This window comes from Procambarus clarkii, chromosome 27 (genome assembly GCF_040958095.1).
Source record: "Procambarus clarkii isolate CNS0578487 chromosome 27, FALCON_Pclarkii_2.0, whole genome shotgun sequence".
NCBI classification, from domain to species: domain Eukaryota; kingdom Metazoa; phylum Arthropoda; class Malacostraca; order Decapoda; family Cambaridae; genus Procambarus; species Procambarus clarkii.
In genome coordinates, this window is record NC_091176.1 from 21,057,093 (window position 1) to 21,129,181 (window position 72,089).

Genomic DNA, 72,089 nt, shown 5'->3' on the forward strand with positions numbered 1-72,089 from the left:
CTGGCTGGGGAAGCCCCTCGCTGTCGAAGAGAGGCAGATTAATGTGATAAACAGTCATTTATTTATGTATTCCGCATCCAAGTTTCTCTGACGATAACTTTAGGGCCGTCAACGTAAAATAGCATCAAAATCTCATGCGACATCAAATCCAAAAAATAAAATGAGACTCGACAAAATCCAACTTTTCCGTAGTATGAACCAATGAAGGAATACTAGTGTCAACAATTACTTCCAAAGCAATATAGATTAATAGCTACCCGACTTTGCAGATCGACATCGCCACAATTCGAAGACGAAGATCAACTAGAAACTGGCCTTATTCATTTGGTGGTATATTGCTGTTCCCGGACCAAGGATGGCTTCATGAAGCGCACAGGAATGAACACCACTGAGAACCTGTGATGACGCACATCCCTTTTCGACAGCCCATAACTTTCTTGATATGAAGAGCTCGTGAAATCAATAACTAGGAAGACACTCAATCTTGACTTAGAAGACAGACAGTGAAGTCAAGAAACTCCACTGATCAGACTTATCAGATCAGATGTATTCACAAGATAACGCCGGTAGTTCTTATCGTCGTTCACTACAACATAGATGGAAAGATCCTACCAGATCGCTAAATAGACTTGATTTCGACACTGGGTCATAAATGTAATGTAGCATCCAGCCAATGAGACATTGTTATATACATTTCACTCTAAACACTATCCTAAAAAAAAATCAAAGCTCACTGGGACAGTCCCATAATGGAAAAAATAGCATCAACATTGCTAGGAAATACATGATGTAAGCAAAACCCGCTAGCGTTGAAAATTCCTTGTGCTGGGGAATGTTTATCCGGCGTCACAACCTCACCCTGAAAACTTGCCTTGCCCAATATGCTCATAGTATCAGTGAAGGTTTTCGTCTTCCGGAACTCTGTTCTCACCGACCACAGGTGCATCTGTGAAAGTGTATCGGCAGACGACCCCACGGTCTGATATATCGTAAATCAATGGGAAAAGTTGCAAAGACATGAAGAAGTAACCGAGATCATCAAGATGATCCCCACCACAGACCTCTGACAAGCACAAAGCTAGTCACAACTATACAGGCATAATGACACTCAGAAACGTTCACATGGGGTCACCATACTTCACTGGAAGGATGGCAACCTGTAGAGTGGCACTGTACACGAGCCTCAATATTGCCAAATACCTACTATAAGTTCAGTGTAAAGTTCCGTAGAGAGCTAGAGCTTAGATTTATCGTTTCATAGTTACATTTGGCAATATTCAAAGTTTCTCTTTAAAACTTAACTGCATATCTTAGTGATTATCAGAATGACAAATAAAATATTTGAATTCTTCATTGAAATCGCTCTTGAAAGAAAATGTTAACGTTATCTTTGGCCAATATTTAAGCTACGGTTGTGACAGCACAATGACCAGGAGGCAGGAACCCTCAATGGCAAGACTCACCTTCCGGTGTGGGACCAGTTGAGACCGTAGAAGGGAGCGCCGGAGCCCCAGATAAAGCCCTTGGCAGTACGGAAACCGCTCGTCCAGATGTACTCCAAGTTCTCTGCGGGAAAAACGTATTTGATCATGCATGTAACTAATTATTAGATAGGTGAGATACAGTAATGTAATTTTTAGGATAAAGTGACAAGCCAGAATGAATATATAGCACTTGGAAAGGATATGAGAACATGGAGGTGACATATGAGGAAGGGGTAAAGGAACGGTGGCCAACTTCTTGGGCCACTGGGGATCAAATGTTTGCTCAGACAGCAGAGTGACTGCATGAGCTTACGGGATAATTGAAATTCTTTATAAAAGATATTGACTTGATAAATAATGTTCATGTTATTTTGAAAATCTATAAGGCTATTTACTCCATCCACGTCTAAGACTTTAGGGCAGCTCAAATAACGTCATCTCACCTCGGGAGATGATTTTAGAAATTATTTCGTCCTCTTCTGGAGTCTCAATGCTAACGCCCTGCCATCCCTTGCCCATATTGGAGCAGTAATAGTTAGCACGATATCCGTCATATTTCTTGCCATTGTCGTGACGCCATGAGAAGTGGTACTCACTGCCACCGAATTTTAGGTCCACCTGGGAAAATACCACATTTGGTTAGCATTGTAACGTAATCACGCATCAACTTTATGTCCTTCACACAAACTACAAACAAATGAAGCATGTCTCTCATTATCTTGGTGAATGACATTTAAATGTTCTAATCTTCTGGGACAAAAATATACGAGCCAATCAAGAGTTTGGCTCGTATATTTGTTCATTGTTTCCTTATAATTATCGGTATATAATTTATGTTCTGTCAATCAAGAATGTTCATATATATGTAGTTCCTTAAATTTAAAAAATATATGAAGAGATTTACCTTTTCAGTTGCAACATCAATATGACCAACAATTACGCCACTGGCGGCGCCCCCGGCAATATCGCCAACTCCATGACCACCTCCAACGCTACCAGTTCCGACAAGACCACCTCCTTTGATGGGACCACCACCTTTGATGGGACCACCTCCTTTGATGAGACCACCACCTCCTCCTCCAAGGTGACCGACACCTCCTCCAAGGTGACCAACGCTTCCTCCAAGGTGACCACCTCCTCCTCCAAAGTGACCACCTCCTCCTCCAAGGTGACCACCTCCTCCTCCAAGGTGACCAACGCCTCCTCCAAGGTGACCAACGCCTCCTCCGAAGTGACCAACGCCTCCTCCGAAGTGACCAACTCCTCCAATGATACCACCTCCTAAAATGGGACCACCTCCATTACGCGGGTAAAACTTGTAGTTTTGGGCCGTCGCCGCGGCCGCCACGGTGAGTATCCACACAGCTTTCATCTGCAACACCAACGCTTAAAATTATCGCATGTTTTACAAATTTACTGGGGAAAAAGCTTCCTAATACAGTACTTGTTTAGGGTAGTCAAGTTTAATACACAAATTTGATATGTGACAGACCATTCTTAGTCTTCTGACGTGTTTTATCATTCCGTACACCGATCTTTGCCCAGTTATGCTGATCGTGCGCAAACCGCTCTGGTAATTAGCTATTTCACTGAGCAGATAAGCGCCTCACTGGACATCAATATCACTCACATCAAAAACACACTAATCACACACGCTAGAGTTATGACACATCTGAAGAAAAAAAACATGTAACGCGGCCAGAACACTCTGGTACGCAGAGGAAAACTTGACACCTACCGTGCCCCGGGAGTGAGAGCTTGCGCGGTCAGGTTTCCCCACCTTATATAGTTCCTCTCCAGTTCATCCTCAGGGTCAACAACTACGTCTCCGGGTTTTTAGAACCCTCCTGTTAATACCACCTCAATATGGTTTTTTTTTTGTATGGACGGTGCCCAAAGTCAAGTTACTCAGTCAAAGGTCATAGGGCCAGAACACTATGCGTGAATAAGCACTATTCTCGGTTTGGATTCACTATGTAATTATCATATATGCTTTTACAACAAATTGACGGGGCTGTGGCTCCTTGTATATTAATTAATTTAATTAATTACGACTACCTATCCGATCAAAATTCGGAATAATAAAGGTTATTAGATAAATAATATATCCACTCTATTAATATATTAAGCACAACAATTATATTAATATAAATATTATATAAATATGTCGGATAGTTAAATGATTGAATATGAAAGTTAGTGCTATCAGACTGAAATATTTAACGGCTTTAAAACTTACTGATCTTGACTGAGCGCAGTAACATGTGAAGGTGAAGGTTAGCAACAATGTCTAACGAGACGTGAAAAATATAAAACGTAATTCTCAACCAGAACCTCCAACACCGAATCCGCAAGTTTTTAGCTTGAGGTAAATGACACGGCAGTAACTTTCGCCGCGAGTAGCTCTTGCTCGGCCCTTGTGCAGCCTTTGCTCGGCCCTTGTGCAGCCCTTGCTCGGCCCTTGTGCAGCCCTTGCTCGGCCCTTGTGCAGCCCTTGCTCGGCCCTTGTGCAGCCCTTGCTCGGCCCTTGTGCAGCCCTTGCTCGGCCCTTGCTCGGCCCTTGTGCAGCCCTTGCTCGGCCCTTGTGCAGCCCTTGCTCGGCCCTTGTGCAGCCCTTGCTCGGCCCTTGTGCAGCCCTTGCTCGGCCCTTGTGCAGCCCTTGCTCGGCCCTTGTGCAGCCCTTGCTCGGCCCTTGTGCAGCCCTTGCTCGGCCCTTGTGCAGGCCTTGCTCGGCCCTTGCTCGGCCCTTGTGCAGGCCTTGCTCGGGCCTTGTGCAGGCCTTGCTCGGCCCTTGTGCAGGCCTTGCTCGGCCCTTGTGCAGGCCTTGCTCGGCCCTTGTGCAGGCCTTGCTCGGCCCTTGTGCAGGCCTTGCTCGGCCCTTGTGCAGGCCTTGCTCGGCCCTTGTGCAGGCCTTGCTCGGCCCTTGTGCAGGACTTGCTCGGCCCTTGTGCAGGACTTGCTCGGTTTTTCGCTGTTTGGAAGATATTTGTAGAATAGTAAGATTTTTCTGCACGCTGATCTTATGTTTATCTTTAAATTTATTTCCACTGTTGCAGCCTTGAGCCTATTGTACAAAACGATTGTTCTGACGCTTAAATAGAATGGTTTTTTAACCCATACCTCGGTATACAGGGTGTAAGAGGAGGCCGTTCTCGTGGAGAGATATCGGTGTTGAAATGTTGAGAGATAGAAAGGTTGCAGAGAACTGTAATCAAACTATATTTAATGCTGATCGATATACGTAAAAATGTAGAAGGCGCTCAATTTCAACATATAGTGAAGTAATATAAAAATATATAAACATAATCCTTATTAGAATGAAGTAGTCTGTAATTTGTCAGACAATACCAAAGAATACAGCACCAAACAATACAATACCAAACAATACAACACCAAACAATACAATACCAAACAATACAACACCAAACAATACAATAACAAACAATACAACACTAAACAATACAACACCAAACAATACAACACCAAATAATACAATACCAAACAATACAATACCAAACAATACAACTCCAAACAATACAATACCAAACAATACAACACCAAATAATACAATACCAAACAATACAACACCAAAAATACACTACCAAACAATACAACACCAAACAATTTTCCTCACCGTACATAAAGTCTACACTTTCCATGACGTTTTTCGAATTGGAGAGACAGTGGCAACATGCAGAGAAAAATTATTACAAAGTTTTTCAATTCGCGATAAAAAAAAATAAGTGAAGGGTGCCAGTTACTGGATAAAAGCAAAGGCAAGGTCGACAGGAACTTAACGGTGACTTTGCCAGTGTTAACCACATCTCATTGCCAGCGAGGAAATTGTCTGTTATACACGTGACTATTCTCCAAGCTTAGTACAGGAAGTTGTAAATTACAAACACACACACAAACACACTGCTCGGGAATCTGTACACTAGTTGAGAGGCGGGACCAAAGAGCCAAAGCTCAATCCCTGCAAGCACAAATAGGTGAGTACACACACACACACACACACACACACACACACACACACACACACACACACACACACACACACACACACACACACACACACACACACACACATACACACACACACACACACACACACACAAAAGGAATGCTTCAAACATTGCGTGCTACATTTAAATTTGCAAATCACAAGGGTGACTCCTTCGAGCCAAAAATTTAGGATCAAATTGGCCTATCAATCGCTGGCTCTTGTCGGTCCGGAGCGGGGTCACCGTAATATTAGCCGTCACACCTTCTGTTTACATAATAAACCCACTGTGTAATGCTGGATAGTTTCACCAACCGACTATGAATGTGCGATTTTCATCTTGAAATCTTTTTGCTAATTACTCCTTATCCTACATATGAAGTAATTATTGTACTGTGCAATAGGTGAATGGGTTCCTATCCAGTATTTTTGCGACAAGCCAGTTTAAGAGGTAACCAATATATTGGTTATATATATATGGGTAAGAGGGTAGGGTTAAACGGGAACCGCCTTGCATGAGCCAACACGCCTGATGCGCTGCTCCATAATTACCCAGCTTTTACTTCTGGAATAATGTAAATTTACACAAAAGAGGGAAAATGCAGAAAAATATTCCTGACAGGATGTTTTTATGATATATTTCATGGTACATACTGAACTAACATGAAAAGGCTAAAAAGAGCTAGATATTTACAATGAAAATATACATAATTTAATTTGCTGCAAAAAGTTGTGGTAAACCTAAACACTGATATCTCAGGAAGTACAGCAACTTCAAACGACCATCAATGTATAGGTTGCATGGTGTTATTATTTAATAGAAGTGTTACTCCTTGCGATTAGTGCAGCCAATTTAGTAATGCATAGCACATTCTATTCTGAGTTTTCAGATAGTCGAATACAATAAAAGAGTAAATAAATTTCAATTACCTGCAAAGGCTGCATAATTGTGTCTTAATATAATCAGGCGAAGTGAGATATTCCTATACTAGTTTGAGAGCAGTCGATTACACGGCCTGCAATCTTAGAGGGTCGGGGCTCAAGAACAAGTCCATATGAGCATCTTGTATGGTCTACCCTCTGCTACAGGAGCCATTGGAATTGAAGAAGCTAAAATTGGAAAGACTAAGATTCCCTTTTATAATAATAATAATAATAATAATAATAATAATAATAATAATAATAATAATAATAATAATAATAATAATAATCAATAATAATAATAATAATAATAATAATAATAATAATAATAATAATAATAATAAGATGAAGAAGAAGAAGGAAGAGTTATAATTAGTAATTAATAATGACCCAGCAGAAAGAGGAGTAATACTTATTAAGTAATTGCATTATCATTATAAAAAATTTAATAATAATTTTGTTAATAATTATTACTCTTCCTTCTGCTTGGTCATGAAGGAAGCCGGCCTCGGGCGAAGGGCTGTGACGATATCTATCTGGAACCAGTAGGTGCGGGACTTGGTCGTCCACCTCTTGGGGGTCGTGCGGTCCAGGGGCCAGATTCACGAAAGCACATACGAACCTTTATCTCTTTTCTCAATCTTTGTCGGCTTTGTTTCCAATTGTTAAACTGTTAATGAGCTTCGAAGCACCAGGAGGATGTTTATAGCAATAACAATAGTTGAATGGGAAGCTTTCATACTAGTAAACTGTTTAATAAATGTAACCAAAGCCGTCAAAGATTGAGGAAATACGCTCTCACGCTCTCAGCCTACCTGAGAGACGCTCTCAGCCTACCTGAGAGCGTCCCTGTAAATACGCATAACTTTAAATGCGTCTCTCCGCTCTATTGAGGTCACAGTAAGTTCCGGTTTTTGCTTAAACTTAGTGGCTATAAATACCATTGGTCTAATGCAGTTTTTATATCCTTTTATATATTATGGTTTATATAATCCATGCATGTGTTATGACAAAGAACCTTTGTAAATCATGTGATTGACAAATTTTGCTCGTAACTAGATATTTTGGATAAATCTTACGTTGGACACATAACACTTTTAAATCTGTGCTTATGACAGTACTCTTGTACATCTTGCGTGTGGCACAGGACATTTAAGTCTTGCCTTTACGTATCAAGGCACAGGAAATGTACATCTTGCGTGTGGCATAGGACATGTAAATCTTGCGTGTAACACAGTACTTGTAAATCTTGCTTGTGTTACAGGACTCCACAAGCCTACGATGTCATTCACCTGACTGGCATGTAATCAACACATGCCTTTCATAAATCATGTGAAAATATTTAATTTTGTATATGGAATTGCCAGTATGGAAGTTACATTAATTAAAATGTCAGAGAACCATGCATCATAGAGTTGAGTAATACTATTTCATTGACGTTGGATTTACAGTAGCTGAGGTCAATAACCTAGATGTATAGCCCAGATGTATTTGCCTCATATGGGCTAATTGGCCTTCTGAAGTTAGTCTTCTTCTTGAAGAGTACGTACTCTTCATACACGTACACGTACTCTTCTTCTTGAAGAGTAACTTCTGTAACTTTGGAAGTTTCTTTATTCTTATGTGTGTGTAAATCACGAAAAATAATTATTAAGTTCATATAAATAAGAGCTGCCTCGTATGGGCCAATAGGCCTACTGCAGTTCCATTTATTCTTATATTCTTATGTTTCTGAACAGAATATACAAATAACATGGGCAGGACTCAGGTGGGAGTTTGCAAATGGGAATATGATCATTATATACAAGATACTCGGGATAATATGGTGAACAAAGACAGACTCTTGTAAAATGAGGGAATAAAGGATAAGAAGGAAATGAAGGAAATTTCCTCTACCTCATAGGAAACGGAAATGAGGTAAAGGAAATGAAATACTCGTACCCTGTAGGGTTTGTCAGCAAGTGGAATGAACTGAATAAAGAAGTCATTGAGATTACCATCATCTATAATTTCCAGGCCAAATGTAAACAAAAAATATATCGAACGTCAGGAAAATAAAAAACCTTTAGGTACTCCAAGCCCTGGAAACACGAACCGTAACTGTCTCTATTTTTCGCTTGTTACAACTTGTAATAAAGTTGTTACATCTTGGCTTAAAGCGTTTTTGACGTATTAGAACGTTGTTACAACTTGCTATATAGGTTATTATAACAGGTTAGGAGGTGTTAAAACCTGTTCGAACGTTGTACCAATGTCGTAGTTTCGGTGTGTGTTTGGCGGGAGGCTAGTCGGCGAGCTCAAATAGAAAACGAGAGAGCCGCAATAGTTCGCCACTGAAGGGATGACTTAAGACGCAGTGACCTCTGGTGATTAAATGTTGTATCAAGCGTCTCCCTTATAAATTAGTACTCGTATATGTCGATGAAGAACAGAAAAGTTTCCATATGATAAATCGCTTTGTGTCAACGGATGTTGCAATTGATCTGTTTAATCAATGTCTTGGCGGTACAATAGACGGCAAAACAACAACAATTCACAGAGAAATTAGATGACATGGAATCACCAACAGGAGTAACAATCAGAGGACTGCATATGGGTTGTCCGAGGCAGAAGGTTTAAATGACTGAGTGGACGCGCGTTATTTTTCTGTTCAGTGATATGGTCAGACATATGCGACTGACCTCGAGATACCTGGCCAGCTGTCAAGGTAAGTGTTAATACGTCTTAATTGTCATTGTCCAAATGGGCAATGTCCTAACATATTTGGGGACTCATTAATTGTTCGTGATCTGATATTTTTTATTCGGCGGGAGCCGAGAAAACAATCTGGGCCTGAAATCACGAAGCAGTTTCAGAAGCACTTACGAACCTGTCCATCATTTCTGAATCTTTGACGGCTTTGTTTACAATTATTAAACAGTTAATGAGCTCGAAAGGACCAGGAGGCTGTTTATAGCAGTAACAACAGTTGAATGGGAAGTTTTCATGCTTGTAAACTGTTTAATGAATGTAACCAAAGCCGTCAAAGAGTGAGGAAAGATGTACACGTTCGTAAGTACCTGCGTAACTGCTTCGTGAATGTGGCCCCTGGACTTTTCGGTGAGCGATACATATAAGTCATATAATTCAGCCTTCTTATAAATCTTGTAAATTTTCGTCGGACGGATCGTAGTTTTATAGTTTAATACTTCCCAAGAGATTACATGTGTGGAAGTAATTTGGTATTACTTGTTTAGAAAATGAGACTGTGGTACTTCTGTCCTCAAAAGAGTTTGTTTAGTATAAGTCGATATATATTTATTTTTAGATATATAACAATGTTTGTGTTTGGGGTTATCATCAATGTGTGTGTGTGTGTGTGTGTGTGTGTGTGTGTGTGTGTGTGTGTGTGTGTGGGAGGGGATCGTCAATTATGTGTGTGAGAGGGGGAGGGTCATCATCAATGTGTGATGTCGTCATCAATGGGAGTGTGTCTGTGGAAGGGGGTCGTCATCAATGTGTGTGTGAGGAGGGGGGGGGGGTGGTCGTCATCAATGTGTGTGAGGAGGGGGTCGTCAGCAATGTGTGTGTGCGGGGGAGGTGGGGAGGGGTTACTAGTCCAGTTCATAAGTTCTATTCAGTTGTGTATTTGTAAACTAAAGTCTTTGAAAATGTAATAAGTTTTACGAAACGCGCTCGTGTCGCGTCAGACTAGAAATAGAAATGAATTTTGGAGAATTGATTTTTGAATTACCTCCAACAGTGAAAAGAAATGTACGAAAGATTGAGAAAATTCGTGTTAGAATTATTAATCTTACTTTTTCGGTCATATTTAATAATATATATATATATATATATATATATATATATATATATATATATATATATATATATATATATATATATATATATATATATATATATATATATTCTAGGGTGTGAGTTTTCAGTTGCATATAGTCCTGGGGACCATTCAGGCTTGTTCGCATATATGTTCGCATATGCGGGTACATATACATATATATATATATATATATATATATATATATATATATATATATATATATATATATATATATATATATATATATATATATATATATATATATATATATATATATATATAATATCTTACGTAATGTGATGAAGAAACCCTCGCTGCTAATACAATGGTCAGAGATTGTAGAAAAACTGTGCCGCTCAAGACTTTAAACAATAGAACGAGAGTGACCAATTCACGTTATGATCCGTGCCGTGCTGTTCCGGGCTCTTCTGGAGGCCCGTGACATGACTGTGCTGCAGTCATGACAGGGTGGACCGACCTCTTGCACAGAGAAAACCCCACAAAATAGTTTTTATGTGGATCTCGACAAATGTTCTTTGAAAACTCTTATTAGCGATAAACTCTGACTATATCATTATTATATGATTGCTACCAGTCACTGGAAGAGTGGCTGAATGACTGGTCAATCGCTGGCCGAATGACTGGTCAATCGCTAGCTGAATGACTGGTCAATCGCTGGCCGAATGACTGGTCAATCGCTAGCTGAATGACTGGTCAATCGCTAGCTGAAAAACTGGTCAGTCACTGGATAAATGTCTGGTCAATCGCTGACTGAATGAGTGATCAGTCGCTAGCTGAATGACTGTTCAGTCGCTGGTTGAATCGTTATGATTGTTTAGTCATTCTTAGTTCTTTTAGGTTATATGTTAAAGGAGATACACTTAGCGGAAAAATTTTTAATAATATTTTCATTATAGATTATTTATCCGTTGATTTTAGTAGAATAATTACGTACTACATACAGTGTTGCAGCTGTGAGGAAAAAATCACTGTGACAGGAATATTACTTGTGTATTGTCAATATTCGTCGTTATTTTAACGCGTTGCCAGTGAAACAATAGGAGACTTTTATGTAAGTTTATTTTTGCAGGAAAGTTACCTTTCTGAACAGGAATCAGAATAAATCCTCCCGCTGAAAATGTATTGCTATCCAACAAAAATAATCCTGCAAGTTAGTCAACACCGGAACTGTGATGAAGTTCGTTTCATTTCTGTCAATTATTTTCATCTTAGTACTAGTGCCATAAAATGTTTCCTAATTTATTCTATATAAACAAAACGACACTGTACGCTGATTGATCAGAAGTTTAATCTCTCGAGGAAATTTAACACGGTCTTATTATCGCCAATTAAAATCTTACAAATAATTAAGTAAACTAAAACTGCCTATAAACATCATTGCAGTAGTAATCGTTGCATTTAGTGAGAATTAAAAATAAATTAGAGGTAATTATTTAAATTAACTTTTCAGCTCATAGATTAAGATTTGTTACCAATGCATGGATTATAATATTGGTGATTCGCTGTATAATTAATTTCAAATCGACATTTTCACGACAGCGCTGCAAGCATATTTCTGAACATTTCCATCGAAAATCTTGTTAGAAACTAATAATAAATGTAAGGTAAAATAACAGAGTTTGCACTTTTCATTCATTAGAATCTTGTAGGAAGTTTATTGTGTATAATTAACCATGTAGGAATTATTTTTTTTAGCTCTGAAGAACTGAACATAATAGGTCAATGATAGGTAGTGATTATTGTAGCTGATAAATAGCTCTCCAGCGCGGAGCTCACAGATGGCAGGAAGTGCGGTGCTGTTCAGCCATAGTGGCCCCCGCGGCGGCGCTCACAGACGATGGCCTTCTCGTGGTGGCAGGCGACGTCGTGCCATCTGATGCCGTCTTTATAGAAGTTGTTGAGCACTGCCAGACAGAACTCCTTCCCGTTCTCACGGTTGTCAGGCTGGGGACGTCCCTCACTGTCAACAGAAGAGAAGTGTACGTGGTCAAATATACTTACAATATATATATATTAGATTTTCTTTGATTTTTCCAGTCAGTTCAATGCATGAATTAAATACCTTCAAAGTCTTATAGAACTTTTGGTGTTATTGAACTCTTGTAGTTTTCAACCGTAAATGAATAAAACTTTATCAATACGTGTGCAATGTAGATGCAGTAATATAAAGTTTCTCAAGCCAGTGTGGAACAAACCAGTATGAACTAAACGACAAGTGCATCACTCACCCTCCGGTGTGAGACCAGTTGAGGCCGTAGAATGGGTAGCCAGAGGGCCAGGCGAAGTCGTAGCCGCTACGGTAACCTCCCGTCCAGATGTACTCCAGCTTGTCTGGAGGAGGGACGCAAATAATTATGCTCATAACTGTTAACAATCCAACATGAGAGACGCAGGCGACAATAACAGAAGCACAACAAACAAATGGGTTCATTACTTTATGCTCGTCTCTAAACAGTGTGAATAAATACAAAGATTTCATGCTACAGATTTCATGATACAAATGATAATCAGTTTATTTTATTCGAAGGTTTTATAATTGGTAACTGAGTTATATAAGATGAACTGGGTAAAGGAAAATGCATGGTAATATTGGAGAAACAAGTAAACGTTCCTGACCTTGGTAGATGACGTTTGAGATGATTTTGTCCTCTTCATGACTCTCGATGCTGACACCCTGCCATCCCTTGCCAAGACTGGAGCAGTAATAGTTGGCACTGTGCCAGTCGTACTTCTTGCCTCCATCGTGACGCCACGAGAAGTGGTAGTCGCTTCCACCAGCGCTCAGATCAACCTGCAATATTGCAACAGTCAGCTCAAAATTAAAAGGAAACTAATACTTATCTTCATGTAATTTACTGCCTTAGACATACGGATTACTAAAGTATTTTCTCATATGTATCCAATCTGCTGAATTCGTCAATGATTATTTTTCAGCAATTCATTATATAATTACTTTCTTAACTACCATTTTTTTAAACACTCACCAGTTTGTAGCCCCCACCACCACCACCACCACTATAGCCTCCGAGATGGGCACCACCACCTCCACTATAGCCGCCACCATGGACGCCGCCGCCTCCACCAAAGCCGCCACCATGAGCAAAACCTCCGCCAAATCCAGCTCCACCACGTCCGCCGGCGTAGGGGCCCAAATACTCGGCCGTCGCCACAACAGCAACACTGAGAATCAACACAGCTTTCATCTGCAACACAGAGGTGTGCAATTACTTCTCGGCACGTGAGGATGGCGTGCAGAATAAAGAGCTACATATTACATTGAGGAAATCAGTATGGATTCGAACAAATGCTATATTGCTGTAGCTGATATCTTGAGGTTATCTTGAGATGATTTTGGGGAATAGCTTTCCCGCGGGCAGGTCCTCGACTAGGCCTCTATTTTGTTACCCTCCCCCCCTTCCTCCGCAAGGAAGCAGTCCGGAGCAGCTGTCTAACTCCCAGGTACCTAATTATTGCTAGATGAACAGCTGCATCATAGCGAAAGAAACTCTGCCCATTTGTTTCCGCCTCCACCGGGGATCGAACCCGGAACGTCACGACTACGAATCCGAAGCGCTTTCCATTCAGTTGTCAAACCCTCACTACAGTAATTACGCACTCACGGGTAATAAATCTTAGTATCACCTTGCCTTGTAGGTCCTTCGTTCACTCAAAAGCAAAATTCCTCGTAACAAAGTATCATTTGTCTGGGAAACATGTCCTCAGCTGCAGGAACAACACTCACGCGGTACCACAATCCTTTAGAGTATCAGAAGAACATTATCCTGTGCACTAGAACACTCGGCCTCCCAGAACACTCGCTCACTACGACTATCTCACATACACCAGGAGACTTTATCATGGCTACCAGAACACCTCGATAACCACAGTGTAAGACGTCCATCAGGAAAAGCCAACACCTACCGTGAGCAGCCAGGGAGTGTATTCATCGGCAGGTCTCCCCGCCTTATATACCTCGCCGTCATTGTACCTTCAGGGTCATCGTCAGCGCTTCCTCCGCATTAGAAATATGTCAGAGCTGAAGCGTCACCTCCACAAACCACTGGGTACTCCTCTTTCAAGCCTGGCAAAAACCTATCCAGAGACATTGCAGTAGCCAGCTTTGTATTAGTAGTATTGAACAAGGAGTAGTAGCGCAGCATAATAGCGTGTAGTAACTGAGCGTAGTAGTAGCTTACTAGCGTAGTAGTAGCGTGTTGAACGAGACTGTTCAATACGCTTTAACTGCACATAAGGGGCATAACTGCCCGATCCCTCAGAGTGTTCAGGAGAGAATTTGATAAGCACCTCCTAAGGATACCTGATCAACCAGGCTGTGACTCATACGTCAGGCTGCGTTCAGCTGCATCCAACATCCTGTTTGACCAGTTCAACAACGAGGAGGCCTTGTCGAGGACCAGACCGCGGGGACGCAAAGCCCAGAAACTATCTCAAGGTAACATCAAGGTAGCCATACACAGACTCTGACTTGGTTACAAGTGCTGCTGGGAGGTAATAAGTCGAAAACTGTAGGAGTGTCATATCTGTGGAACAGATGTCACGGTTACATTACATATTGTAATGGGAAGCCACTGAAGCCCTGCGCATCAAACTCAACATTCAGCCAATAAAAGCAACTTCATTAAATGCAAAATCCACAGCGACTACAATGTTTAAAAAAGAAGTTGAAAAATGGGACAAACTAGTGAACATTGTGCATTTATATCCGCCACCAAGATAACGTTATTTAAACCAAAGATTAAATCAGTGTGAAAAAAAAGAAAACTCTACATTCATTAAAAACTTTGACCCAGATATCATAGTAACAAGGTTATCGTGAATAACCGAACTCAATTACGGATTCACTATAGCCCGTGCTACATGAACATTTTGTTCAGAGTAGCTGAATCAAAAACAACAACACCAGCAACGTCACCTCCAAGAGAACATCCCATAGCGACACGGAAGAATATTGACTGATGATTAATTAATTCGAATAATTTTATTTTGCTTTATGCGTCTAAATTTCATACAATGACGATCGTTCACCCTGTTGTGGATACTTGAGTAATGTAATGATGGTCGTTCCTTTCCTTGTGAGATACTTGAGTCCATGAGTTTTTTATGGAGCGTTTATAAGGAAAAGACTGATTTTATCATTTATTTATATCAGTCAGCAATTAAAGTGTGTTACTCTTTAAGCAACTTTTAAATTAATTGCAAAAATTCATCAAGTACATTTTTGTTCACCAGAACACAGAGTAACGAGAACTAATTATTTGAAATAAAGGACGAACAAAGCGAGTGAGAACAAAAGTTGACCACGTCTCACGGTCAAACGTTATAACAAAGTGTTTGTGACGCAAGACATTTGGGGAGTCTGAGGCTCCTTTTTTCACCCGATGTTTGTAACACTAAGGACGAGGGATACTTAGCCCTTCTGTCTCACGGTGACTCCAGACTGGTGGGGCACCGTTGCTCCTGTCATATGGCACTGGCGACCCAAGACAGGTGGGTCCCCACATGATGTCAGGCAGACCTGGCGAGGCGAAGTCAGGTCCAACCCTGGCATATATCCTGTTGATGCTTTTAACTCGTTGAACTCGTGGATGTCACAAAACGTTATCAGTACAGATATATAATTGTGTGATTTTATCGACAAAATAGAGCTTTTTTAATTTAAAAAATATGTAAAATGTATTTGATTTGTGTGTAAAACTAAAAAATAGTGGGCGAGAGCTTCAAAGATTCTTCATTAAACAGTCTAGTTACCCTGAAGAAGAAACGTCTCCGTAAAACGGAGACGTTCCTTCTTCAGGGAAACTTCTGTTTCCTTCTGTTTTAAATCACGATTTTGTGACTTTGCAAACTTATGATACTGAGAATTGTTAGTACAGATTAAATATTGTAAACTAAGACATTTAAAAAATGAGCACCTTAATTTTTTGTTAAATTTGGAAACACTTTCATAGTAGATCCAGCTTCATCAGTTTGTCACTGACATATATAAACATAATAGGGTACCGGTACTGATCTTTGGGGTACGCCAATTAACATTATCTTCATATCCATCTCTCAAATCATATTGCTATGTTTTTCTTCCTGTTAGAAAGGTATTATGTAACTCAGATCAACCGACATCTAGTTATTCAAGTACGCAAAGAAATCACAATAGCATGATAACTCAAAAAAACAAAAATTGTCTCACGTCAGTGTGATCTTTGTGTTCTAAAGGAACACAAAGTGGAGCGTACAGTGGAGACACCATTACTCACAGGCCATAGTGTAGGCGGGCTATTCGTAAAACCAGGTTATGGCACCAGTTGGGGCCTTCTAGGCTCCCCATAGTGGATTTGGTAGAGTTCTGGGTAAATATTTTTTGACCTATCGTGGCCGAGTTGGTTAAAGCAGGTGTCTGAAAGTCAAAAGAACGCTGGTACAAATCCTCGCATTGCTCCAAATGATTTTCTCAGTTATTCAGGTTTTTTTTTACGTTTATGTCGAAGGCTGTCTAGCTACCGAGAAGATGGATTCGGTCAATTCTTACCTTCCGTGTGTTACCATTGCGACCTTGTCAGCAAACTGTGCCATGTTTGTGTGACTAGACTTTCCTTCTATCACTTTATGTTGAACCTTTTACTAAATTTATCTGTTGTATCACTAGCTTGCAGATTAATTTACGTAGGACCTTTCTGAATATACTTGTCATCAATGCAAAATTATAGCCTCATATTATCGGCTGTCGAAAGGTACGGACTCCGCTCTTTTTTTCCTTCTTAATTTTTTTTAAACACGCACACATCCCAAGGATGCCGCCCGCAGTAGATGTCTGAATACCACCAGTTGCCAATATACTGGTAGGTAAACAGTGGCATCAGGTTACATGAAATGGTGTCCAAAAAGTTTATGTCCCTACCAGGAATTAAAACCCGGATTCTCAACTGTGTGTTGAGTTTTTTCACAACTAAACCATAGGCTCTTATGAGTGTGTTATTACCGAAGTGAAATTATCTAAGTGTAGTTACAGGATGAGAGCTACGCTAGAAGCAACAACGTACTGGAGTGCAAAATAACAACGTACTAGAGTGAACGATATGGAAGTAAATGCAGGATACAACTAATGAAGAGCAGAGGTGCCATAGGCACAATCAGAGAACACAGAATAAACATCAGAGGTCCACGGTTGTTCAACGTCCTCCCAGCGACTACAAGAAATATTGCCGGAACAACCGTAGACATCTTCAAGAAAAAACTAGTCTGTTTTCTAAAAGATGTTCTGGACCAACCAGGCTGTATTGAGTATGTGGGCCTGCGGGCCGCTCCAAGCAATAGCCTGGTGGACCAAACTCTCATAAGTGAAGCCTGGCCTTGGGCCGGGCTTGGGGAGTGGAAGAACTCCCAGGACCCCATCAAGCAGATATCAAGCAGATGCTCGTGGTGTCCCGTCTTCCCAGCACTCATTGTTATATAAGATAAAATCAATTTGAGCCAATGGAGGGACTTGAACTCGCGTTATGATGATTCCCAGACTTGTCTTAACCGACTCGACCATGATGGTACACACAATGAAGGTGTGTGTGTGTGTATTTGTGTGTGTTTGCGTTTGCACAAAATTTGCTCATAAACCAATGAGGAAAATTAATAGCAAGATAAAATATACATCTCTTTTTTATTATAATCTAAAAGGAAATAAGTTTTGCATTCATGAGTTTATAAGAAATAGTTTACTGTTCTGAAAAAAACATTATCGGTCGACTTCAGCAAGATGGCAGGAAGTGCGGTGCTTTTCAGCCATAGTGGCCCCCGCGGCGGCGCTCACAGACGATGGCCTTCTCGTGGTGGCAGGCGACGTCGTGCCATCTGATGCCATCTTTATAGAAGTTGTTGAGCACTGCCAGGCAGAACTCCTTCCCATTCTCACGGTTGTCAGGCTGGGGACGTCCCTCACTGGCAACGGAAGAGAAGTTTATGTGGTCAAATTCACTTACAAAATGGATATTAGATATTCTTATATATATTTTAGTCAGTTCAAGCATGAATGAATTACCTTCAAAGTATTATTGAACTTTTGGTGTTATTTAACTTCTGTAGTTTTCATGCATAAATGAATAAATCATTTTCAATACGTGTACAATGTAGATGCAGTAATATAAAGTTTCTCAAGCCAGTGTGGAACAAACCAGTATGAACTAAACGACAAGTGCAGCACTCACCCTCCGGTGTGAGACCAGTTGAGGCCGTAGAATGGGTAGCCAGAGGGCCAGGCGAAGTCGTAGCCGCTACGGTAACCTCCCGTCCAGATGTACTCCAGCTTGTCTGGAGGAGGGACGCAAATAATTATGCTCATAACTGTTAACAATCCAACATGAGAGACGCAGGCGACAATAACAGAAGCACAACAAACAAATGGGTTCATTACTTTATGCTCGTCTCTAAACAGTGTGAATAAATACAAAGATTTCATGCTACAGATTTCATGATACAAATGATAATCAGTTTATTTTATTCGAAGGTTTTATAATTGGTAACTGAGTTATATAAGATGAACTGGGTAAAGGAAAATGCATGGTAATATTGGAGAAACAAGTAAACGTTCCTGACCTTGGTAGATGACGTTTGAGATGATTTTGTCCTCTTCATGACTCTCGATGCTGACACCCTGCCATCCCTTGCCAAGACTGGAGCAGTAATAGTTGGCACTGTGCCAGTCGTACTTCTTGCCTCCATCGTGACGCCACGAGAAGTGGTAGTCGCTTCCACCAGCACTCAGATCAACCTGCAATATTGCAACAGTCAGCTCAAAATTAAAAGGAAACTAATACTCATCTTCATGTAATTTACTGCCTTAGACATACGGATTATTAAAGTATTTTCTCATATGTATCCAATCTGCTGAATTCGTCAATGATTATTTTTCAGCTATTCATTATATAATTACTTTCTTTACTACCATTTTTTTAAACACTCACCAGTTTGTAGCCCCCACCACCACCACCACCACTATAGCTTCCGAGATGTGCACCACCACCTCCACTATAGCCGCCACCATGGACGCCGCCGCCTCCACCAAAGCCGCCACCATGAGCAAAACCTCCGCCAAATCCAGCTCCACCACGTCCGCCGGCGTAGGGGCCCAAATACTCGGCCGTCGCCACAGCAGCAACACTGAGAATCAACACAGCTTTCATCTGCAACACAGAGGTGTGCAATTACTTCTCGGCACGTGAGGATGGCGTGTAGAATAAAGAGCTACATATTACATTGAGGAAATCAGTATGGATTCGAACAAATGCTATATTGCTGTAGCTGATATCTTGAGGTTATCTTGAGATGATTTTGGGGAATAGCTTTCCCGCGGGCAGGTCCTCGACTAGGCCTCCATTTTGTTACCCTCCCCCCCCCCCCGCAAGGAAGCAGTCCGGAGCAGCTGTCTAACTCCCAGGTACCTAATTATTGCTAGATGAACAGCTGCATCATAGCGAAAGAAACTCTGCCCATTTGTTTCCGCCTCCACCGGGGATCGAGCCCGGAACGTCACGACTACGAATCCGAAGCGCTTTCCATTCAGTTGTCAAACCCTCACTACAGTAATTACGCACTCACGGGTAATAAATCTTAGTATCACCTTGCCTTGTAGGTCCTTCGTTCACTCAAAAGCAAAATTCCTCGTAACAAAGTATCATTTGTCTGGGAAACATGTCCTCAGCTGCAGGAACAACACTCACGCGGTACCACAATCCTTTAGAGTATCAGAAGAACATTATCCTGTGCACTAGAACACTCGGCCTCCCAGAACACTCGCTCACTACGACTATCTCACATACACCAGGAGACTTTATCATGGCTACCAGAACACCTCGATAACCACAGTGTAAGACGTCCATCAGGAAAAGCCAACACCTACCGTGAGCAGCAAGGGAGTGTATTCATCGGCAGGTCTCCCCGCCTTATATACCTCGCCGTCATTGTACCTTCAGGGTCATCGTCAGCGCTTCCTCCGCATTAGAAATATGTCAGAGCTGAAGCGTCACCTCCACAAACCACTGGGTACTCCTCTTTCAAGCCTGGCAAAAACCTATCCAGAGACATTGCAGTAGCCAGCTTTGTATTAGTAGTATTGAACAAGGAGTAGTAGCGCAGCATAATAGCGTGTAGTAACTGAGCGTAGTAGTAGCTTACTAGCGTAGTAGTAGCGTGTTGAACGAGACTGTTCAATACGCTTTAACTGCACATAAGGGGCATAACTGCCCGATCCCTCAGAGTGTTCAGGAGAGAATTTGATAAGCACCTCCTAAGGATACCTGATTAACCAGGCTGTGACTCATACGTCAGGCTGCGTTCAGCTGCATCCAACATCCTGTTTGACCAGTTCAACAACGAGGAGGCCTTGTCGAGGACCCGACCGCGGGGACGCAAAGCCCAGAAACTATCTCAAGGTAACATCAAGGTAGCCATACACAGACTCTGACTTGGTTACAAGTGCTGCTGGGAGGTAATAAGTCGAAAACTGTAGGAGTGTCATATCTGTGGAACAGATGTCACGGTTACATTACATATTGTAATGGGAAGCCACTGAAGCCCTGCGCATCAAACTCAACATTCAGCCAATAAAAGCAACTTCATTAAATGCAAAATCCACAGCGACTACAATGTTTAAAAAAGAAGTTGAAAAATGGGACAAACTAGTGAACATTGTGCATTTATATCCGCCACCAAGATAACGTTATTTAAACCAAAGATTAAATCAGTGTGAAAAAAAGAAAACTCTACATTCATTAAAAACTTTGACCCAGATATCATAGTAACAAGGTTATCGTGAATAACCGAACTCAATTACGGATTCACTATAGCCCGTGCTACATGAACATTTTGTTCAGAGTAGCTGAATCAAAAACAACAACACCAGCAACGTCACCTCCAAGAGAACATCCCATAGCGACACGGAAGAATATTGACAGCCGGGTAATGAATGATGATTAATTAATTCGAATAATTTTATTTTGCTTTATGCGTCTAAATTTCATACAATGACGATCGTTCACCCTGTTGTGGATACTTGAGTAATGTAATGATGGTCGTTCCTTTCCTTGTGAGATACTTGAGTCCATGAGTTTTTTATGGAGCGTTTATAAGGAAAAGACTGATTTTATCATTTATTTATATCAGTCAGCAATTAAAGTGTGTTACTCTTTAAGCAACTTTTAAATTAATTGCAAAATTCATCAAGTACATTTTTGTTCACCAGAACACAGAGTAACGAGAACTAATTATTTGAAATAAAGGACAAACAAAGCGAGTGAGAACAAAAGCTGACCACGTCTCACGGTCAAACGTTATAACAAAGTGTTTGTGACGCAAGACATTTGGGGAGTCTGAGGCTCCTTTTTTCACCCGATGTTTGTAACACTAAGGACGAGGGATACTTAGCCCTTCTGTCTCACGGTGACTCCAGACTGGTGGGGCACCGTTGCTCCTGTCATATGGCACTGGCGACCCAAGACAGGTGGGTCCCCACATGATGTCAGGCAGACCTGGCGAGGCGAAGTCAGGTCCAACCCTGGCATATATCCTGTTGATGCTTTTAACTCGTTGAACTCGTGGATGTCACAAAACGTTATCAGTACAGATATATAATTGTGTGATTTTATCGACAAAATAGAGCTTTTTTAATTTAAAAAAATATGTAAAATGTATTTGATTTGTGTGTAAAACTAAAAAATAGTGGGCGAGAGCTTCAAAGAGTCTTCATTAAACAGTCTAGTTACCCTGAAGAAGAAACGTCTCCGTAAAACGGAGACGTTTCTTCTTCAGGGTAACTTCTGTTTCCTTCTGTTTTAAATCACGATTTTGTGACTTTTTGCAAACTTATGATACTGAGAATTGTTAGTACAGATTAAATATTGTAATCTAAGACATTTAAAAAATGAGCACCTTAATTTTTTGTTAAATTTGGAAACACTTTCATAGTAGATCCAGCTTCATCAGTTTGTCACTGACATATATAAACATAATAGGGTACCGGTACTGATCTTTGGGGTACGCCAGTTAACATTATCTTCATATCCATCTCTCAAATCACATTGCTATGTTTTTCTTCCTGTTAGAAAGGTATTATGTAACTCAGATCAACCGACATCTAGTTATTCAAGTACGCAAAGAAATCACAATAGCATGATAACTCAAAAAAAACAAAAATTGTCTCACGTCAGTGTGATCTTTGTGTTCTAAAGGAACACAAAGTTGAGCGTATAGTGGAGACACCATTACTCACAGGCCATAGTGTAGGCGGGCTATTCGTAAAACCAGGTTATGGCACCAGTTGGGGCCTTCTAGGCTCCCCATAGTGGATTTGGTAGAGTTCTGGGTAAATATTTTTTGACCTATCGTGGCCGAGTTGGTTAAAGCAGGTGTCTGAAAGTCAAAAGAACGCTGGTACAAATCCTCGCATTGCTCCAAAGGATTTTCTCAGTTATTCAGGTGTTTTTTTTACGTTTATGTCGAAGGCTGTCTAGCTACCGAGAAGATGGATTCGGTCAATTCTTACCTTCCGTGTGTTACCATTGCGACCTTGTCAGCAAACTGTGCCATGTTTGTGTGACTAGACTTTCCTTCTATCACTTTATGTTGAACCTTTTACTAAATTTATCTGTTGTATCACTAGCTTGCAGATTAATTTACGTAGGACCTTTCTGAATATACTTGTCATCAATGCAAAACTATAGCTTCATATTGTCGGCTGTCGAAAGGTACGGACTCCGCTCTTTTTTTCCTTCTTTTATTTTTTTTTAAACACGCACACATCCCAAGGATGCCGCCCGCAGTAGATGTCTGAATACCACCAGTTGCCAATATACTGGTAGGTAAACAGTGGCATCAGGTTACATGAAATGGTGTCCAAAAAGTTTATGTCCCTACCAGGAATTAAAACCCGGATTCTCAACTGTGTGTTGAGTTTTTTCACAACTAAACCATAGGCTCTTATGAGTGTGTTATTACCGAAGTGCAATTATCTAAGTGTAGTTACAGGATGAGAGCTACGCTAGAAGCAACAACGTACTGGAGTGCAAAATAACAACGTACTAGAGTGAACGATATGGAAGTAAATGCAGGATACAACTAATGAAGAGCAGAGGTGCCATAGGCACAATCAGAGAACACAGAATAAACATCAGAGGTCCACGGTTGTTCAACGTCCTCCCAGCGACTACAAGAAATATTGCCGGAACAACCGTAGACATCTTCAAGAAAAAACTAGTCTGTTTTCTAAAAGATGTTCTGGACCAACCAGGCTGTATTGAGTATGTGGGCCTGCGGGCCGCTCCAAGCAATAGCCTGGTGGACCAAACTCTCATAAGTGAAGCCTGGCCTTGGGCCGGGCTTGGGGAGTGGAAGAACTCCCAGGACCCCATCAAGCAGATATCAAGCAGATGCTCGTGGTGTCCCGTCTTCCCAGCACTCATTGTTATATAAGATAAAATCAATTTGAGCCAATGGAGGGACTTGAACTCGCGTTATGATGATTCCCAGACTTGTCTTAACCGACTCGACGATGATGGTACACACAATGATGGTGTGTGTGTGTGTGTGTATTTGTGTGTGTTTGCGTTTGCACAAAATTTGCTCATAAACCAATGAGGAAAATTAATAGCAAGATAAAATATACATCTCTTTTTTATTATAATCTAAAAGGAAATAAGTTTTGCATTCATGAGTTTATAAGAAATAGTTTACTGTTCTGAAAAAAACATTATCGGTCGACGTCAGCAAGATGGCAGGAAGTGCGGTGCTTTTCAGCCATAGTGGCCCCCGCGGCGGCGCTCACAGACGATGGCCTTCTCGTGGTGGCAGGCGACGTCGTGCCATCTGATGCCATCTTTATAGAAGTTGTTGAGCACTGCCAGGCAGAACTCCTTCCCATTCTCACGGTTGTCAGGCTGGGGACGTCCCTCACTGGCAACGGAAGAGAAGTTTATGTGGTCAAATTCACTTACAAAATGGATATTAGATATTCTTATATATATTTTAGTCAGTTCAAGCATGAATGAATTACCTTCAAAGTATTATTGAACTTTTGGTGTTATTTAACTTCTGTAGTTTTCATGCATAAATGAATAAATCATTTTCAATACGTGTGCAATGTAGATGCAGTAATATAAAGTTTCTCAAGCCAGTGTGGAACAAACCAGTATGAACTAAACGACAAGTGCATCACTCACCCTCCGGTGTGAGACCAGTTGAGGCCGTAGAATGGGTAGCCAGAGGGCCAGGCGAAGTCGTAGCCGCTACGGTAACCTCCCGTCCAGATGTACTCCAGCTTGTCTGGAGGAGGGACGCAAATAATTATGCTCATAACTGTTAACAATCCAACATGAGAGACGCAGGCGACAATAACAGAAGCACAACAAACAAATGGGTTCATTCCTTTATGCTCGTCTCTAAACAGTGTGAATAAATACAAAGATTTCATGCTACAGATTTCATGATACAAATGATAATCAGTTTATTTTATTCGAAGGTTTTATAATTGGTAACTGAGTTATATAAGATGAACTGGGTAAAGGAAAATGCATGGTAATATTGGAGAAACAAGTAAACGTTCCTGACCTTGGTAGATGACGTTTGAGATGATTTTGTCCTCTTCATGACTCTCGATGCTAACACCCTGCCATCCCTTGCCAAGACTGGAGCAGTAATAGTTGGCACTGTGCCAGTCGTACTTCTTGCCTCCATCGTGACGCCACGAGAAGTGGTAGTCGCTTCCACCAGCGCTCAGATCAACCTGCAATATTGCAATAGTCAGCTCAAAATTAAAAGGAAACTAATACTCATCTTCATGTAATTTACTGCCTTAGACATACGGATTATTAAAGTATTTTCTCATATGTATCCAATCTGCTGAATTCGTCAATGATTATTTTTCAGCTATTCATTATATAATTACTTTCTTAACTACCATTTTTTTAAACACTCACCAGTTTGTAGCCCCCACCACCACCACCACCACCACTATAGCCTCCGAGATGGGCACCACCACCTCCACTATAGCCGCCACCATGGACGCCGCCGCCTCCACCAAAGCCGCCACCATGAGCAAAACCTCCGCCAAATCCAGCTCCACCACGTCCGCCGGCGTAGGGGCCCAAATACTCGGCCGTCGCCACAACAGCAACACTGAGAATCAACACAGCTTTCATCTGCAACACAGAGGTGTGCAATTACTTCTCGGCACGTGAGGAGGGCGTGTAGAATAAAGAGCTACATATTACATTGAGGAAATCAGTATGGATTCGAACAAATGCTATATTGCTGTAGCTGATATCTTGAGGTTATCTTGAGATGATTTTGGGGAATAGCTTTCCCGCGGGCAGGTCCTCGACTAGGCCTCCATTTTGTTACCCTCCCCCCCCCCCCCCCCCGCAAGGAAGCAGTCCGGAGCAGCTGTCTAACTTCCAGGTACCTAATTATTGCTAGATGAACAGCTGCATCATAGCGAAAGAAACTCTGCCCATTTGTTTCCGCCTCCACCGGGGATCGAACCCGGAACGTCACGACTACGAATCCGAAGCGCTTTCCATTCAGTTGTCAAACCCTCACTACAGTAATTACGCACTCACGGGTAATAAATCTTAGTATCACCTTGCCTTGTAGGTCCTTCGTTCACTCAAAAGCAAAATTCCTCGTAACAAAGTATCATTTGTCTGGGAAACATGTCCTCAGCTGCAGGAACAACACTCACGCGGTACCACAATCCTTTAGAGTATCAGAAGAACATTATCCTGTGCACTAGAACACTCGGCCTCCCAGAACACTCGCTCACTACGACTATCTCACATACACCAGGAGACTTTATCATGGCTACCAGAACACCTCGATAACCACAGTGTAAGACGTCCATCAGGAAAAGCCAACACCTACCGTGAGCAGCAAGGGAGTGTATTCATCGGCAGGTCTCCCCGCCTTATATACCTCGCCGTCATTGTACCTTCAGGGTCATCGTCAGCGCTTCCTCCGCATTAGAAATATATCAGAGCTGAAGCGTCACCTCCACAAACCACTGGGTACTCCTCTTTCAAGCCTGGCAAAAACCTATCCAGAGACATTGCAGTAGCCAGCTTTGTATTAGTAGTATTGAACAAGGAGTAGTAGCGCAGCATAATAGCGTGTAGTAACTGAGCGTAGTAGTAGCTTACTAGCGTAGTAGTAGCGTGTTGAACGAGACTGTTCAATACGCTTTAACTGCACATAAGGGGCATAACTGCCCGATCCCTCAGAGTGTTCAGGAGAGAATTTGATAAGCACCTCCTAAGGATACCTGATCAACCAGGCTGTGACTCATACGTCAGGCTGCGTTCAGCTGCATCCAACATCCTGTTTGACCAGTTCAACAACGAGGAGGCCTTGTCGAGGACCAGACCGCGGGGACGCAAAGCCCAGAAACTATCTCAAGGTAACATCAAGGTAGCCATACACAGACTCTGACTTGGTTACAAGTGCTGCTGGGAGGTAATAAGTCGAAAACTGTAGGAGTGTCATATCTGTGGAACAGATGTCACGGTTACATTACATATTGTAATGGGAAGCCACTGAAGCCCTGCGCATCAAACTCAACATTCAGCCAATAAAAGCAACTTCATTAAATGCAAAATCCACAGCGACTACAATGTTTAAAAAAGAAGTTGAAAAATGGGACAAACTAGTGAACATTGTGCATTTATATCCGCCACCAAGATAACGTTATTTAAACCAAAGATTAAATCAGTGTGAAAAAAAGAAAACTCTACATTCATTAAAAACTTTGACCCAGATATCATAGTAACAAGGTTATCGTGAATAACCGAACTCAATTACGGATTCACTATAGCCCGTGCTACATGAACATTTTGTTCAGAGTAGCTGAATCAAAAACAACAACACCAGCAACGTCACCTCCAAGAGAACATCCCATAGCGACACGGAAGAATATTGACAGCCGGGTAATGAATGATGATTAATTAATTCGAATAATTTTATTTTGCTTTATGCGTCTAAATTTCATACAATGACGATCGTTCACCCTGTTGTGGATACTTGAGTAATGTAATGATGGTCGTTCCTTTCCTTGTGAGATACTTGAGTCCATGAGTTTTTTATGGAGCGTTTATAAGGAAAAGACTGATTTTATCATTTATTTATATCAGTCAGCAATTAAAGTGTGTTACTCTTTAAGCAACTTTTAAATTAATTGCAAAAATTCATCAAGTACATTTTTGTTCACCAGAACACAGAGTAACGAGAACTAATTATTTGAAATAAAGGACAAACAAAGCGAGTGAGAACAAAAGCTGACCACGTCTCACGGTCAAACGTTATAACAAAGTGTTTGTGACGCAAGACATTTGGGGAGTCTGAGGCTCCTTTTTTCACCCGATGTTTGTAACACTAAGGACGAGGGATACTTAGCCCTTCTGTCACACGGTGACTCCAGACTGGTGGGGCACCGTTGCTCCTGTCATATGGCACTGGCGACCCAAGACAGGTGGGTCCCCACATGATGTCAGGCAGACCTGGCGAGGCGAAGTCAGGTCCAACCCTGGCATATATCCTGTTGATGCTTTTAACTCGTTGAACTCGTGGATGTCACAAAACGTTATCAGTACAGATATATAATTGTGTGATTTTATCGACAAAATAGAGCTTTTTTAATTTAAAAAAATATGTAAAATGTATTTGATTTGTGTGTAAAACTAAAAAATAGTGGGCGAGAGCTTCAAAGAGTCTTCATTAAACAGTCTAGTTACCCTGAAGAAGAAACGTCTCCGTAAAACGGAGACGTTCCTTCTTCAGGGGTAACTTCTGTTTCCTTCTGTTTTAAATCACGATTTTGTGACTTTTTGCAAACTTATGATACTGAGAATTGTTAGTACAGATTAAATATTGTAATCTAAGACATTTAAAAAATGAGCACCTTAATTTTTTGTTAAATTTGGAAACACTTTCATAGTAGATCCAGCTTCATCAGTTTGTCACTGACATATATAAACATAATAGGGTACTGGTACTGATCTTTGGGGTACGCCAGTTAACATTATCTTCATATCCATCTCTCAAATCACATTGCTATGTTTTTCTTCCTGTTAGAAAGGTATTATGTAACTCAGATCAACCGACATCTAGTTATTCAAGTACGCAAAGAAATCACAATAGCATGATAACTCAAAAAAACAAAAATTGTCTCACGTCAGTGTGATCTTTGTGTTCTAAAGGAACACAAAGTGGAGCGTATAGTGGAGACACCATTACTCACAGGCCATAGTGTAGGCGGGCTATTCGTAAAACCAGGTTATGGCACCAGTTGGGGCCTTCTAGGCTCCCCATAGTGGATTTGGTAGAGTTCTGGGTAAATATTTTTTGACCTATCGTGGCCGAGTTGGTTAAAGCAGGTGTCTGAAAGTCAAAAGAACGCTGGTACAAATCCTCGCATTGCTCCAAAGGATTTTCTCAGTTATTCAGGTGTTTTTTTTACGTTTATGTTGAAGGCTGTCTAGCTACCGAGAAGATGGATTCGGCCAATTCTTACCTTCCGTGTGTTACCATTGCGACCGTGTCAGCAAACTGTGCCATGTTTGTGTGACTAGACTTTCCTTCTATCACTTTATGTTGAACCTTTTACTAAATTTATCTGTTGTATCACTAGCTTGCAGATTAATTTACGTAGGACCTTTCTGAATATACTTGTCATCAATGCAAAACTATAGCTTCATATTGTCGGCTGTCGAAAGGTACGGACTCCGCTCTTTTTTTCCTTCTTAATTTTTTTTAAACACGCACACATCCCAAGGATGCCGCCCGCAGTAGATGTCTGAATACCACCAGTTGCCAATATACTGGTAGGTAAACAGTGGCATCAGGTTACATGAAATGGTGTCCAAAAAGTTTATGTCCCTACCAGGAATTAAAACCCGGATTCTCAACTGTGTGTTGAGTTTTTTCACAACTAAACCATAGGCTCTTATGAGTGTGTTATTACCGAAGTGCAATTATCTAAGTGTAGTTACAGGATGAGAGCTACGCTAGAAGCAACAACGTACTGGAGTGCAAAATAACAACGTACTAGAGTGAACGATATGGAAGTAAATGCAGGATACAACTAATGAAGAGCAGAGGTGCCATAGGCACAATCAGAGAACACAGAATAAACATCAGAGGTCCACGGTTGTTCAACGTCCTCCCAGCGACTACAAGAAATATTGCCGGAACAACCGTAGACATCTTCAAGAAAAAACTAGTCTGTTTTCTAAAAGATGTTGTGGACCAATCAGGCTGTATTGAGTATGTGGGCCTGCGGGCCGCTCCAAGCAATAGCCTGGTGGACCAAACTCTCATAAGTGAAGCCTGGCCTTGGGCCGGGCTTGGGGAGTGGAAGAACTCCCAGGACCCCATCAAGCAGATATCAAGCAGATGCTCGTGGTGTCCCGTCTTCCCAGCACTCATTGTTATATAAGATAAAATCAATTTGAGCCAATGGAGGGACTTGAACTCGCGTTATGATGATTCCAAGACTTGTCTTAACCGACTCGACCATGATGGTACACACAATGAAGGTGTGTGTGTGTGTGTATTTGTGTGTGTTTGCGTTTGCACAAAATTTGCTCATAAACCAATGAGGAAAATTAATAGCAAGATAAAATATACATCTCTTTTTTTATTATAATCTAAAAGGAAATAAGTTTTGCATTCATGAGTTTATAAGAAATAGTTTACTGTTCTGAAAAAATCATTATCGGTCGACGTCAGCAAGATGGCAGGAAGTGCGGTGCTTTTCAGCCATAGTGGCCCCCGCGGCGGCGCTCACAGACGATGGCCTTCTCGTGGTGGCAGGCGACGTCGTGCCATCTGATGCCATCTTTATAGAAGTTGTTGAGCACTGCCAGGCAGAACTCCTTCCCATTCTCACGGTTGTCAGGCTGGGGACGTCCCTCACTGGCAACGGAAGAGAAGTTTATGTGGTCAAATTCACTTACAAAATGGATATTAGATATTCTTATATATATTTTAGTCAGTTCAAGCATGAATGAATTACCTTCAAAGTATTATTGAACTTTTGGTGTTATTTAACTTCTGTAGTTTTAATGCATAAATGAATAAATCATTTTCAATTCGTGTACAATGTAGATGCAGTAATATAAAGTTTCTCAAGCCAGTGTGGAACAAACCAGTATGAACTAAACGACAAGTGCATCACTCACCCTCCGGTGTGAGACCAGTTGAGGCCGTAGAATGGGTAGCCAGAGGGCCAGGCGAAGTCGTAGCCGCTACGGTAACCTCCCGTCCAGATGTACTCCAGCTTGTCTGGAGGAGGGACGCAAATAATTATGCTCATAACTGTTAACAATCCAACATGAGAGACGCAGGCGACAATAACAGAAGCACAACAAACAAATGGGTTCATTACTTTATGCTCGTCTCTAAACAGTGTGAATAATTACAAAGATTTCATGCTACAGATTTCATGATACAAATGATAATCAGTTTATTTTATTCGAAGGTTTTATAATTGGTAACTGAGTTATATAAGATGAACTGGGTAAAGGAAAATGCATGGTAATATTGGAGAAACAAGTAATCGTTCCTGACCTTGGTAGATGACGTTTGAGATGATTTTGTCCTCTTCATGACTCTCGATGCTGACACCCTGCCATCCCTTGCCAAGACTGGAGCAGTAATAGTTGGCACTGTGCCAGTCGTACTTCTTGCCTCCATCGTGACGCCACGAGAAGTGGTAGTCGCTTCCACCAGCACTCAGATCAACCTGCAATATTGCAACAGTCGGCTCAAAATTAAAAAGAAACTAATACTTATCTTGATATAGTTTACTGCCTTAGACATACGGATTATTAAAGTATATTCTCATATGTATCCAATGAACTTAATTCGCCAAGGACTCCTTTCAACTATTCATTATATAATTACATTCGTAACTACCATATTTTATGGTAGTTAAGAACTCACCAGTTTGTAGCCCCCACCACCACTATAGCCGCCACCATGGACGCCGCCGCCTCCACCAAAGCCGCCACCATGAGCGAAACCTCCGCCAAATCCAGCTCCACCACGTCCGCCGGCGTAGGGGCCCAAATACTCGGCCGTCGCCACAACAGCAACACTGAGAATCAACACAGCCTTCATCTGCAACACAGAGGTGTGCAATTACTTCTCGGCACGTGAGGAGGGCGTGTAGACCACGTAGCTACATATTACAGTGTTGTGTTTTAGGGGACATGTCATTATAATTACCCCAACACATTTCTCAACATTCACTTTACCAAGTCCTCCATTGGTCATTCACATATGAAATTCCCCGGAATGAAGTAGCGCTAATGTGGTGAACAATACCGTAGTTACAAGAGCAACACTGTCACACGCATCCAAACATTGTCACGCATAATAAAACCCATTCACGAATACCAGTAAAATACTCACGTCCTTCATAACATTAAAAGTCCCACACAGAACACACACCCTCATCAAAGTGCTGCCACGCTCACCAGAATAAGATCAAGACCACCAGAACATTATCACACTCACTATCATGCCCAACAAAAGAACTCTTTCAGGCCCATCAGGAGAACGCTCTGACGAGCACCAAGAGAATGTACTCGTTACATGAACACTCCACGCTCTTCAGAACATTCTAACACCTCACCAATGAAACTCCCTCACCCATCAGGAAAAGCCAACACCTACCGTGAGCCGCCAGGGAGTGTAGCCACCGCCAGGTCTCGCCCCCTTATATATCTCGCTGTCATTGTGCCATCAGGGTCACCGTCAGCGCCTCCAGAGAGCTGAAGCGTTACCTTCATGATTATGTTACCAGTGCGAAACGAAAGATTATTTGACTGGTTATTAGTGAACGTTGACTCGTAAATTCAATTATTTTTACTCAACTTACATGTTTTCCAATGAGGTTTCTGTAGCCTTCCGGTGTGTGTACGTGGGTGTGTGTTCGTGAGTTTTTAAGGTGTTTTTAATAATGGATGGTAGTTTTATGTTATGTTTTGTAATTAAGCTTAGAAAACATCTAAATTCGACTAGAATAATTAGTTGAGTTCATATTATGTTCATCAGTGTGGAGCCTAACTAGGATAAGTTAATCGTCAACGAGATAAAACAAAGAGTGAGAACAGACGCTGACCATAACTCATGGCCAGCTTTATCACAAGTTATTAGTGACGCCAGACTGGTGAGGTTCCAAGGATCCTCTCTTATAGGGTGCTTACCTATCAGTGTTTATCTATCGGTGACGACGTGGAAGTAAAGTCTAGCTCATTATACACCGCCCTAGCCTTGTTGTACCTGTTGCGTTATTGTTTAACTATTCTAATGTTCAAATTCTTGGTCGAGTCTGGCCTTAAAGTTGTGGATGGAGTGACCTCCACTTGTTGACCTCCCGATCACGGTATGAGCATTTCCTTAAATTTCTTTGACTCATTTGGATATCCAGCTTCCACCTGTGTCGTTTTGTCCTACTCTCTCTTAATATAAAGATTTGTCTTGTCCAACTTTGTCTAGTCACCTCAGTTCCTTGTATTTTTTTCATTATATCTCTATTTCTACTGTCCGCCACTTCCTTCAATCTATTCTCATAGATTGACCCTATTAGCTCTGACACTTATCTTGTTGCAAACCTTTGATTTTTTCGATTATAGTTTTATTCCTCACAAGATATGGATTCCAGGCTGTTGTTGCATATTCCATTCTAACAGAAGCTGTGTAGGTTGTCTCGAAAAAGTCCTGATTTCGGTTTCTTAACAGCGTTCTAATCTTTGTCACCATCCCATATGCTGCCTATATCACCCTGCCAATGTGTGCTTCTGATGTTAGCGTTAGAATTATATCTACTCCAAAAATCACTTTCTCTCTCCGATTCCTGAAGCAAGATTCTTTTTTTTTGTCTTCTATTTATGGTGTAGAAACCTTCTGGTATTCTTTTTCCCTTCATCGTCTTCATTACCTTACACTTATTGGAAATGAACTCCAGCAACAATTTGTTGTGAGTTTGTCAAAGTACTTCCTGAAACTTTCTATATTCTTTCTCGGTTCTTATATTCCTCATTAGCTTTGCATCGTCTGTATACATTGACAAATAAACGAGCTCACTCCTTCAAGTAGATCATTCACGTAAATTAGGAACAGTAGCGTTCCAAAGACTGAGCCTTGGGGGACCCCACTTGCTTACAGTCCTTCAACTCGAGTCCTCTCCTCTGATTATAATACTTTGTCTTCTGTCCTTCAGATACTCCCTTACATAGTTCAGTGCCTTCCCAATTATCTCATCTTGCTTCTCCATTCTGTGCACCTCTTTCGTGAGGAACAGTGTCCAGTGTTTTTTGGCAATGGCAAATGTAATCTACCCAGTTATCGTTTTCGAGTCGTATTTTAGTAACCTTGTCATCTAACTTGATGACGTTTGTCAGGCGCGACTTTTCCCTTCTAAATCCATGTTGGGCTTTTGTTACAAAGTTTATCCTCTCAAGGTGATCCATTAATCGCATCCTGATTACTCTCTCCCGCGCTTTACAGACAATACCTCTCAGAGACCGGAGGAGCTTTGGGGAACCTCAGTCATGGGTGAAAAGAGTGACAGAAGGCAGGAGGGGCTCCAGGAACCTGTCATGGGTGGGGGTGGTATTGGGCAAGTGGGATTCTGAGACCCCCTCTGTCATAGATTATACAAGATATAAACATGCATAAGTGCCTACTGCTTTTTCTGTACATTTTCTTAGCGATCACAACCAGAATTATAGTACAGTCCACTACAATAATATCAGGAAAATTATTATATATATGTGTGCCGAGCTTTTAGAAGTAGTGAATCATTGCTGACAATGACCACGTATTTGCTAAGCATTTTCTTTTGTCGCGGAGAAATCAGTCAAATAAAACCAGGAGAGGAGGGAAGGTGCGACATGGTCAGCGACACGTACACCCTGGACGGAATATGGCACCTCGGCGACCGTGTCATATGGCACCTCGGCGACCGTGTCATATGGCACCTCGGCGACTGTGTCATATGGCACCTTAGCGACCGTGTCATATGGTACCTAAGCGACCGTGTCATATGGCACTTCAGCGACCATGTCATATGGCACCTCGGCGACCGTGTCATATGGCACCTCAGCGACCGTGTCATATGGCACCTCAGCGACCGTGTCATATGGCACCTCAGCGACCGTGTCATATGGCACCTCAGCGACCGTGTCATATGCACTGTGACAAATACAGTCACTAATTTGTAATTTTCTAATTGTCACAATTATTTATGGGTAATTAAATTATGGTTGTTGAACTATTACCACAATCATTCATAGGTAATAACAGATGTAGTTGCTGAACCGTAAATAACAAATAACACATTCAATATGTTATATTGAATACGTGATATGACACTTCAGACGATTCTGCAATTATATTATTATTCAACATTTAATTATGAATCTCGATGGGGTCTCGGTAGTACAGTTGGGTTCGCTCTCGAGACACATTTTGGATATCACATTTCGAATCCAGCACAGGATAATAATCAGTGTGCACGTTTCCTTTCACCTAATGCAACAGTTCATCTAGTATTTGTGGCAGTAAATAGGAGTTACGCAACTGTTGTAGGGCTGCATACTGAGGACGGTCAGTAATTAAACATTAAGGGGACCTTGATTCAAGCCTAAAGTACATATATTATATATATATATATATATATATATATATATATATATATATATATATATATATATATATATATGATCGATGTTCCCTTCGGGAATCTTAATTTTAAGATGAATAGGAAAACCAGGGATATACTGAACATCTTGTTTCAGATTCTTTACTTTAAAATGCATAACGTTTCGAATACTTCTCGTATTCATCATCAGATCTAAAAGAAAAAACAGAAATCACAATCAAATAGCTGGTAAACAAAGAACTCATACTGAATATAATTGCCTATCAAAGAAAGGAAAATGCTTAAAAAAACAAAACACTTAAGCGCACTTAAAGTGATCAATACAAATAAAACTTATTAACTGTCACATATATTAAAGCTAATTTAAAAATCCATTAAACTACAAGATGAAATTTATAACTACTAAAACAAATCATTCTATTAAACTTACGTGAAGTGATCAGAAGTGAAACTTGATACTCAACACGTAGATACTAAACACTATAACAAATATTTATATAATGACTACAAATCTACAAAAAATGTATGTAAAATACAAACAGAATAAACGACAATTATAAAGTATTAACCAAAATCTTATAAAAAACTCAAATATTAAATAAAATTAAATACCAAAAAGTGTATTATATATCCTAAATAAAAGATTATATTAATGTACAATGTCACGACTTGATATAAGTAAGAAAGGGCAAAGACATGGTAAACTAAACAAAATTATAATAAAATTAAACTACCAAAATGAACTATAAATCAAATTTCAGGGCCTACTGTGCACTATACAGTGTACAATTGAACAGCTGAAAGGTTGCTATTTAACAGAGGCCGCAGCTCCTTTATATATAATGATTCCATTACTCTCAAATCTGACTGGCCATTCATACAAGTGTCCAGAATTTTAAAATCAGATTCCAGCAGAGAATGATCAAACTCATGAATATATATATATATATATATATATATATATATATATATATATATATATATATATATATATATATATATATATATATATATATATATATATATATATATATTCAAACAAGCTTGAATGGCCCTACAGCTAATATGTAACACGTATATGCTGCATTCAAGAATTACTTGGACAATAGTCTTGTAATTTTCAGGCTCGTGTTTAAATCCTAGATGACCCGAGGTTAGTATATTCACTCTCTTGGATCGAAAGCTTTATCAGGAATGAAGGAGACATATCATTGTAGCAAGAAATATGGGAACTCTCAGCGTTTGATAATGTCATTTCATCACAAACATTTTATAGAAACTGGGTTTAAATTATGAAGATCATTCAATACATTGTTTCTGGTAAATATACATATAGAGAATGGTCAGTCGCAAAGAGCGGCTGCTGCTCATGATTTGAAGGCCGTATTCCGCTGTTAAATTGCTACGGAACAATGTCCATCAAGTTCTGGATGAGTGCAATTAGTTAGTATTGTGCAGTGGTGGCTGCAGCTGGCGAGGCCTTCAAGACAACATGCAAACAAAACCACTGTATTTGATGACGCTATGTACGCTTGATTGTGTGCTTGAAGCCTCAGTATCTTCAGTGTCAGAGAACAAAGTATCTGGCACGAGCTCCCAACACTTTCGCTTCTTTGTTGTGATGGATTCGCCGCTTTAATTTAAAATAAAAATAATTGAGAAACATTTTTATAGCTGACACCTTGTTTTGTGCCCTGTTTTGGCACCTTAGTAAATCCCAAGTTAGGGGCGAACTAAAGTTTAAGGGTTTTTCATTTTTAATGAGCGACCCATATGAAAAAGTACAATACTTAAGAGCATCTATATCATAAACAAAACTTCGATTGTGACAGCAATTCCAAAATTATGCAAGAAAAATTGAATATTATCAACAATTCACTTACCAGCATCTCTGGGCTACTAGAATTGCAAGTGTGGTCACAGCTGCTAGATTGCTCCCATTGTGTTGATCCGTGCGTGTCGGCCAGCCACGGCTTAATACTTCCTCGGTTTTTGGGAGCAAGGAGGCTCTTTATGAACTGTTTAATTGCATTGTTAATATATCTACTTCACCTATACTCGATTAAATTGTATTTATATATTTAAATTTTAAATAATGAACACATTATTATTGATATTTTTAAATTTGGCAATGGTTAAAAACAATTTTTTTATATAAATTGAATGCGGAAAATAATTATTTAGTGAAAATTTTGTGGAAATGACCAATACAATAGAGAATAAGGCTTGAAAGACACTGACCATATTGGGCTCACTTAATGCTTCCGAGGGTTTCTTGTTTACCTCTCTCTCTCTTCGCCAAGTAAAGGTCAGTCAGTTTTAATGCTTAGCTTGTGATCAGTCTTTCCTGTGCTCAGGGAAGGTCTGGACTGGGCTCTACCTTTTCTCTGCGCGGAGGTCTAAAGACGGCTGTATCTCTTCTGTGTTCATAAGCCTAGGAAAGGCTGCATATCTTCTGTGCTCACAGGTCTAGGAAAGGCTGTAAATCTTCTGCCAACCTCTGAAAAATACATAAAATAATGATGGAGAAAGCACAATATACGTAGCTATACTTGTACCAGAGCGGAGCGGGTGTGAGATCCAAAAAAACTATCTTGCCTTATCTTATATATAAATGTATTTTTGAAGATCAATATATTAAATGGGTTAAAAAATACAATACCGACGACTCAGCGATTCCATTAATAATGTGCAATGGTTGGAAATGAATTACCTTATTGTGATTCAGCTTCCGTTTCAGTCAATACAGCAAGTTCCTTTGATACATACAGAGATAGGAAAAGAAAGAGAAAGAGGGAGAACAAGAGTTAGAGACAGCGAGAGAGAGAGAGATAGAGAGAGAGAGAGAGAGAGAGAGAGAGAGAGAGAGAGAGAGAGAGAGAGAGAGAGAGAGAGAGAGAGAGAGAGAGAGAGAGAGAGAGAGAGAGAGAGACAGAGAGAGACCCTATAAAAACACCGATAGGGGCAGACAAAATGATCCGAAATTATGACCAAACTCTAATCGCTTGAAGACCGCCTATGGAAGACCTTAACGAAAAGAGAAGATCAGTTGCCTGACGAGCTTGTTTGTGAGCCTGATATTGTTTGTTTGTGAGCCTGATATTGTTTGTCTGTGAGCCTGATATTGTTTGTCTGTGAGCCTGATATTGTTAGTCAGTGAGCCTCATATTGTTAGCCAGTGAGCCTCATATTGTAAGTCTGAGAGCCTGATAGTGCTAGTTTTTGAGCCTGATATTGTTAGTCTGTGAGCCTAATATTACTAGTCTGTGAGCCTGATATTGTTAGTCTGTGAGCCTAATATTGTTAGTCTGTGAGGCTGATATTGATTGTGAACCTGATATTAATTGTCTGTGAGCCTGATATTTATTGATTGTGAGCCTGATATTGTTAGTCTGTGAGGCTGATATTGTTTGTCTGTGAGCCTGATATTGTTTGTCTGTGAGCCTGATATTGTTTGCCCGTGAGCCTGATATTGTTTACCTGTAAGCCAGTTGTTGTTTAGAGTTTAGCTCAACATTTATTAAAATTTAAATCTAATAAAAACACTAGCCAGGTTGTAATTCCTAAAAACTCACACATGTTAGTATCTAGTTTCATAATGTGATAAAATAGTCAATAAAGAATATATATGGAATGCTTTCATAATGCAGTTAGTTTGGCCCTTGTTGAGTGTTCGGTGGCGAAAATGAACAGGTAGTTCCAGAGTGACAATTACTACTAATAGAGGCTAATATTAGAGCTAAAAGCGCCAGCCCGCTGCTATTGAACGTACATGTCAGTAAGAGCATTAAAGGGAACTATCAGGAGTAGGCGCCAAGCCATTACCACTATATAGCACCTGGAAGGGGTCAGGATAAGGATTTAGGACGGGACAAGAGGGAGGAAGGAATGGTGCCCAAGCACTTGGACGGTAGGGGATTGAACGTCGACCTGCATGAAGCGAGATCGTCGCTCTACCGTCTTGCCCAAAGAGCATTGAACAAGTTCGGCAGAATTTCATATGTGTGTGTTTTTGGAGCCTCTATTCCAAACAGGCTGTGTGTGGCGCAGTTCTTTACATCCTGAGGCAAATATCTCGGAATATATGTTGGATTCATTAATCTTGTCTTGCCAAGGTTTTCTTAAAGGAGTTTCTCCCTTTAAAATTGTATTAATGAACATAAATCTTCGTTTTACCATAAAAATCACGTAAAACTCTAAGCAATTGTTTACTATAGTTATATATGATCACATTACCAGTTCTGTCTTTTGTGTTGTTACTATGCAATTAAATTTGTCTTCTGCGGAAGAGTCATAATTTAAATTTTATATGTTAGACTCTGTGAAGTATTCACCTAGTTGTATACACCTAGTTGTTCTTGCGGGGGTTGAGCTCTGCTCTTTCGGCCCGCCTCTCAGCTGTCAATCATTCAACTGTAACTAACTATTAACTAATTCCCCCCACCCCCCAGGAAGCAGCTCCGTAACAGCTGTCTAACTCCCAGTTATCTATTTACTGCTAGGTAACAGGGTCAAAGAAACTTTGCCCATTTATTTTTGCCTGTTCCGGGAATCGAACCCGGGCCACAGAATTACGAGTCCTGCTCGCTGTCCGTTCAGCTACCAGACCCCCGAAAAAATTGTGTGTGTGTGTACTCTGTGTGTGAACTAAGGGAACTAAGGGAACTGGGAATCAACTGGTGTGTGTGTGTGTGTGTGTACTCACCTATTTGTACTCACCTATTTGTGCTTGCGGGGGTTGAGCACTGGCTCTTTGGTCCCGCCTCTCAACTGTCCGTCAACTGGTGTATAGGTTCCTGAGCCTGTTGGGCTCTATCATATCTACACTTGAAACTGTGTATAGAGTCAGCCTCCACCACATCACTGACTAATGCATTCCATTTGTCAACTACTCTGACACTATAAAAAAATCTTTCTAATATCTCTGTGGCTCATTTGAGCACTCAGTTTCCACCTGTGTCCCCTAGTGCTTGTGCCCCTTCTGTTAAATAGCCCGTCTTTATCTACCCTGTCAATTCCTCTGAGAATCTTTTACGTGGTGATCATATCTCCCCTAACTCTTCAGTCTTCTAGAGACGTGAGGTTTAATTCCTGTAGTCTCTCCTCGTAGCTCATACCTCTCAGCCTGGGTACTAGTCTGGTGGCAAACCTTTCAACTTTTTCCAGTATGGTCTTATGCTTGACTAAATATGGACTCCATGCTAAGGCTGCATACTCCAGGATTGGTCTGATATAGGTGGTATACAAAGTTCTGAACGATTCCTTGCACAAGTGTCTCAATGCCGTTCTTATGTTAGCCAACATGGCATATGCTGCTGATGTTATCCTCTTGATATGGGCTTCAGGGGACAGGTCTGGCGTGATATCAATCCCCAAGTCTTTCTCTCTGACTCGTGTAGAATTTCATCTCCCAAATGATTCCTTGTAACTGGCCTCCTGCTCCCTACACCTATCTTCATTACATGTGTGTGTGTGTGTGTGTGTGTGTGTGTGTGTGTGTGTGTGTGTGTGTGTGTGTGTGGGTGTGTGTGTGTGTGTGTGTGTGTGTGTGTGTGAGTGTGCACTCATATAGTTGTACTCACCTAGTTGTGCTTGCGGGAGTTGCGATCTGGTTCTTTGGTCCCGCCTCTCAACTGTCAATCAACTGGTATACAGATTCCTGAGCCTACTGGGCTCTATCATATCTACATTTGAAACTGTGAAGGGCGTCTGCCTCCATCACATCACTGCCTAATGCATTCCATCTTTGAGCCTGATATTGTTTGTCTGTGATCCTGATATTGTTAGTCTGTGAGGCTGATATTGATTGTCTGTGAGCCTAATATTGTTCGTCTTTCAGCCTGTTACTGTTAGTCTGTGAACCTGATATTGTTTGTGTGTGTGATCTCTCCTGACTCATTTATGAGTCAAGAGGGAATAACAGCGGGTTTTGGGTTTATGCTCATCCACATTCATCACCTTATGAGAGATGGAGAGCTGTCTCACCCAGGTAACCACATCAGCGTCCTCCAACTTGCCATAGGTACAATTACAACGAAATTGTTGGCAAGGCAAACCTTCCCGGAGCCTCAAATTCACATCCACTGTTTTCAAGCGATATTAATTTAGACATGAATTGGTGCCTATATATCCTGTCTCCCATTGTCTGTGTTTTATCCCTCTCAGTGTGTGTCTCAGTCTTGTTTCTAATACTATATTCACTACACAGTCCCCCTCATATTTTTCCATGTATATTTACTCATCTCTCTCTCTCTCTCTCTCTCTCTCTCTCTCTCTCTCTCTCTCTCTCTCTCTCTCTCTCTCTCTCTCTCTCTCTCTCTCTCTCTCTCCCTCGCTTATAACTACTAGCGCTCTTATTACTAGCTAAAACTACTTTATATAATCGATTAGATCAGTATGAGGTCAAACCAGCGGAAAACATGGATCGAACAAGTACAAACAGACGGTGATTAGGAGATACGAACATGCAGTGGTAAAAGAAGACACAAGAAAGAGAGAACAAAGAGGCAGAGAGAGCAAGGGGAAATAAATGAGAAAACTTTTGATAGTCCGACATACATCTATGAGTGATTGACGGGACAATGACTGCCAAAATTAGGACAGCCGAAATTCGATGAAAGGTTCGTAATAATATTTCAACAAAGGCTGAAGAGTCGCCAGAGAAATAGACTGCAGGGACGACAGACCTAACTCTGCCAAAATAAAAAAGTTTCACCCTTGACCTGGTAAATGTTTTAACTCTGCACTGCCAGTCTGCTCCCTGCGTGAAGTAACCGAGTATTTCCATTAGAGGAAGATAATTCAATCTCCCTGAAAATGAACTTTGGCTGTGTGCGGCCGAGTTGGGTAGAGTCTGAGGCATCAAGGACGGTGGCCATTGGGAGCAAAGCCAACTTGGAGCAACTAATTAACCAACTTGGCCTAACTACAGCAACTTAGGGGTAGGAGTAGGAACGAAGGAAGAGGTACAGTGAGGCGAAGAGAGAACATTGAGAGGTGGTGAGGCAGATCGTCGCTTCTCGCCGCCGTCCGTAGGAGTCGGAAGCTGTGAACTACGGTGATAGATTTCACGGGCCAACAAAGGAAGCCGGAGGTGGTGCACCTGGTGATTGATTGTTCAACACCTGACATCGTACCATGAACCTCTTTAAATTACGTCACTCTGCCTTGGTCCGGCTCGTGGTTTCTGCAGTGAATGTCAGGTCGTCATCTACCCTCAATCACCGTTTACTTTCTCTAGTTCTGCATATGTTTTATGCCTTTACTTGAGGAGCAGTGAAAAGTATGGACATTCAAGGATTATATAGAGGTCCCTATATGTGTTCTTGCTTACGGCCTCACCATAGACCGTACAACATGGAAATGTTGTTCAGAGTAGCTGACTCTAAAACAACAACAACTCTGTGCTCTTGCAACTTTGATCGTAATTTCGATTTCCGTGTGTGTGTGTGTGTGTGTGTGTGTGTGTGTGTGTGTGTGTGTGTGTGTGTGTGTGTGTGTGTGCTTTCAATATTCGTAAAACAACGTTTATTTTTCTTATTGTATGTGTTACGTGGTCTGTGACTTCGATTTATTGTTAGCACGATGGACGATGAAGTCCGTATCAACCTCATTTGCTTATTTGCTTGTCACTCTGTGTTATACGCAAGCATTCTCTTCGATTTGTTAACAATTTATTTCTTTTGAATTCTCCACCGAGCAGTTGCCGCTTGCTTATTGCAGTAGCTTTCAGCCCTTTGCCTTCTAGTCGTACTATAAACAATCAATCCACTTGCTTATTAATCTTACCCTGAAGAGGTTCTTCTTTACAATCAAATTTCTCCTTTGAGTATATAGTTTCATTTCATCTCCTAGTGATTCCACTTTACGAAAAAAATATAGTTCCGCACCCCCAAGGAAATGTTCACTTTGTTCCGGGAAATGTTTCAAAATTTACTAATCCTTTTACAATCAAATTGGGAAGCAATAGCGATATATCTTTTTATCTTCCTACATCTATAAGCATCCTATTAGTCTTTAGGTAAACTCACTTTGCTTCACAGTAATTTCATAACTTTATCATCAGCCTTCGCTATCACTCTACTTCTTATTTAGTTCTGAGAGAAAGAACATCGGGAGAAAGTATAAATCGGATATTACAGTAAGACTGTAAACAAAAAGAAGGTAAGTAAGAAAGTAATGTTCTATTATTACCATTCCAGAACATAGTGACAGTCATTTGAACAAGACTGCTCAAATGTTCATATATATATATATATATATATATATATATATATATATATATATATATATATATATATATATATATATATATATATATATATATATATATATATATATTTATATATATATATATGTAAATATATATATATATATATATATATATATATATATATATATATATATATTTATATATATATATATGTAAATATATATATATATATATATATATATATATATATATATATATATATATATATATATATATATATATATATATATATATATATTTTGGTAGAAGTCTTTCCTGTAGACATATATTATTAAATATGACCGAAAAAGTAAGATTAATAATTCTAACACGAATTTTCTCAATCTTTCGTACATTTCTTTTCACTGTTGGTGGTAATTCAAAAATCAATTCTCCAAAATTCATTTTTATTTCTAGTCTGACGCGACACTTGAGCGCGTTTCGTAAAACTTATTACATTTTCAAAGACTTTAGTTAACATATACACAACTGAATAGAACTTACACATCTCCGATTTGTTTATATCTACATTTGAGTGAGGTGGATGGGGTGAGGTGGTATTAATAGGGTATTAATTTCATCAACACAAGAGAGAACACGAAACAATTTAATAGGGTATTAATAGGGTATTAATTTCATCAACACAAGACAGAACACGAAACAATGGGTAATGAATGGAAGTGATTGTAGAAAGCCTATTGGTCCATATTTCTTGATGCTTCTGTATTGGAGCGGAGTCTTGAGGTGGGTAGAATATAGTTGTGCATTAGTTGGCTGTTGATTGCTGGTGTTGACTTTTTAATGTGTAGTGCCTCGCAAACGTCAAGCCGTCTGCTATCGCTGTATCTATCGATGATTTCTGTGTTTTTACAAGGATTTCTCTGGCGATGGTTTGGTTGTGGGAAGAGATTATATGTTCCTTAATGGAGCCCTGTTGCTTATGCATCGTTAAACGCCTAGAAAGAGATGTTGTTGTCTTGCCTATATACTGTTTTTTTTGGAGCTTACAATCCCCAAGAGGGCATTTGAAGGCATAGACGACGTTGGTCTCATTTAAAGCGTTCTGCTTTGTGTCTGGAGAGTTTCTCAGGAGTATGCTGGCCGTTTTTCTGGTTTTATAGTAAATCGTCAGTTGTATCCTCTGATTTTTGTCTGTAGGGATAACGTTTCTATTAACAATATCTTTCAGGACCCTTTCCTCCGTTTCCTGAAAGGGTCCTGAAAGATGTGTGGACTTAGTTTTCTGATGATTACTGTCACTGTGTTGAAATTTCTTCAAGGCAGGAATGTCCTTCTGAAGGTAAGGTCTCCACGCTTAGATACAGTAGTCCAAATGGCAGTGCACCAAAGCCTTGTGCAGCTGAATAGCCACTTCACTTTTCCACTCGGAGGATATATCAGTGTTGTGTGAAATTCGTGTTCTTTTATTGGCAATATTTTATACTGTCATTCAATTAAACAACATAAAAATACTTAAATGAATCGTTCTTAAAGTCTGATAATGCATGCTATACTCACCTAGTTGTGCTTGTGAAGCTTGAGCTACGGCTTTTTGGTCCCGCCTCTCAACTTTATTGATGCATAATATTTTCTTGCATTTTGTCAATGTAACTTTATATTCAGTCTAACATAAAAATCAACAGAGTGTGGGAATATCATCTTAAACGTTATATGATAATAAAACTGCATTTAAAGGAGGTAATCCATAACAATATCGATTGATTTATTCAGTGGTTTAGGCATGAAATAAATTGTGGGGTTATTAGAGAAAACGTATGGAAGGTTGTGGTAAACTTTTATATTATTTTAGCATTTTTGTATATATGCGTGTGTGTGTTTACTGTGTGTGTGTGTGTGTGTGTGTGTGTGTGTGTGTGTGTGTGTGTGTGTGTGTGTGTGTGTGTGTGTGTGTGTGTGTGTGTGTGTGTCTGTGTACTCACCTAATTGTACTGTGTACTTGCTTTGGCTCAACCCCCGCAACCTCATCACAACTTAATGCATTCCATTTGATAACTACTCTGACACTGAAAAAATTCTTACTTATGTCTGTGGCTCATCTGGGTACTAAGTTTCCACCTGTGTCCACTTGTTCGTGTTCCACCCGTGCTAAAGGGTTTATCTTTGTCCACCCTGTCAATTCCCCTGAGTATTTTGTAGGTGGTTATCATGTCTCCCCTTACTCTTCTGTTTTCCAGGGACGTGAGGTTCAACTTTTTTAAACTTTCCTTGTAGCTCATACCTCTCAGATCTGGGACTAATTTGGTGGCATACCTCTGAATCTTTTCTAACTTTGTCTTGTGATTAACTAGGTATGAACTCCAGGCTGGAGCTGCATACTCCAAAATTGGTCTGACATAAGTGGTATACAAAGTCCTGAACGATTCCTTACCCAAGTTTCTAAAGGCAGTTCATATGTTGGCCAATATAGCGTATACCCCCTGTTGATATCCTTTTGATATGGGCACAATAGCCAATAGTGTAAAAAAAAATATATAAATGTGTGTGTGTGTGTGTGTGTGTGTGTGTGTGTGTGTGTGTGTGTGTGTGTGTGTGTGTGTGTGTGTGTGTGTGTGTGTGTGTGTGCGCGCGAGCGTGCTTACCTAGTTGCGCTCACTGAGTTGAGCCTGGAGAGTGGAGCATCCCCAAGAGATCCGTAACATTTAACTACTCATTGTATTCAGCATTGTACAAATTGTAATATTTAAATATCAATAAAGGAAAACAGGACACAAAAGAAAAGCGGTTGGTAGGACAAAATAACATAGAAACTGCATTAGAGGGGACCCCCACAAAATCTCTAATGCGTTACGTGTGCTTTTCTTTGAGGCTATGAGTTTCCCTCCTTTATCCAGAAATGGTACCCTTTATATATATATATATATATATATATATATATATATATATATATATATATATATATATATATATATATATATATATATGTACATTATAAAGCTATACTTGTAGTATATACAATAATATTTGCTATATGTAAAATTTGTAAAATGTAAATATTTTCATAAGAGGTTCATCAATTGACTAAGTCTTAGGTTGGACCGAGAGAGGTTTGTATACAGTGCCTGGTTGATATCTGGTTGATGGGGTTCTGGGAGTTCTTCTACTCCCCAAGCCCGGCCCGAGGTCAGGCTTCACTTGTGAGAGTTTGGTTCACCAGGCTGTTGCTTGGAGCGGCCCCTAGGCCCACATACCCATCACAACCCGGTTGGTCCGGCACTCCTTGGAGGAAATAATCTAGGTTCCTCTTGAAGAGCTCCACGGTTGTTCCGGCAATATTTCTTATGTTCGCTGGGAGGGTGTTGAACAACCGTGGACCTCTGTTATTCAGTGTTCTCTGATTGTGCCTATGACACCCCTGCTCTTCACTGGTTCTATTCTGCGTCAGTGCCTACAAACAGGCGTCTGATAAGCATAGATAAAGAGAGGAGAGAGAGAGAGAGAGAGAGAGAGAGAGAGAGAGAGAGAGAGAGAGAGAGAGAGAGAGAGAGAGAGAGAGAGAGAGAGAGAGAGAGAGAGAGAGGAATTTAGCACAACAGCATTATTACAATTACTGTGAACTCTCACAGATGCAGGAAACGGTGTGATTAGAGGCTTAAAATTCGATGGAGTAACAGGTGATTTTGAACCGGGTTACTTTTATGGTAATGTGAACAGAACACCCACATACTTTGCTATCCCCTTAGGCCCATAATATCGCAGAGCCCAACGCCAACTTACAAACTCGCAATCAAACTGAAATAAAAAATATCTCCTTACATTCTGGCCACATTCTCCCTTAAATCTAGCTACGAATTCATCGACGATTCGAAAATGAGAGAACCCGGTGGGATCTTAGCCTCCATGGATGTTGAAAGTCTGTTCACTAAAGGGTCAAGTGGAGAGTATGACCAGGTTAGTACTCGTCTGTGTGTGGCCACAGCAGCACCTCCCTACATTCAAGGTACTCAAAACAATCTTGCGGGACATTCGGAGGACCTGCCAATCGATCTCCTTTTCTGTTTGTCTCAAAAAATTATCCCAAGATCCTTTTTGAAATTCAGTTAAGTGGCCATTGTCTATAGTGTAACAGGGTATTGTGCAGCAACTTATGTATGTTGCCTCAAGAGAAAGGAACAATGATTTCTGTCAAGTGAAAAAGGTCAAAAGAATATTGTGGGCCATTGTCATGATGAAACATTTAATTTTGAAAGCATCTTGATCAATCCATTTATTTTGTTTCAAGTTGTAGACAAAGGGATCGAAGCAAAGAAAATAATATTTTTTTTCTTTTTGAGTTATTTCGTATGACCTTAGCAATGACAAGGTAATGGTTGTAGGTTACGACCTTCTTCCACGCCACTCAGGAGTGTGATGGAATACTCTAGGTTACATGTTTTCTTCTCCATCCACTTGAACTGGTTAGTAGAACAAGATTTCGTTTTCCGCAGGGTCGTCGTTCGATCTCCGTTGGTGCCACCTGGCCACCATTCCTTCATTCCGTCTTCGCATCCCAGCTCATAGTCTCCATATCCTCTTCACACACTGCGCATTCATATTGGCTTCGCGCTTTCTCCTGGTAAAATCTTATTACCTAACCTGGTTCTTGAGCTTTGCACATTCTCAACCATGAACTCACTATCGACACTTTCACAATACTTGTCTAGTTCAGTTAACAACAGCATCACAATCCAAAAATGTTTCATGTTGTATAATAAATTTCCGTTAAAAATCTCTAGGCGATAAAAAAATAATACCAATAATACCAAAATAAGAAGTTAGTCCGAAACCCTTTGCTGGGATTGGTTAAACGATTCATTCACTATTAAAGCAAAGTACTCAGGAATTCGAAATTATTTAAAATTTTAAAATAATAAATACTCTCTCTTTTCCCCCTCTCTACATTATGGCTTACCCAAGACTCACAATTATTCCCCATGCAACTTATCGAAAATTACAACAACAATTAATTATGAGGTGTTAAACTGGTAATTAAACACCTGCAATATGTGGTCGGCACAAGTAAGATTATAACATAATAGTAACGTATTAATTGACAGTGACACGTTTCGTTGGTAAAATTGTGTTGCGTATGATGATTTTTCTTCCTCGTTCTGACGATTGTTTCGTCACTATTTTGAGCCAACTATTTCTAGTGTTTCCTGGTTAAATTTGGCTATGACGATCTGACGGTGATGTGTAGGAATCTCAGAAAAGAGATTCTAATGTCAGGCAACGAAATGTTTTATAAACATAAAATGTTCAGCTTGCTGAAAATAAAGAGCTCCGTGGCACATTACTGATAGAGATGTGTTTGTTCGCACTTCATTATTTAATTCAGAACTTGTTATGTAAGTCTGTATAGGATATGCTAATTGCTAGTTGTGTGGGAGTGTTAATTAAAATGTTATGACATAATAACATGATCACAAGCCAGGTCAAGAATGCACTCACAGCTGTACCTAGCAAATGTAATACAATCACAGAAGAACCACCTGCTTATAATTCACCTCACAAAATTTATGCTACTGAGTTGTCACACCATAACATCTATTTTAACCGCGTTATGGTAACATAGAAGGATGCTCGTACTGCTCACTGTAGAGATCTACTATTACACAGCTAATAATGTTAAATGATTAATGTAATAATAATAAATGATTCAAATAATACGAATATTTGGCTAGTAAATACCATAGTCACTTCACTAATCTACATTCCTGATATATTATTGTCAATGTAATGCACATTATCATAAATAATAATCACAATGACTCAATAATCACTCAATTAATAAGATCAAGATCACGAATGCGCAGATAGTGCTATTAAATGTTAATCAATAATTATCCACAAAACCGTACGCGGCAACTGCATTAGTCAACTGATGGGCCAGATTGAGTGACAAGATCCGCTTCACCTCACTAACCTCTCACAAAAGAAATCAAAGTTACCTGCTGATTCCCGCCTAGACCCTCAGACTGTCTTCACTTACAACAAAAATGTTTCCGAATGCGATGGTTCGCAACATTCAATTTAAGCTTGACACGATTCATGATATAGACAACCAGTTATGTTTTCTGTGATTATAGTAAAAATAAGGAAAAAATAAATACATTGCCCAGCATTTTTGTTCGGTTTTTGCTCTAGTTTGCGTGACTGTCCATTCATCCATCCATCTTGTCCTTCCTTCTCCCTGTCCATCAACTCATCCATCATTCAGTGCAACCCCCCCCCTTAATCCTTTTTCGCTCAGAGCCCCCCCACGGCAACTCTCATAGGGCAGGAAATTACCTAAATTGGATATTTAAGGATATGGAGCAAGGAAATGGGATGGGGAAGTCTTCACGATTGGGATGCACAGCGGGAAGGATCGATGGTGTGTGTGTGTGTGTGTGTGTGTGTGTGTGTGTGTGTGTGTGTGTGTGTGTGTGTGTGTGTGTGTGTGTGTGTGTGTGTGTGGGTGGTGTGTGGTGAGTGGGTGGGTGTGGGTGTGTGGGTGGGTGGTGGGTGATGGGTGGTGTGTGCGTGGGTGGTGTGTGTGTGTGGTGTGTGTAGGTGGTGTGTGGTGTGCGGTGTGTGTGTGTGGTGTGTGGGTGGGTGGTGGGTCTGTGGGTGGTGTGTGTGTGTGTGGTGTGTGTGTGTGGTGTGTGCGGGGTGTGTGGGTGGGTGATGGGTGGTGTGTGGGTGGGTGGTGTGTGTGTGGTGTGTGTGTGTGGTGTGTGTGTGTGTGGTGTGTGGGTGGGTGGTGGGTCAGTGGGTGGTGTGTGTGTGTGGTGTGTGTGTGGGTTGGTGGTGTGTGTGTGGTGTGTGTGTGGATGGGTGGTGTGTGTGTGGTGTGTGTGCGTTGGTGGTGTGTGGGTGGGTGGTGTGTGTGTGGTGTGTGGGTGGGTGGTAGGTGTGTGGCTGGTGTGTGCAAGGGTTTTTGGTGGGTTTGATAGTGGTGTGTGGGTGGTGGGTGAGTGGTGTGTGGGTGTGTGGTGTGCGGGTGGGTGGTGTGTGGGTGGTGGGTGGGTGGTGGGTGTATTGTCTGTGGGTGGTATTTGGGTGGGTGGTGTGTGGGTGGTGTGAGGGTGGGTGGTGTGTGGGTAGTGTGTAGGTGGGTTTGGGTAGGTGGGTGGTATGTGGGTTGTGAGTGGGTTGGTTTGGGTAGGCGGGAGGGTCGTGGGTGGGTGGGGAGGTGTATGGGTGGAGGGTGGGTTTGGGTAGGTGGATGGTGGATGGTGGGTGGTATGGTGGGTATGTGTGGGTAGGTGGTGGATGTGTGGTGGGTGGGTGGTGGATGTGTGGTGGGTTGGTGGTGGGTGGGTGGGTGTTGGGTGGGTGATGGATGAAGTTGGCGTTGATTGACGGATTTGATAAGTCGGGTGGTGTTTGTATTAATTAATATAGATTGTGACTCCATTTTAAAAGTTGTTTTCCAAATAAAATATTGAAATTGCAACTTATAATCTTCATTTTCCTGATTTTTAACTACCCACAAATATATTCTCAGGTAAAAAATATAGATTTTAGTAAATTAAAGACAGGGGTTAGTTACATTAATGTAAAATATTAATTACAGGAAAGAACAGGAGAACAGATCAGGCAGTAGGAATATGAGAAAGAAATAGAGTAAACAAGAATAATAATTGGAGAAAATACTAAATCAGGAAGAAAAGACAACGAGCTCTCGACTCATTGCCTCTCTTTGATGTTTTATTTTGCCTCGCCCACGCTCCATAGAACGCAGGTGTGCAACCCGAGACCCACTCCCGAGGCCCTTGCAAGAACGATACATTTTTCTCCATTCTGTAAAGCTTTTATAACACAATGAAAAGGTCACCTCTAAAGTTTTCTTTCATTCTTCTGGTTCTTTTTTTCTGGTGTTCTTCGAAGATCCTTGTGAGTCATCCATCACACAACACACAATGAAATCCAAGGGTATAACCCTCACTAAACTCAGTATTATCTTACTTCATGTTTTTTAACATAAATCCACCGTGAGGCAAGTAATCATACGTGATCTCTCCTTGTGTCTAAACTAGACCACTTGGAAGCCAGTAACCATCTGTGATCTTTCGTGGCGGCTACACAGACCTGCAACCATCCAGGTCTCTCATGCTATCTGCACAAGAACTCCACGAAAACCCGTACCCTCTTGAGCCCAGTGGTTGCGGAAAGGTTGGCTTGATCAAGCGGAGCTGAGATGCTCGTCAAGTGTGTGGGTGAGGCCAGCCCGTCGCGCCGAGGTCCACCAACTGTCACGTAACGGGAAAGTCTGTCTAATTACCAGGGTCAAGTGCTTCATTTTTCCTCGTGAGGGACAACGATGGTGGTTTCAAAGTGTCTCCTGCAGTAGACTGATAATAATTTGATGGACAATATTAAAATTATTGATCAATAATAAATTATGATCAATTATTGTTGAGCAATAATTTGATATTGCTCTAACAAAATGTCTAAATTTTCAGTACTTTTATAATACATTTCCACAAAACAACAACACTGAGAGATATAGACACTACTTTAAATGCTTAATAAGAATAATATTAATAATAATAAACATATAAGGCTGGCTCGCTATTGGAATATTTCTGCTGAACATGTTTTGTGTAAAATGAACACAACCAGGTTCAATCTGTACCTAGTGATCTGACTGTCATTTAATTCTTAACAAAAACCTGTACGTAATTAAAAAATAATAATAATTGTATTAAATTAGATCAAGATATTGAGTCAGGCTTCTGATGAACTGATGTTGAATAACAGTTCTTAGCTTGCAGTTTTATTTAGATTATTATTGAAATTTATAATAAAAGTTAGTCTTTGAAAATAGAGATTGGGTGGGTGGAGGGTGGAATTGGGTGAGTGGAGAGAGATTGGGGGGTGGAAAATAGCGTTGAGAGAGAGAGAGAGAGAGAGAGAGAAGGGGGTAGGGGTGGAATAGAAAGTCAGGGATGAGGTGGGGTGGAATAGAGAGAGGGATGGGATATATGAGGGTGAAAGAGACCGAGGGGAAGTATGAATAAGAACAAAATATACACGTAGAGAAAAAGGTGGAGAGAAAGAATGGTAAAACGAAATTGTGAAATAGAAATAAACAGTAAAAGAGGTAAAATAACACAATAGATATTAACCTCGGTAGGATACAAAAATAAGAAAGGAGGGATGGAGTGTGAGGGGAAGTAGTGGGGTAGCAAGAGGGAAAAAGAGCAATAAATAGAGAGATGAAGAAGAACCTAAAATTAAAAACACAATTCCTTTTCGTTTCAGCCAAATGTTTTAATACCTTCTGAAAGCCTATTATCGAAGAAAACACGCTTGAAAGCTGTTACCAATTTACGAATGCATGCGAGAGAGTGCACTCGCTAAGTAATATCCCAAGTCGCTGGAGCGAAGGTTATCTCGTGATTTATTCTCCCAGCGCCCTGTTGCAAGTCTCAGTGAGTCGTGCACGCCTTACAGGGTGTCTGCTCGCCCTGAACAGTCCTCCCTCTGCCTCTGGGGTTCCCTGCTTATCTCTCTGTCTTCATGTATCTAACTCTGCCTGTGGGATTTTGTGCCTATCGTTCTGTATCTTTGTTTCTCTATTAGTCGGCATCTGTCTGTCTGTCTGTCTGTCTGCTAACTATTTCACAGTATCGTGAACCGTCACTTTGGTTAGCGGTTGAGAGTGACGAAAATTAGTCATACTGTTATTATTTGATTAGTCATACTAATCAAACTCTTAATAGCCATCCTGGTTGAAGAATATGCCCAGTTGGCGACCATGTTGGACACTTACCAGGATTTCCTCCGGACAATTGTGTGTTGTATTCTGCAGTGATAGCATAACCTATAACACAGTTGTGTCCAGCACTCATAAGTTCTGTTAGTTGTGTCCAGCACTCATAATGTAGCTCACTTGGCTATTGTAAAACTGTCTTTTTGGTTTGTCCCTAAATAATTTATTGTGACATCTGAATTTCATATGAATTTCATTTCAACACCTTGTTGATTCACGAAGAAATGATTTATTACCATCATAACATATTCAAATAAAGCAGTTGAAAGCGATAACGCAATTTTGCAAGGCTTCCTTACACATCACTTCCCCACACTCGCGACCCGACCCTGATCCCTGCTCTCAGTAACTCCTTCACGTCTGCATGTTGCAAAATTCCGTGTACATCAAAAATCTCGCCTTATTATATGCAACCTAAAACACCCAAGCACTGTGCAACATACAAAATCAACACATTGAAGAATACGACATAAATTAGTACAGCTTGACAGGCTACAACATATAATATGCAGACTTACTATACAATATAACAACATAAAACAATACATACAACAGAGAATAATTCACCTCAGCATTCCGATAGATTCCACAGCATCAAATGTATTCAAAGTAAATAAATAAAAAAGAAACTCGTGTTCAGTAATCCAAGAACTGGAAATAATAGAGTGAGGAACAGAGCATAAGGAAGAACGGCCCATTATATGGCAAAGGGTTGAATGCCACACCATAACACACGATGTTGCAAGCAAATAGTGTGAAATAGTGTAATAAACAGATGATATGTCATAATAACGTGGCTGGTGATAAGATGACCAAACCACACATCAGAAAATTGAGAAACGACGTTTCTGTCCGTCCTGGACCGAAACGTCGTGTAAACGACTTTATAATTGTCCAGGACGGACCGAAATGTTGTTTCCCCATTTTCTGACGTGCGATTTGGTCCTTAAACAAAGTTGTATATCTCAAACTTTCAACACACTCCAATATCAAATGAACTTGCAATATCATAACTTAATAAAACATAAAATGCATGACATAGTGTTGTGGTTTAACAACGCAGCTCATAACGCACGATATCACTACCTAACACAGAACACTATTATATTATCACAGTATATATAGAGCAGCATAACGCAGGCAAAGCTAGAATAACAAGGCGTACGCAGGCACTGGCGGTGTGTCGGCTCCTTCAGGATAACGTTGATGAGGAACTTAGAAGCTCATTACCCAGACTCGCTGACGAGGACGCTGCCGGTGGTAAACCATTTGCACCTGCTCCTTGATGAGAGAGAGAGCGAGAGAGAGAGAGAGAGAGAGAGAAAGAGAGAGAGAGAGAGAGAGAGAGAGAGAGAGAGAGAGAGAGAGAGAGAGAGAGAGAGAGAGAGAGAGAGAGAGAGAGAGAGAGAGAGAGAGGGAGAGAGAGAGAGAGAAGGGTAGAGAAATAGAGGTGGAGAGAGAGTTAGAGAGAGAGAGGAAGAGGGAGGGAGGGAGAGAAGAAAAAAAGAAAGACGCTGACCTTTTAATAGCTCCCTCCTGACAGTTCAAATTAATTTTCATCTTCCGACATTTCAATAAATCACAGCAATTAATTTACAGATTTCTCGCAATAACAATAATTAGTCACTGCTCGTGGGGTCCCCAGGCAAGCAGGTAGCTGGGGGAAGGAGGAGAGAACACAGATCCGGATAATACTCCCCCGGGGAGTAATTTGTGGTCGTCACCGGATGCTGGCTGGCCTGGCTGTTGAGAGCATACTGTCACCGGCGCCAGGAATCCCGCGCTATAAGACAGTGTTACTGATGAGGCCGTCGCGAGGTTACGCCATGCCCTTTGAGAACATCAGCTGCCTCTCCTGAGACATACTTTACCACTATTTTCTTCTCTTCATACGTTAAGCAAGTACTCGGGTAGATTTTCATTACTACTTTGTTGCATTAACTGGATTGCTGCGATTTAGAGATGTCATTTAATACCTATTTGAATTTTAGTACTATATATTAGTTTGGTCGTTAAGAACACAAAAGTACAGTGCTGAACATCGAATTAGAGAAACAATGAGATGAGAGAAGGCTTTGCTGGTACAATATATCATTCACTATTGATGTCAGCACTCTTCTTGTTTTTTTTTTACATATTTTTTTTCTGCAATTTACGGAAGCATCACATGAAATTGTTGCCTGTGTATTACCATGCAGAAAAACACAATATAAAGATTGTAAAATTTTTATAAATGTCATTTTACAGATGTGATGAGTTGTACGGAAAATTTATTAGAGATCTTGATATGGAGTATAAAATTTACGGAATCCAATAGCAAAAGGAAATGGTCTTTATAAACAAGCAATTCAGTAGTTTGTTATGACAGGGAAAGCGTGTGTGAGTTGCAAGTGTTGATGTAAGGGACTGCTTTTACGTGGGAAAATTGAATGTTGATTTTTAAGGCAAAAATAACAGCTCTTGCAATTTCAACATAACATGTTTCTACTGTATTTTTTACCTTTTATATCCAAGTTGATACCTCCCCAACACACCAACGTTGGAAACAGGGTAATGATTATAATGAATGCTGTGATTATGTATATTAGTTTAACTACTATTAGAATTTATTATAATGAATGCTGTGATTATATATATTAGTTTAACTACTATTAGAATTGAATTTACCATCAATATGTAAGAAAATCACAAGACAGTACTTTCCTTAAGTTCTTTGCTATTCTCTCTTATACTGTATCGAAGTCTCATGCATGGTATATAAACACACATTATGTATAAACACTCAATGTGTTTACCCAAATAATTTGTAAACACAAACAATGTTTACAAACACACACAATGTGTATACACAAACAAACTTTACAAACACACACAATGTGTATACACAAACAAACTTTACAAACACACACAATGTGTATACACACACATATATAGTGACAGGAGTGTGGAGCCCCGCCCACGGCCTCAGAGCATTCCAGTATTACCGCAACCACCCAATTGCCTTTACTATTTTACGATCTATAAAAGCGTTATTGTTACCGTGGGATCGTTCCCATTACTGTGGGAGCGTTCCCATTACTGTGTGAGCATTGCTGGAACTATGGGAGAATTTGTATTACGGTGGGAACGTTGATGGTACTGTGGGAGACTTACTGTTCCTTTAGAAGCGTTATTGTTACTATGGGAGCGTTGTTGTTACTGTAGGATCGTTGTTGCTACTCTGGGAGTGTTGTTGTTACTATGGAAGCGTTCCCATTACTGTGTCAGTGTTACTGGTACTGTGAGAGAGTTGTTATTACTGTGGGAACGTTTATGTTTCTGTTGGAGAGTTATTGTTACTATGGGAGCGTTGCTGTTACTATGGGAGCATTGTTGCTACTCTGGGAGTGTTGTTGTTACTATGGAAGCGTTGGCATTGCAGTATACGGGCAGCGTCACTAATGTAGGAGCGTTGTCTTTACGGTGGGAGCGTTGATATTTCTTGGTTTTGTCCATACTGTGGGAGCATTACCATTTCTGCGCTCCTGTAATCTCTCGTTGAACGGATGAACTTGGTAGACTATTTACAACTTCGCCACATCACCAAACTTATTAAGGAATATGCGTATTAAATTGTACCAAAATATCTCTCGTATTAATATATTTGTGTGCAACACAAAAAGTTTTATTTTTGCACCTCAACAAAAATAATGAACATCAAGGCTGACATAGTATAACCTTACCTTATATATATATATATATATATATATATATATATATATATATATATATATATATATATATATATATATATATATATATATATATATATATATATATATATATATATAACACGTTATTACTCCAAGAAAAAGCTGTGAGTTATATATAAAAGTAAAATGTATATCCTGAGCACACTGGCTCAACAAGGCTTCCCGATGCCCTTGTCTTTTCGGTAGATTCCACTTTAAACTTCTTGACGCAAATTTTCTTTATAACCATATTATTTTTCTCAACACCTGATGGTGACAGGAGGAGAGTCAGGGACACTAAGGATGGGGGGAAAGGAAGCTGTGAAGAGCAGCTGGGGAGTGTTTGGGGGAAGAGGAGTGGGAAGGAATAGAAGAGGAGAAAAGAGGAGTGAGATAGAGGAAAAGGGAAACAGAAGTATAACAACACAGAATACATAATAACACAAGTGAACATAACAACGCACATAGCGCATCTGATGACTACCTCAAAATGGATAAACATAATGAAGAACATCTCACTATACTACAATGGAACTGCGATGGAGTTCGCAGTAGAATTAATGACATCATACAGTCCGTCCGTGAACATCAAACTGACGTCATAGTGCTTCATGAGACACTGGTGGATGATGACTTCAACCCAAGGTTCAGCGGTTATCACACGTTCTCCCTGCCGTCTGGAGAAAGAAAACGGGGCTTATCACTTTTGTAACAACATTCCTGCACACATTATTGATTACCTCCACATGGGGGATGAGTATGAATCATAGGGGTAACCCTACACTTAAACAATAATGTCTTTCATATAATCAACCTATATGTGCCACAGAATAATCTTGACCTTGACACACTACCTGAATTTATTAATGAAGAACCTACCCTGCTGGTCGGTGATCTTAAAGCCAGGCACCCACACCTTGATTGCAACTGTCATCACCCCCAATGTCAATGGACGGAAACTGTCACTCTATGTTAGGGGAAGTGAAAATCTTATGTTCCTTGGTGATCAACAGCCAACTCTTCTCAAAGGAGGAAGATAAGACTATGCTTTCCTGCTGAATGCACAGGACACGGATGCCAGTACACATTGTACACAGTTTATGTAGTGACCATTGGGCACTGATTACCACCGTCGACATGAGCAAGAGAAGGAAAGAGACAAATAAAAGAAAAAAGTTATCATTCGGAGCAGATATGAGGCCTCACTTCATAAACAAGATGAGTGACTGGTTCACGGAACACCAAATCCCAGAAGACATTGATAAATTTGTTGATGGCCTAAATAACCCAATTGAGAGCTGTCTCAGAGTTACGCACCGCACGACTGGGCGAAGTAACACTCAGAAGAAGAAAATAAAATGGTATGAGAACAATTACATAAAGATGCTCAATGCAAATGTAAGGAGCATGAGTAGAGAGTATCGGAGACATCCCACTGAAAGCAACCAAGAGCTGTTTAAAACTGTGTGTCAAGTAGCCAGGGAAGAGAAGATTAGAGAGCGGGAAAGACAATATCTTGACTTCACTACATCCATTGAAGGAGAAACATCTGTAAGACAAGTGAAGGCAAAAAGTCAGAGAGCTAAAGGAAGTAGAACCCGGCCTGCGGCTCACAAAGACCCCCAGGGTAAGGCTGAGGAACTAATTCACAAGTGGAGTGATGCATCCTCCACCTCCCTCCCTGCAGAAATAAGCAGGGAACAGCTCATGCGACATAATGACCGTCAAATTAGGATAAGAAGAGCACAGTTTAGTGATGACGAGTAGGGGCAACCAATCATAGCCCAGGGGGCTATAAAAAGGGTAAACGTACAGCACCTGGTGAATATGGAGTCACGTACGACATACTCAATGCACTGTGTGAAGTGTCTGGGACTCCAATACTACACCTGTTTAACAAATTATTCCTAAGTGGAGCGTTTCCCGCGCAATGGAAACATGCAATAATCGTTTTAATACCGTAGCCCAATGACCCTGGCAATTAGAGACCTATCAGTTTCATGTCATGCACATGCAATGTGCTTTAAAGGCTCATCATAAACCGACTATTGCACAAAATAGGCAGACTAGGGAAGGGGGTCAATGGATTTGTTAAAGGACGGCGCAAGGCAAATTGAATAGTTAATTACTTGGCTAATGACACAGCTAAGTACTCTGAATTTGTTGACATCAAAGGAGCCTTCGACAAAGCACAAGGGATTACGATTCTGGACGAGCTTGCATGCATGGGTGTCGAGAGGAGACTCATGAAATGAATTGAAGACTACCTCACAGGGAGGAAAGCCAAAGTCTGCTTCAACGGAGCAGTCTCAAGAACAATGAGTATGGAACTCGGAACCCCCCCCCCCAAGGAGGAGTCTCAAGCCCCACACTATTTAATGTACTTATGAACGTCATTGCAAATATTGATTTTCCGGAAGGAGCGCCACAAGTGGGATAAGCAGATGATGTTCTAATACAATCCAATCTTTGGAAAAATTAAACAGTCCATTGAACTCCTTGGAAATAACTGTATTAAGCTCGGTTTCACTCTCTCCACAATCAAGACAAAAGCATACTCTCATCACAAGAGGGGAGAAAATGAAGAACTACAAATTAATGGTGTAACACTTAAATGGGTTGACCACTATCGGTACCTTAGTGTCATTGTCGGCTCTAACAAGGGGGAAGAAAGAGGAGTTCAACCAACTCATAGGAACATGCAAAAGTCGACCCAGGGCACCGAAAGCTATGACCTGGAATGGAAATGGAGCCTCTATTGCCGTGCTTAAAATTATGTACACAGCCTATATGCGCTCCGTCATAGACTATGCCGCACAAGTTCTAAGTACCTACTCCCAAAGCGATATGAAAAGGCTCGAAAGCGTACAAAATGAAGCCATGACAATCATTCTTGGAGTCCCAAGAACTGCCAAAATATTTAATCTACGAGAGGAGTTGTCCCTCCCCAGTGTTAAAAGCAGAATTAAGGAACTGAATGCTAAGCTTGTAATTAAGATAACCAGATATCCCCATTATAATGATATTGCCAAGAAAAAAACTGAGTTCTGTGTTACTTACGGGATTAAAGAGAAGAAGCAAAAAATGACATGACAGATCAGGCTGCTACCTAGAAAAACTTCACCTGCTCGAGCAAGCCCGTGAGCTCAGGCCTGTAGAGAGGTTACGTCCCTGGGAGGATGACTCATACAGGATTATCATCAGTGAGATAGCAACGAAAAAGTCCAACATGATACTACAAGAACTGAGGCACAATTATCTCGAGGAAATTTATAAAGAAGCCGGAGATGAACTAGATCAAATCTACACTGACGGATCATCTAATCCTGTCAATGGCAGGGCTGGTGCAGCATACATTGTAATAAGGAAAAATGCCTTTCAACGCAGAAATGAAGAAAACACACGTATTGAGAACTATGCCTCTTCAACGCAAGCAGAGCTAACTGCCATTGTTATGGCGTTAAGATTCCTTGAACGAAACACTAATGGTGCAGTTATCTGCACTGATTCAAAAGAAAAGAAAGAAGTTTTTCAAAGCTTAAGTAAAAATCGGGCAGAATATCTTGCGATAGTCGCTGAAATCCAGAGAGTTGTGAAGGTACTTACTAACCAAACAGGATAGAGTCGTCAAGTTTCTGTTGTGACTCCCCTCCCATATTGGCATATGTGGAAATGAACGAGCAGATATGCAAGCTGCTGAAGGCGCTGAAGGTGACCATATTGAATACTTCATACCCAAGACTCATCTACAAATTAGAGGTATTGCATGGCAACATTACTGTGACAAGGTAACTGAGAAAAGGAGGATAGACGCACAAATTAGTGAATCTGTATGCTGGTACAACATGGTTGCAGCTGGCAATCCCAATCATTATGATCGAAGAAGTGGCCAAGGGAGAGATTTACTAATAGCGAGAATCTGTCTGTCGTGTCTGTATGCTCCACAACATCGCTGGCGACGTACTACCTTCCCAAATCACTATAAAGTCACCTGGACTACAATAACGTTGTCTAGGGTTAGGGAAACTCAATAAAAAATCACCAGTTTACTGGGGCATATCTAAGCAGAACGCCGTAATACATTTTAATATATGGATACATCAATTCCTCAAGACCCAAAATACTGATGGTGATACTGACGAGCAAGTAGCTAGTGCGGCTGCTCGTTGACTGATGATGAGGCAGCTTTAGAGGTGTCTTTGTTACGTTCATGCATGAATAAGGCCGCTCTAGCTCGATCTCGTATATCTCGTTGACGCCTGTATATGTCAAGAGATTCTGGTCTTGGATGACACCTTGTGGTTGCCGTTGTTAAGTCTTGATTGTGTTGAAACTATTAGGAAAGATGGTACACGCTTCCTAAAGAAAGCGTGTTTTTTTTAATTGCTAACTTATTATATGTTCGACACATTGATGGTAATAGACCCCGAATGTACTAACGACAAAAGCGCTGAGATCCTTGAGGGAAATATGTTTTACCCACTGCAACTCTCAAAATAACTACAGTGGCTTTTTTTTCAAATTTCCTCTCTCTTGCCCAACACAATCATCATCCTGTTCATGACCAGACTCCAGTCAGCGTAAATCTTATCTCCATTGCTCTTCCAGCTCAAACAACCTCCAAAACGAGATCCCAGATGCGCCTTATCTCTTATAAAAGCTTCACATTCCGCCTCTTTTTCCCAGACACTTCGTCCTTCGTCCCTATAGCAGTCCGTTAGCAAGGTAACGAGCAGTAGCAGTTTCGCAGACGAGCTAGACATGTTTGTTGTAGTGGCTGAGTGGTGACAAGCCAAGCAACACCGAGTACCGGGTCCGAGGCAGTAGTATTCCACCAGTCCTATTGCCATGCTTAGCACTACGACACCCAAGGCGTAGTGTCATGCTAAACCCACTGCCAGCCTACACTACGACACCCAAGGTGTATTGTCATGTTAAACCCAGTGCCAGCCTTCACTACGACACCTAAGGTGTATATACATGCTAAAATCACTGCCAGCCCTCACTACGACACCCCTGGGTGTATTGTCATGCCTAAAATCCGTGCCAGCCTTCACTACGACACCCAGGGGCCCTGTGTTGGGGTTTCCATTGTGGACACCCTCCAGACGACATATTTGTGGCGTTTCTATTTACGACGTTTTTATTTACGACGCCTTTGCGACTTGTCGGGGATCTTGGTGGTGTCCGCAGTGAGAGCGACTGTCAGACGCTGGTCACCAGCGAGTCTTGCCGACATCCATCTGAGCTCTACAACAGATTAAGTGAGTCGTTATCAGCGATTTTTATATCAATATGTTTAATGTTAAATGTCTGCTTTTCTGTTTACCGTCAGGAAGCATAATGCTGGTAATAATGCTCATAATGCTGGTGAGCTGATGTTGCTTCGTCCCTAATAGGTTCATTGTATTGCTACATACATATTATTTAGGCATGGATAATATATTTTCTCTCTCATGTTATACAAATTAAAGGATGAAAAATATCGTTTGAATGTGGATTCACGATTTTTTTATTAGAGCTTTGTTTTGGTGTAAGGAACCACTTAGCATTGAACAAACCACACACTAAAAAAGTGAAGAGACGACGACGTTTCGGTCCGTCCAGGACCATTATCAATTCGATTGTGAAGACGTCTCTTAACTTTCTAGTGTGTGATTTGGTCAACATTTTTCTGCCACGTTAATGTGACTCCTCATCTTCAAAAGGCAGCCACTTAGTATCTTGTCAACTGCACCATTATTGTCTACAACGATATTTAAAGATACACACCCGTTCAGATACAATGACAGTTTTGTGCTATGGGTTCACTAACGGCTATTTGCATATATAACATTCCTAATCTTAACGACTTTGGTTTATACTACTTATGGGAAAGAAAATCCAAACTACATGAAAATGAGCATCAAAATATGACCGGACAGTGAGGATATGATAAAACAGGACCAAATATAACAGGATGTGACTTGAATATGGAAAGATTAAAGCTGGTTAATACTGTGTTAGGATTGTGCATTATACAAATGTCAGGGAACCTGGTGATAATCAGAACGTCCATTAAAAAAATATAGTTTCAGAAATCTACAAAAATTGTGGTATAGGCTTTATGTGAAAGATCCTCTAGATGTGATGAGTTACCTAAATACATTATAATTATTAGCAGATACTGTTTTGATATGTGTGTATTTTTGTTTAGTTAATACATCTAGTTACTTTATTGGTGCCTATACCGAGAAAATGGCGGCGACCAAAACAAATACATTGCTTTACCACACACCTTAGTATTTACCTAACTAGGGTTTTGCACCAGAACATAGGCCTAGGTTTGGTTTGGGTAGAGATTTTGGTGCTAGCTACAGGTATTTATAACCCAGCCATTTTGACTGGACAGTAGAGCCACTGTCTGGCTTCATGCAGGTCGGCGTTCAATCCCCGACCGTCCAAGTGGTTGGGCACCATTCCTTTCCCCCGTCTCATCCCAAATACTTATCCTGACCCTTTCCAAGTGCTATAAAGTTGTAATTGCTTGGCGCTTTCCCCCTGATAATTAATTTACAGGTATTTATATTTAACGTTTAATTCATTTATAAACTAGAAAGTTTATAAATCAGTATCCTAAGGAAGTGGGGTTATCTTCTTGAGGTTATCTTCAGAAGATTTCAGGGCTTAGCGTCCCCGCGGCCCGGTTCTCGAGTAGGCCTCCTTTTTGTTACACCCCCCCCAGGAAGCAGCCCGTAACAGCTGTCTAACTCCCAGGTACCTATTTACTGCTAGGCAACAGGGGCCTCAGGGTGAAAGAAACTCTGCCCATCTGTTTCCGCCTCCACTGTGGATCGAACCCGGAACCTCAGGACTACGAATCCGAAGCGCTGTCCATCAAGCTGTCAGGCGCCCTTTAGCTTAAAAGCTTAAAGCTTAAGGGATAGCTTAAAACAACGCCTGAAAGCGATCTTATTTATAGGTTTAAACTACTCAGAAACTATTTGAAAACAAAAAATTCATATACAATTTCCCCCCCAAAAAATATATTTCGGTGCTCGAATTTGTATTTGTTTTACAATTTATCACAGTTCACCCAATGTGAACTTCTAAAAGTGTTTCACTCAAGTGTTTTAAATACAAATCATTGCAACACTGCCAGATCACAGCACCAAACCTTACCTTGACCTGTGCACTGTCTCATAAAATATAATTATAATTTGCTTTTGGAATAATGCTGATATTTTGCAAGACAGAACAATAAATCCATCCGTTGTCGTTCTTGATGACGGCAGCTGCCCTGAAGCGCTTTACCAGCGCCATGACCCAATTTGCGTCTAAATTACTTAATACGTGTATTTTCCAAGCTTAGAACATGCATTTCCCCTTATAATTGTTGTACAGAATTCTTCCACGACTGTAATTATTTTTCAGTACATCAAGTTGGCACGTTTAAATATGTAAGACTTCTGTAAGACTTTATTGAAGTTGAAATGTATTAGCAATCTTAATTTTTCTCTTTACGTAAATACAAAATGGCAGTTTGTGATAGAGGTTAAGAGCTCTCGTTGTCCACCGTCAGTCAGCGCTTCAAAGCTGGAGATCTAGTCCGTCGCTCTGCACTAAATTGTTGGGCCTTAATGTTGTGCAACACGGCGCTTTATGTAGAGTTGCTCTTCCTGCAAATGCTGCAACCCGTCGTGTTGTTATCAGCTTATTTGCACCTAAGATGTTCCATTGCGAGCGCCCAGAGTTTAACTGGTCGTCTAAGAAATGTTACACTTGTGTTTGTGAGTATTTGTTCGTTCAAGAAAAATGACAAACTTTCTCTATGATTAAATTCTTGTTCCCCCATGGAAATGTTTATATTCAATTGTTCATTCTGGGAGTGTTTCATCTGGTAGTGTTATGAGGAGCATTCCTGGAATAATCTTATATTTTCCATTACTGCTTTGTTTTTGATTAGCACTCCATGAAAACCCCGTAGCGATTAATTATAAAAAGTATGGCCTCAAATCTCCCTCCAGTTAATCCTGTTTATGAAACGCTTGATTTTTATTTTCAATGCAAAATGAGTAAAAGGTCTGATAAGTTGTCTCGGTCTCTGTCTCTTTGTTTCTCCATGAAAATTCTCTCTCTGTCTCACTCTCTTTGTTTTTTTTTTTTTATGCATTTTCAATGTTTATCCATTTGTACCTCTTCTCCTTATCTTGCTTACTTTGTTTATTGAAGCAAAGATGATACAAGTAATAACAGTGGGCAGTAACTGCTGACAAGAAAGCGTTCATCTGTAGTATGAACGAAGGGATGTACAGTAAAGTGTACATTATAATATACGTAACCTTCAATACTCATTGAAGGCTCGTGCCTTCAGTGAGTGTTGAAGGTGTCTCATTTATATTAAATTTAGTGATCAGTAAGCGTATTTTTTTTACTTATTCAGGTTAGTAAACCTAAATTTTCCAGAATTTTACTAACCTGGTGGTTATTAAAACCCAATTATCTATCTAATATATATATATATATATATATATATATATATATATATATATATATATATATATATATATATATATATATATATATATATATATATATATATATATATATATATATATTGGTAGCAGTCTTTCTTGTAAACATATGTTGTTAAATATGACCGAAAAAGTAAGATTAATAATTCTAACACGAATTTTCTCAATATTTCTTATGTTTCTTTTTACTGACGATGGTAATTGAAATATGAATTCTCCAAAATTCCTTTTTATTTCTAGTCTGACGCGACGCTTGAACGCGTTTCGTAATAACTTATTACATTTTCAAAGACTTTAGTTTACACACACAACTGTAACCTGATAACACTAAACAAAGTCAGCTAATCCGTCATACTTATACTCGTATTTGGGTGAGGCGATATGGTGCAACAATTTTGGATAAGGTGAACAAACTTGTGACAAATACAAGGCAGAACACGAAACTGTGAGTATTAATTGGATATGAGAGCATAAGAATGGAAGTAACTGCAAAGGGTCTATTGGCCCATACTTCCTCTTGATGCTTCTATATTGGTTTGAAGTCTTGAAGTGGGTAGAATATAGTTGTGCATTAATTTGCTGTTGATTGCTGGTGTTGACTTTTTTATGTGTAGTGCCTCGCAGATGTCAAACCGCCTGCTATCGCTGTATCTATTGATACAGCGCCGGGAATTCGATTGCAGGCGCCGAGAATCGAACCCAGGCCACAGGATTATGAGTCCCGCGTGCTGTCCACTCAGCTACCAGGCCCCTACTGTGTATGTGTGTGTATGTGTGTGTGTGTGTGTGTGTGTGTGTGTGTGTGTGTGTGTGTGTGTGTGTGTGTGTGTGTGTGTGTGTGTGTGTGTGTGTGTGAGTGTGTGTGTGTGAGTGTGTGTGAGTGTGTGTGTGTGTGTGTGTGTGTGTGAGTGTGTGTGTGTGTGTGTGTGTGTGTGTGTGTGTGTGTGTGTGTGTGTGTGTGTGTGTGTGTTTGTGTGTATGTGTGTTTGTTATTGAATGTGGCAAAAATGGTGTGTCAATGAGTCTAGCGTGAATCTTCTCATTACGTTTTTCTTCCCTTGAGGAGGAAGTTGAAAATTTTACTCCCTAAAGTTAATTTTAACTTTTTATTTAGCCTGAGATACGGGCTATCGCATAAGATATGCGATACGCATATGAGATGCGTTTTGTTAACTATTGTTAACATTATCAATGGCAGAGTTCGAATGGTTACAAATGATTGATTGGTAAAGATTACGCCACCCAAAAGGCGGCACAGTCATGAATAGCGCATAATGGCTACAAAGTTTCTTCGTGCCGAATGTATAATTGAATGAAAGGATGAGGTGAAGGTGAAGCACCTCACTTATGGGCTGAAATGTTCATTGCCTCTTACCAATCTCATGTTTACATGTAGGTTGTGTCAGTATATTGTTCTCACCAAGTTGTGCTTGCAGGGGATGAGCTTCGGCTCTTTGGTACCGCCTCTCAGTTGTAAGTCAACTTGCGTACAAATTTCTGAGCCTATTGAGCTCTATCATATCTACATTTGAAGCTGTGTATGGAGTCGACAACATCTCTGTCTAATGCATTCCATTTGTTATCTATTCTGACACTGAAACAATTATTTCTAATGTCTCTGTGGCTCATTTGGGTACAAAGTTTCCCCCTGTGTCCTCTTTTTCGTGTTCCACCCGTGCTAAATAGTTGGTCTTTGTCCACCCTGTCAATTCCTCTGATACGTTTGTAGTTAGTGATCATGTTGAATGTCCCGTCGTCTTCTGGAAGTTGGCAGAGTGTATTTTGGTCGCAAGTTGGCTATTGATGTGTGGCTTGGTTTATGTATAATGATAAATGTTCAGTCTTATGCAACAGCCTTTTATGGAGTACTGTATAAGCTTTCTGGCTTTCTGGCAGGAAAAACGCTGTCTGCCCACATTTCTCATTTTTGCTTAATGTTGTCCAGCCATATAATTCTATTAAACCTATAAGCTAGTGCATGAGTGTGTGCATGAGAGTGTGTGTGTGTGTGTGTGTGTGTGTGTGTGTGTGTGTGTGTGTGTGTGTGTGTGTGTGTGTGTGTGTGTGTGTGTGTGTGTGCGTGTGTGTGTGTGTGTGTGTGTGTGTGTGTGTGTGTGTGTGTGTGTGTGTGTGTGTGTGTGTGTGTGCACTCTGGCCATTCCTGCAGCTTCACATTCCTCGCCATATCAGAAGTGAAATACAAACATTCATGTGAGCCACGAGGCCTTCACAGGTATGCCGTTTTAACGTGTCCTTTTAAATTAATTAATTGTGTTGGGGTGGGCAGAAAGTTAGGGTGAGATATTGTATTTATTTAACCATGCCACTGTCCATTTAGTTCATAATCTCTGTCTCTGTCTCTGTCTGTCTGTCTCTCTCTCTCTCTCTCTCTCTCTCTGTCTCTCTCTCTCTCTCTCTCTCTCTCTCTCTCTTGTACCCATGTATTTTACAGGTACGGCTTGTTTTATTGCCTCCTTTCATCCTTAAGTTGGCCCTAGCAGCCTTAGTCTCGAGCTGGCACTAGCTTATAACCATCTCCTTAGATTTCATCTGTTTTTTCAATTTGTAATCATAATCCTTCCCCCACCTGATCCCGTTTAACATCTTCTTTCCCCTTCTTCTGCATCTCCTTTTCCTCTTCCTCCTTTCCTCCAACTCATCTTTTTTTTCTCCTCCTCATCCTCGTTCACCTTCTTCATTTTTTTCCTCCTGATTCTGCACCTCCTTCTGCTCATCCTTTCTCTTTCTCCTCTCATCCTCCTACTCTCCTCTTTCTCTTTCTCCTTTCATCCTCCTACTCTCCTCTTTCTCTTTCATTCCTCTCCTCATCCTTCTCCACCTCTTCATCCTTCTACTCCTCTTCATGCTTCTCCTCTTCGTCTTTTTCATCCTTCTCCTCTTCTCCCTTCTTCTCTTTCTCATCCTTCTCCCCCTCCTTCTCCTTCTCCATCCACTCCTCCTCCTCCTCCTCCTCCTACTGATCCTACCTTCAAACTAACTGGAAAATGCACTATTTATCACTCTGTCATCACCCATCCGTTCAGCTTTGTCAGACACGATAGTGTGATGCGTCATCAGGTCGGTGCACAAAAACTTTTCCCAAAACATCACTGAGTTATGGACCGATGCTAATACGCTTTACATTCCTGAAATCCATAAATAAACAATAACTGTCAACAACACGACGATACTAAACAAAAAAAAAGAAAAAAAGTAAAATGGAAGCTGTCAACTCCCTGGAGCTGTAAATATAAGAATTCAGGACCCTTAGTGGGTGTCGCCTCCAACCACTTCCCTTAGAAAACACCCCTTCCCCTCTCTCCAGAAAGTCCGCCCATTCCTTCTTGATCCCTTTTCTGCTCCGACTCCTTGGCAAAATAACTTATCATCTTGCTGGTTTGCACGTTTGTTCATCTTGGTTTATGCACATCTAGATACATCCACCTCGCAGGGGCATTCAAACACAGGTAGTGGCGCCGAGGGAAAGTGATGGTGTCGAGAGGGAGCAGTCGAGGCCCCAAGGGAAGTGACATCGCCTGGGAAAAGAGGGAAAGAGTCGAAGGGTAAGTGGCGGTGCCGAGGGGAGGTGGCGGCACGCGACGGCAATAATGCGATAATATTGACTTTTGTATTGGGTCGTGAGGTCAACACAATTGGTTCTGCCTGAGCAAACGCTGGGAGGGGCAGTGGGGGGTGGGTATGGAGCTCTCGAAAGGTCCGTTCTCAAGCTGCTGAACAACAATAAAATTAACCGAAACATCTGGAATACTAAAATGAGAAACAAGAATTTCTTGGTACTGTTTCAGTGTGAACTCTCATGTATAATGAAGTTACAAATTTTTTAGTGCATGAATAGCGACATGGCGCCTCGATATCCAGCATTGTTTGAGCTGTTGTCGTGTAGTTTGCCCAGTTTTGCTTAAAATATTGTGCAGTACTAGATGCAATTACATGTTAAATACAGTGTGATGTGTTTAGATAACTGGATCACTATGCAGACGATAAGTCACAATTACGGCGCAGAAAATTGGACACAAAACCTACAAATTTATAAATAAAAGAACTGGCAACCTTTTCGTCCATCCTGAACCACTGTCGAGTTTTGTAATGTTGTCAACTCTTAAATTATTTGATTTATGTGTTGGGGCATTACTAAGTTAAGTGAATAAGGTATGGAGAGCAGTGTCAGGCAGACAGATTATCTCTGGTTTAAAGTGGCTAATTCAACAGTTGCTTCAGATATCCTTGAGGAATTGAGCCGACTCAAATAAAATCAGAATGTTTCAGAACGATTGGCCAATCGTGGAACACCGACAGTGTTTCTCATGCTGCGCAGGCATTCAGTACCACAATCTCTGTCATCAGGCATTCGGCCCCTCCTTGTGCTATCAAGCACCCAGCACCTCTCAGCTGCACCTAGCACCTTCCAACGGCACCCAGCACCTCCCAGCTGCATCTAGCACCTTCCAACGGCACCCAGCACCTCCCAACTGCACCGTACCTCCCAGCTGCACCGTACCTACCTCCCAACGCCACACAGCAACTCCTAGCAGCACCCAGCACCTCCCAACTGCACCCAGCACCTCCCAGCTGAACCCAGCACATTCTAGCAGCACCCAGCACCTCCCAGCGGCTCTCGGTTGCATCCAGCACCTCCCAGCTGCATCCAGCGCCTCCCTGAGGCACCCAGCACCTCCCATCTTCATCCAGTACCTCTCAGCTGCACCCAGCACCTCCCAGTGGCACCCAGGACCTCCCAGCTGCATCCAGCACCTCCCAACGGCACCCAGCAGGCGGCCGCGTGTACCATCATTTACACGGAGCAGGGCTATTACTCCCTTTAGGAGGGCGTGGAGTGAATAGTGAGTGGGGGCGGCAGGACGATGATGGAAGGCAAGGGAAGGGTGGTGATGACGGGGGAGGAGAATGGAAGAGGATGATGATGACGATGGGGACGCGGAGGAAGAGAAGAGGCGAATAATGAAAATTGGGGTAGGGTAAAAGTGAGGAATGATGCCCGGACAGAAGAGAATAGCTTTGCAATATCGTCCTTCGTCGAGATCACACAAGCAATTCTACCGAAGTTTTTCCTCAGATTCTCACTTTACAGATCAACGGCGGGATTCAGTAAACAATAACCAGCTCAAGTTTTCATCACACAACTTTTAGAATTTATTTTTTTAATACTAATTTTCTCTAAATGTGGCATATCAGCATCGACTAAAAGAAAGCTATATGCTGAAAACATGTAATTACCAATATATTCTGCAATATTGTGCAATAGCAATCATCTAACTCAATATTAATTTAGGAACTAATGTTTGTAAAGTAATATTGAATCAGATGATGCTATTGCATAATATTGAAGAAAGTATTATTGTTATTATTGTTATTTTTGTCTAATAGCAGAATATATAGTGGGATACGTCCTCAACTGAACCATAGTTTACTTGTGGATCCGCCCAACAAGCAAAAAACGAAATTATGACACTTTTATTGAGTTACAGTGTAAACAACTTTGTAGTTGTGGTGTGTGTTCTTAACGGTGTTGCCTACACCGTTGTGTTGCCACTGACACAACATTACACATCCCACACAACACACCAACGAACTTAACAGCATTGTACAATATTAATATCCATTTACAGTAAGGTTTTTTTCGTGGTGATTTGCAATACCATGAACTGAACAAGCATGAACTGCACACTAATTAGTTTTTGATCCTCCGTATCAAAGTTTTCTAGCATGAGTCAAAACTAGCTTCACCAGATATCCAGAACACGCCACCCTTGGTGGTGTCAACATCAGCAGAGCTACAAGTAAGCACAACAGGTTACGCTTAATATTGTCCTCAATTTAATTTCATAAACTAAAGCTAACTCTTCCAAAGTTGTGTGTAAAGGCTGCCTGGACAATGAGATCTCGGGCTTGGTGCAGCTTTCCCCCCATTAAGAGCTCCAATGGTGTGTCCTGATTCGTCAGAGCTCTCTTGTCTCTCGACCAATTCCATCCCGGGAAAATTAGAAGCCTATAGTCTGAGTTGATTGCCAAGTTGATTGAATTATGTAACCTGGCTCTACACCACAGTTGAGGGGGTGGGGGGGGTCAATGATGGAAAGTCGACGTCTGTTCCGTAGTCTTTGACGACTCAGTGTGCATCAGTGTTGTAAATACATAAATCTGTCAATGATTTATTTATACGTTGATTTAATGGTATTTCGTTTTCATAATATCAGTTATGTTAATAAATTTTCGTATCGTTCGCGAATACTCAAGCATGCCATACCCGGCTCTTATCAAATTTTATTTAGCTGAGAAAGTTTTTGAGCGAATGCAATCCGATGGAACTTGCATCCCATTGTCATCAAATTTTATCCGACTGTTGCCATCTTTGTTCTACGGTAAAATCGCTGCCAAACCAATGAATGTTAAACATGTCACAGTTTAGGCCATTGAACAATGAAACAAATAATGAACAAATGATTTACTTAATTGTTATTATTTGGTTAGGTGAATACGCACTCAGACCGAGAACTCACTCTAATCAGCACTCGCGCGGGAGGCAAACTCACCCCACATTACAAGTCTGATTAGTTGGTCTAAACTACAATGACGTCTGAGGCAAAGAGAACTGATTCATCTGCGGTAACCAAAGAAATAAGATATCAGCAGAGACATTCCTTGAGCTCACTCGCCAACTGCGAGGACCTACGTCTTCTTCCTGTCGTCTCAGGTCGGACACCGGGCAAAACGTCAGAAGATTATGACACCCGGAAGCATAAATCGTCTGAGTTATAAGTCACCTGAGATAATGAAACTACAGGCGGGTCAAGAAAGACGGGCGAGGCTAAAGGGGTCATTTTATTTTAT

General features: G+C 40.7%; 5 protein-coding genes across 5 annotated transcripts in view; all 5 read right to left on the minus strand.

Annotated features, from left to right (window-relative positions):
* Positions 1–2,896, minus strand: part of LOC123762601 (fibroin heavy chain) — a 3,526-nt gene extending 630 nt beyond the window's left edge. Inside the window, exons 1-4 of the mRNA XM_045749205.2 lie at positions 2,389–2,896; positions 1,928–2,102; positions 1,464–1,566; positions 1–20 (exon numbers count right to left, since the gene is read on the minus strand). The exon at positions 1–20 is cut by the window's left edge and continues 630 nt beyond it. Coding sequence (XP_045605161.2) covers positions 1–20; positions 1,464–1,566; positions 1,928–2,102; positions 2,389–2,856 — 766 coding nt within the window. The 5' untranslated portion in view covers positions 2,857–2,896. The remainder of the gene's footprint in view (positions 21–1,463; positions 1,567–1,927; positions 2,103–2,388) is intronic.
* An 8,974-nt stretch (positions 2,897–11,870) lies between these two features.
* LOC123762820 (uncharacterized) lies at positions 11,871–13,481 on the minus strand. Its single transcript, XM_045749580.2, has 4 exons — positions 13,237–13,481; positions 12,869–13,043; positions 12,481–12,583; positions 11,871–12,212 (listed from the first exon to the last, which is right to left on the minus strand). Exons 1-4 carry the CDS (start codon positions 13,453–13,455, stop codon positions 12,053–12,055), a joined length of 657 nt encoding a protein of 218 aa, XP_045605536.2. The 5' UTR covers positions 13,456–13,481; the 3' UTR covers positions 11,871–12,052.
* A 4,420-nt stretch (positions 13,482–17,901) lies between these two features.
* Positions 17,902–19,452, minus strand: LOC138369126 (uncharacterized). The gene is made up of 4 exons (XM_069332069.1): positions 19,219–19,452; positions 18,851–19,025; positions 18,463–18,565; positions 17,902–18,196 (listed from the first exon to the last, which is right to left on the minus strand). Exons 1-4 carry the CDS (start codon positions 19,435–19,437, stop codon positions 18,037–18,039), a joined length of 657 nt encoding a protein of 218 aa, XP_069188170.1. The 5' UTR covers positions 19,438–19,452; the 3' UTR covers positions 17,902–18,036.
* A 4,452-nt stretch (positions 19,453–23,904) lies between these two features.
* LOC138369127 (uncharacterized) lies at positions 23,905–25,471 on the minus strand. Its single transcript, XM_069332070.1, has 4 exons — positions 25,222–25,471; positions 24,854–25,028; positions 24,466–24,568; positions 23,905–24,199 (listed from the first exon to the last, which is right to left on the minus strand). Exons 1-4 carry the CDS (start codon positions 25,441–25,443, stop codon positions 24,040–24,042), a joined length of 660 nt encoding a protein of 219 aa, XP_069188171.1. The 5' UTR covers positions 25,444–25,471; the 3' UTR covers positions 23,905–24,039.
* Positions 25,472–29,912: 4,441 nt separating this feature from the next.
* Positions 29,913–35,410, minus strand: LOC123762819 (uncharacterized). Its single transcript, XM_045749579.2, has 6 exons — positions 35,395–35,410; positions 31,973–32,070; positions 31,238–31,414; positions 30,863–31,037; positions 30,475–30,577; positions 29,913–30,208 (listed from the first exon to the last, which is right to left on the minus strand). The coding sequence occupies exons 3-6, from the start codon at positions 31,412–31,414 to the stop codon at positions 30,049–30,051; spliced, it is 615 nt and encodes a 204-aa protein (XP_045605535.2). The 5' UTR covers positions 31,973–32,070; positions 35,395–35,410; the 3' UTR covers positions 29,913–30,048.
* Positions 35,411–72,089: the final 36,679 nt, after the last annotated feature.

Bases quoted from the DNA above. Each gene is read 5' to 3' on its own strand.
- LOC123762820 (XM_045749580.2), bottom strand. From the start codon at position 13,455: ATGAAAGCTGTGTTGATTCTCAGTGTTGCTGTTGTGGCGACGGCCGAG. The intron at 12,584-12,868 runs GTCAGGAACGTT...TCCCTCCTCCAG, and splicing joins CTCAAACGTCATCTACCAAG to ACAAGCTGGAGTACATCTGG. The intron at 12,213-12,480 runs GTGAGTGATGCA...TTCTGTTGACAG, and splicing joins AACTGGTCTCACACCGGAGG to TGAGGGACGTCCCCAGCCTG.
- LOC138369126 (XM_069332069.1), bottom strand. From the start codon at position 19,437: ATGAAAGCTGTGTTGATTCTCAGTGTTGCTGCTGTGGCGACGGCCGAG. The intron at 19,026-19,218 runs GTGAGTGTTTAA...GCAATATTGCAG, and splicing joins GTGGTGGGGGCTACAAACTG to GTTGATCTGAGTGCTGGTGG. The intron at 18,566-18,850 runs GTCAGGAACGTT...TCCCTCCTCCAG, and splicing joins CTCAAACGTCATCTACCAAG to ACAAGCTGGAGTACATCTGG.
- LOC138369127 (XM_069332070.1), bottom strand. From the start codon at position 25,443: ATGAAAGCTGTGTTGATTCTCAGTGTTGCTGTTGTGGCGACGGCCGAG. The intron at 25,029-25,221 runs GTGAGTGTTTAA...GCAATATTGCAG, and splicing joins GTGGTGGGGGCTACAAACTG to GTTGATCTGAGCGCTGGTGG. The intron at 24,200-24,465 runs GTGAGTGATGCA...TTCCGTTGCCAG, and splicing joins AACTGGTCTCACACCGGAGG to TGAGGGACGTCCCCAGCCTG.
- LOC123762819 (XM_045749579.2), bottom strand. From the start codon at position 31,414: ATGAAGGCTGTGTTGATTCTCAGTGTTGCTGTTGTGGCGACGGCCGAG. The intron at 31,038-31,237 runs GTGAGTTCTTAA...GCAATATTGCAG, and splicing joins GTGGTGGGGGCTACAAACTG to GTTGATCTGAGTGCTGGTGG. The intron at 30,209-30,474 runs GTGAGTGATGCA...TTCCGTTGCCAG, and splicing joins AACTGGTCTCACACCGGAGG to TGAGGGACGTCCCCAGCCTG.